Here is a 71,930-nt window from a genome sequence, read left to right on the forward strand (position 1 = left end):
AATGCTAGAATAACTTAGAGCTAGAAATTATGAAATTTAATCCAAAAACAAACGATTTAGCTTATCTATTTTAGCGTATGACTACAATAATCTTTAAAACGCCAGAATTCACCAATGCACCAATGCATCATTATGCATTCTATATCTTTATTCAAACGATGACAGAGTTTATTTAATCTATATGCATTATTCGAAACAATCAAACAACAATATTAAAAGTTGCTATTATTCACTATAAGTTAATAATTAATACTATTTGCAGTATATAATATTTAATACATTGAACACCGTCGCAATTCACAGAAATAAAAATTGTATGTTTTTATTAAAATTATTATAGTTAAATAGTAAAAAAAAGTATTACCTTTTGTTCGGGAATCAGGGTTTATAGTGGTAAGAGTTTTAAAATGTGTCAGTAAGTTATAAATTATTGTTTTCGTTTATCGTTATATTCATTAAAAATTTACAATTTTTCTATGACTCAATACTATACTTTAATATTTGGCTAGCACGGCGTATAGAATAGGCAAATCAAGTGCATTCGTGCCAACATTCAATTTCCAATATATTTGTTATTATTACTATTTAGTATTTCATAAATTATATTTTATACATGGCAATTTATCACAACGATGATGATGTGAATTCTAAAATATAATTAATCAATTAATGTTAATAATAGTTTACGTAATATACTAAATCTAAAGTATAAGTAAATTTTATTTCTATTAGACAATAGTATACTGGTTTTTTACGACAAGATGTTACTGGCTAAAAATAAATAAATATATATAATTTAATATTATTATCTTAAATCAATATTAATGACATAATAAATGCAATGTTTTCTATGAAAATCATGTCAACCTCTATAAGTTAAATAAATTACTTTAATAGCAATACCAAAAAAAACACATCTTTATCGTTAGAGCGCAAAAGCGCGAAAAAGTGTCCACGAATTGAGATGAAGAATGACAATAATAATATATTAATATTATAAAATTACATTTCATTAACAAACTGACGTGCAACGTAAAATATATGATTCGAGTGTTTAAGTCGGTACCAGAGCTTTCGGTCAAATATATATATATATATTAGCGTAATAGCGTCCGGTGCCCGGTGTATGGTGACTTTTGTTGTGTACAGAGTTGAATAGGTATAGTGCGAATGGCCACGAAAATTAATTTCTGTAGAGTAGTGGTATAATTTCGGGTTGAAATTCAAAGTTATCTATAACTGCATCGTGCTGTGTGCGCTCGGTGGCTCTTTTGTGATAATTAACATTCTTGACAAGTTTTCACGCAGAGCTTTTGTATAACATACATAACTTTGTTATACGACGCGTGTAAGTATCACTATATATTAAGTAATTTTTGTTTATACCAAATTTAACGTTTGAGTTAAGTAAATTATATTTGTTTCCGTGAGCTGAGCCAGCTGAGGCATTAATTTATTGTGCGTAGATAAAACACATTCGGATAAGAGTGGTCGTCGTAGCTCTTCATAACCATTAAATAGGTTCTAAGCGTCTAATTGATGAAGAAATATTCTATTTTTATTATAGTTGTGGATATATATTTAGATATTACGTTTATGAAACTATAAACATTTTAATATAGATACAGAGAAACGCAGTTATTTTTATGTTTCTGATTATATGCGCTTCTACGTGAACTCGACTACAGCGGGCTGACGATTCGAACAGGGTAGTTATTGACCACTTAAAGTGTCGTTATAATCGCTTGAAGTTATTATTTTTTTACATTCTATGTACCCACTACAATTTTGGTAAATGTAGCTACAACCAATGATAATACAACATTCAAGGCTTTTAAAAGGATAATAATGTCGTCGGTAAATATTTTAAGGAGAAGACATACCGGCAAGTTTATGAATGTTACCTATTTCAATCGATGAAAATCCACACGTTGAGTCCTAGGCCAAACATTTTGGCTAAAGTATATTGGTTGTTTCTGAAAACGTGCGAGTGTACAGAGTATACGAAACGCGCACACACTGCTCATGGGGTGACGCGTAGATTATGACGTTTATATAATGTATATATTATTATGTGCATATATTATAACATTACCGTCTGAATGATGAAATGATATATAAGCCTCATTGTCGCTGCCACACTCAATCAATACGTACCACAAAGACTGTACAATTATAACAATACTATAATATTACGCTATATTATATATATATATATTAACACAGTAGTGTAGGTGTATAAAAAATATACCATAATTAGGGAAGCTTAAATATCCTAAGTTGTCATTTAAACGGTAAAATACCTATGGAGATAAGTTTTTCATAGATTTATCGTCCTTTAATTAGTGCCTATACATAAAATTATTTATTAATTAATATAATAATAAATTATATTTAAAAATAATAACAATAATAATAGTCTTGTATAATAACCATAGATTCGGCTTACATTTATGTGTCTCGTGTTAATATTATTCTGCCTTGATGTAACCTATATTTTTCAAATTATACACCTACAAAAATAATATTATTGTAAAATATAGATCATAATATTGTTGTTATGAAAAGGTGTTTATACGTTTACAGTGATTCGTTATCTGTTATAAATTGAATTTAAATCAGATTGGTAATTTGTTATTTTTTTAACTTATAGTTGGAAAATATATACAAATTGTTTAGAAAATAAACCCTAAACAATAAATGTTTATTACATGACATTTTTATTGAAAAACAATCTTTGTTTAATAAGTTGAATATATTTTTTATTCATTTTTTTTCAAGAGGACTTGAAATATTATTGAAGGGGTCTTAGCATCCCTTATTTGTGCTATTTTTATATATGTATAAGTCTAGTGAACTACTCATGGCATATTGTACAATGGGAAAGGGGAGGGGTAGGAAAGAGACCTAGTGAGTATACTGGTTATATTATATTGAAAATATTTCTCCACCGCTGATGCCATTATGCGTATACAATACAAACATAATATAGATTTATGATGCATAACGTATACGCAGATAACAGGGTGATTCACCTCATCACCTATCATGCACATCACCCTTGTATCCTTTAAAAATATATTCTGAAATAAATTCTGAGTTTTTGTATTTTTAAGAAAACTTTAACTACATATTTTCAAATAATTAGAATGTTTATACTTTTATAATATGTATATGGACCATTCTACTTTAATAAAAACTTATTTTTTTCAAAAGAAAACTACCCTCAGATTTTATTTTAAACTATTAATCATATACATTTTTTTTGAACATTTTGTCTCATGAGAATAGAAATTCGATGAAATATAGTTGTGTTTATTAATTATTAAACTTGTACTTATATAAGAAAGTAATTTATAATATAAAATATAAATAATATTTAGTCAGGAACTTATTATTATCCTAGATAAAACAATTTTTAGATAATATAAAATTGTTTTACATTTTATACTAATTGCTATGATCATCATAGTTCGTATATATTTTAGATTTGTTATATAGCGGACTGTTATCCTTATTCCTCGGTGCTTAAGTTTAATAACTTAATAAATACTTGAATGAATTTTAATTATGTACAAAAACAATTTCAGAAAAACCATCTACTTGGCCATTTTTATACTTAAAAAAGGTAAGACTAAATTTAAAAAAAATTGCATAAAAGGTCTGAATATTTAAAAATATGGTTCTCGTGTACAAGCACACTTAAAAATTCCGAAAATCAGAACTACTGTTTAAATTATTAATCAGGATAAATGGAGGAGTGGCAAACTCGGTGAATCGTTCTGTATATTATTATAATAATAATATATCGTATGCGCGCAATGGTAAATCGGCAGAGATATATTTATAGAATATTATACATCCGTTAGGCCTCATTTCCACACCATTCCGCGCCATAACCATTTCTCATAATATATTACGGTTAAAACCGTCACAGCAGTCGCGGTGTACATATACATATACAGCGTTAGGTTCGTCGACACGGCGCGAGCGCGATACCAGTGAGATTAATCTGTTACACATTTTCCTAACCGTCCTGACGTCACCGTCTGAACGCGTGACGTCATTGGCTTTTGACCCACGATTCCCGGCGGCGGCGGCGGTGGCGTGCTGCGTGCATATATCGACTTAAAGCTATGGCACGATGACCGTCGCCGCCGCCGCCGCCGCCGCCACTTATACTCAAACCTTTAACTATATAAGCGTTCTGCCGCTGTTTCCCGTCATTAACAATGTATAAAGACCAACGAAAATGCTACACATTCCCGCTGAAAATATAAAAATGCATTATACGATTAAATATCGTTGAAAACCGTAATGCACGACATTTTCCTAAACATGAACTTAAATCTTAGTATAGATTAAATGTAACAAAAAAAAAAAATTGTATCTTTATATATTCTATTTTCACGACTCTAATTTAAGTAAACGAACGCGACAACGTGTTGGCAAAATAATAATAAATGTATCATATTATTGTCACTTGTCAGGCACTCAGACCCTATAATTATCACAATTATTATATAGATTATAAATTAGTATCACACGCAGCGATAAGACGATCCTCAAGGCGCGTTTTCAGTCCATATTCCATGGTACTATTATAAGGTTGATTATTTCTTTTTGCCACAAAAGTCCACTTGAGAGGGACGCTCTAGCCCTCTAGAGTGTAAGAAAATCTCTCCTAGTAATGACTAGCATTTCTGATAATATTATACTACTGACTGTATCTTATACTATTTAGTATATCCACAAAAGTCAAACGTGTAAAGTATTTAAATTGTTTTATGTAATATAAGTATTAATACACGTAAAAGTCCTAGTCTATAGTTTTTTATGTTTTTCCCCTCTCGTTGAATTTAAACAGATAAACACACCCTTATTTAGTTTTTCGTAATATTATACCTTTATTAATAATAATTTATGGCGTCCAACATGTTTAGTGATTCGATACCTATATAAATTGATGAAACTATCCAATTTTCTTATTATTATGTATTATTTTGATATTATGTCTGTAAACAATTGTATTGACTGTCAATCATTTACTTAAATTTCAGACATTTACCTTCAATAATTTGATAGACTGTTTGCGTATACATACATTCCACATAAACCACAAGCATATCACGGTTGATACTTCTATAATAATAGGTGGTAAATATACGTATTGCATTGTTATAAGTTATTTATTATCATCGTAAAATACACAAATTTGTACCCTAACACCCTGATCCAAAGTTCAATAATGATAGCCACAATAATATTGTAATAGAACTGCGACGAAAACGCACAATAATAATTAATTCTTTTAGCATGCCACTCGAATACTTCCCTAATTTTAATTGAATTTTCTAAACCTATTAAATATTATACAGTATAAACACGCTATACGTAAATAGTAAATACGATATAAATTCTTAGTACCGCATCATAAATGCGTGTAAAATTTTCCACGTAGTTCATACAAGTTACTTGTGAATAATGTAAATCAGAAGCGTAAATCCTAACTTTTTGGAGTTATCCACGGGACCGCGGCGTATAATCTTCGGAAAACAGGCGACGCGTTTAGTCAAGCCAAATGCGATATGTTTCGCCGAAATCGTGTCACACTACACGCGTAACTTCTATACATTAGATATGCACATTCGGAACGACGTGGAAATGGTTAATTATAAATTGAAATACGATTGGGATTTCATCGCACTGCACAGCACTCGCATATATAGGTACGCAATATAACATTTTGGCTTTTGGTTAACAACGAGAAAAGGTTCAATAATAATATGTAATATGTAAAATGTTCGTGAATCGGACGGAGTGGCGGCGAGATGAATGCAAATAAAACGAATAGTAACAGCCGACCATTGGCGGAAGATTGACGAGCAACGAAAAATACCGTATAGTTACCGTCAGCCGTTCATCAAGGTTAAGCCGTAAACCGTAAAGGTACTATTCCACTATACCGTCTATACCCGTGGTTCTGTATTCAGAATTTTCTCGCTTTTCCCAAAATATTAAATGAAATCGTTCATGTATAGGCGGTATCTCATTTACTCATTAATGACTACTCGACCCTTGACTAAAGTAGTAGCCGAATATTTTCGATTACATTTTGGTATATATTATGGTAATGCGTTATCTACACGCACGCGGTTTAAACGGTATAGACAGAATACAGTAATGGCAGAATAGTACCTTAAACGCTTAAACATTAATACGGCTTGCGTGTGGCCCGGCGATTGTCTCGGCTTACCGTGTGGGCTTCACTGGGTGTGTGGAATTTGCAGACGGACTTATTCGGAAAGCTGTCAATGAAACATAGTTTATCAGTGAAATTCCTTGATATTCTAAGCTCATATTTTACCGCTGTCTGATACTGCCGATATTGGTGGTCATAATCGATCGGGAGATATTTTCAGTGCATCGGTTTTATAAAAATGATCGCCGCCGTGGAAGTTTTCCCAATATTTCTAGCTATAGTAACATTGCTCCTTTCCGTGTTGTCTGAATCCCCAAGTGCGTAGGTATCTATGATGATAGTGTAGTAATTCGTATCGAGTCCAATAAAAATATACAATACTACAATAGTTTGTATAATATTGCTATATAGTTTATAGTAAATACTTAGTATACCCATTCGTCTTACATCCTTGTAAAATTAGGCGCTATATGATATGATGGTACACACATATTTTTAAATGTTATCATCGTGTTATGAATATAATATATATATATATATATATGATATATATATATCATTTAAAAATGTTTATAATTTTGTAAATATAAAATATTTTAATATGTTATAGTTATTTTTAACGCGATATTACGAGAATTTATTTAGGGGTATTTATATTTTTGGGGAGTACATTATATATCAGCCATATAGGTACACGTACATCCCAACCATATACCTAACGCATGTCTATGATATTAATATACCTACTAATATTCATATTATAACATTATACGTTATAGAATAGACTATTTTAATATTTCGCTATTTTACTCTATTCTGTAATAGTATGATTAATGATTATATACGTATCACAATATAAACCTATGCTAATCCTATACTTAATCATTTAGTAATGAATATATATTACGTACCTACGGGAAGTTGTGTAGGTGTACACTGTATATTATAGAACTAGTTGTTCAGATTGTTTTGTTAAAAATAATATTTTTTTTTGTTTAAATTACCTATTTTATAAACATTTATACATATGTACAATATATTAACATTTTTGTTTCATTTTAATGCGCCTTCTTCTGCTAAAAATGTCCATAATGATTACTCGGTAATTGGTAAAGATATGGTAATGTTTTATACATTTTAAAATTTATGTTTGTTTTTTTTTTTTATAAGATTAACCCAATCCACACTTATATCACATAAAACATTTTGTTTCGAGTTAAAAAAAAATAAATTTACAATTACACAAGTCACAAAACCAATATTATTTTATTTGTTATTTTGCGCCTCGAGGCAACTGTTTCTGTTGCGCCTGTGTGGTAACTACGCCACTGTTAATATTATAATTTATAGATTTCATAATAATTTAGTATGCATAGGCGTCACTAGAGTCCAAATTCTGGGATAGCAAAAAAAAAATATCTACAACAAATTTATGCCTTCGGGTAGGCAGATTTAATATGTTTACGTAAATTTGGTTTTCGACAAAATCAAAATCGATTTTGGTTTTTGGTACACACCACACGGACATGCAAAATTTCAATCACGAACCTCGATCTTTAATCGACCATCGAACTGTTTAATTAATTGTTCAAATAGTATTTCATCGTAGTGAAACGAGACTTGATCACGTGCTGTCAGTTACCAGAATATTACGCGCTGTATCCAGGTAAGAAGCACAATCATTTATATTATATCATTCACGTAGGTTCCTTGTTGAAATGAGTTTGATACGCCTCTACGCTCTACTATTAATTAGAAATCAAAATATATTATACATATTTACATATCATAAAAGCGAGTCTACACTATAGTCACTATCAGACGTGTAGCTTGGGGGGGGGGGTGTTACATGTGTAGTAATAACTCCCCCCACCGTCACAGCCGAGGTATACTCATAGCTTTAAACTTTTTTTTTATTAATAATAATTTTTAGATTTTTTCTTATAAACCATTATCTATTCACTTGTAATCCGTTTGTACAATAATGTATACGTGAAGTTATTAATTGTATAATTTTGTTAATTAATTTCGAATAACACTCCCCTCCACTTTGAAATTCCTGGCTACGCGCCTGGCCACTATGACTTAAATGATAGCTGTTCTCATACTATCACTAGCATGCCGGGCACTAGCTTTAATAGACACGGCCTTATTATAAATGGGTAGAATTTAACAGGCGAATCACCAATTTTTGATTGGAAAGGAGGATGACGGCCCCAGTCCTTTTAGACAATTGTTTAGGTTAATTATTCGTTTTGCCTAGGTATAAAATAATCTTCTAACCAATATCATGTACATAATAAAAAAAAATATCAAATACTTACATTAAATAATTCCATAAAAATGAATAAAGCAAATAGCTAGTATGTAAATCAACTTTATTTAATTTAAAATCATACAATTAATACAAAATATTTATTTTATTTTAATATTGGGTATATTTTTATAGAAAAATCTAACTGATATTGGTAGTTCTGTATAATATATTAATATGTATTATTTTATGATTATACATATAATATATACATATAAATGTTGATACATCAAAGTGTATCAAACTTTAAAACAAATCACATCACTTATAAAGTTATAAAATAATAATATATTAAAATATAATATTCTTGAGCACAACTACAAAAATTTTATAATAATTACAAACAAGTATAAAAGATATAATTTTGGATTTAACGAGCGTTTACGTTGATGAGACCGTTGTACAACTGACATACAGTCGTTTAAACGAAACTAATGAAGCTTATAATATGATCGCGTGTCCAACACACGAAACAATGTAAACGGTCGACCGAAGGAACATGTTCGTATATATTATTATACTGGTTAATAATAAAATACAAAATAATAATAATAATAATAAATGGACGGATAATATTTTACAGACATGAATAATATTTCTATATGGCAACTCGCTGTATACTCGTGTCAAAAACATGCCGTATTATAAAAGCCTATGAATTAAAATATTAATTAACTGTATACATAATATACCATAAAATTAGATAGGTTTAAATGAGTAATTTCTCTTAAAACATAAGTAAAAAAAAAAATTTAAAGTAGGTACTTAAAAAATCAAAAACATTATATTATATAATATAAATATAATATAATATCCCATTTAAAAAAAAAAGTATAAATTACGACACTATAGATGATAATAATATAGCGATCGTCGTTTCATTATTATTATTAAATACTTTTATAATATTAATCATTTGGTCCCTTAGTGGGGATTGGCAGAGACAACATGTTATACACCAAATGCTATTGTGTTCTCTATCCATGGTACAGATTCTAAAATTGCGTTATAAAGCGATGGTTTTGATGATCGGCCGTAACCACCTCGGTAACTGAGCATGCCTTGTACCTGCCACAATCCGTTCTCTGCCAAACACATTAATGGTGATCCAATTTCCATCTGTAAAATAGCAACAATATATAATTAAATAACAACAACAAAAAAATCAATTAGTCTACAACAAATCTGGTTTGATTCATTTATCAATGGGCCATGATAAAATGGCCCATGTAGATGAATTATAAATTTATAAATAACAAAATTACATTGATAAATATATTTAAAATTAAACATGTTTTTGATAAATTTAATGGCTGACATACAAAATATTGTCGTTTAAAAGATTTTTGTTCACTTCACATAATATAATTTAATAAAATACATAATATACAACTCAGTTTTATAAATAAAACTAAGAGGTTTAATCATAAATGTACACATAATATTATTATAAATAGTATTTAGATACCACGGATGTTTGGATTTAAAAAACATTCATGAGTTTATTGAAACAGAGGTAATTTTATTATATTTTTTTAAACAATTTAATTAGCATTTAGATACTTTTAGTTCATATTTTAATTAATTAATCAATAAAAATTAATGATGATGATATAATATAAAATTGATAAAGGTTTTGTTGTATTTTATTGTTTTATTTTTATGTCAAATTAAAAACGGCTTTAAATTTAAATACACTACTTGTTAAATTAATATTTGTATGTAATATTAATTATTTAAAAAAAAGATATTGACTAAACAAAACCATTAACTAACATTTAATCAATATTCAATACCTGTATTTTATTTGAGAAATAAAAATAAACTATACAGTTATAGTAAATTAAATTTGAATTATAATTTATATTTGTGACGACCTCATTCTTTTAATTTAATTATAAACGGAAATGTATTTTTACAAATAAGTAACTTTATAAAATTGCTTACTATAGGTAATCTTAATTGCATTTTAATTAATTTATTTATCTATAATATTTTATTAGATTAAATGTATTTCAATTTTTTTTTTTTTTTACAAATATTACAACAATATTGATAATATTAAAATTATATAAATCTGTCTTTTAATACTTGAAAACTAAATGTTCATAATAATAAATTATACCAAGCTACTATTATAATAAGCAGTTCATGAATGGTTTGGTTAAATTAAATATATTTTTTAAAAACCATACAGTAATATAGTATGATACACTAACTATAATTGTATGTTAATTTTTGACTATCTCAAATGTTTGAGTTGAATACTGTACTAAGTTATTATACCATACATTTTTACAATTTAGCACATCACATTTGTATAACTTTGAAATATATAGGTAGATTGTACAATATACAATCAATACACGCCAATTTAATATTTTTACCAAAAATACTGCACCAGGTATCTATTGTTAAATTTTTGTATATGAATATTATTTATAAATTATAATTATAACACTTACATTACTGGCTTCCATTTCTCCCGAAGCAACACAAATTTCTTGTTCTGTCAGGAAACCATTAAAGTGTTTTGTTGAGTTACACAAATCTGTTTGCATTAATGGTTCGGATAAATAACGTGAAAACTGTTTGAAAACTGTAATTATAAAAATGAATATGTAGAATACAAACAGGACTATATAATTAAGAACATATTTTATTTAATTTATTATTAATTACAATTAACATAGTTTAGTTATACACAATACATACCTCCTGGAGACTCATAAGACCAACTGGCAGTGACACATGGTTGTTTGTTATCAACAACTTTTTCAGGTAGACAAATTGTATTAACTTCTTCTGATAAATCATACGGTGTGCTAAGTTCTACTAACACTGAGTCATTGAAATAGCGTAATTTTTCGAATTTCACTCCAGGGTGACTAATTATCCTAGAAACTGATCTTTTTGTTAAATTCTGTTCATTGGCTACTCGAGATTTGCTTGAAATTGCTTCCCATTGTTCAGGTGATAAAGATTCATCACTAAAATAAAAATAATACAATATTTTAGATTAAATAATTGTCATTAATTTATATTAGTTTTGATAAAAATATGTACTAACGTGGAATGTACACAGCTATAAGACGATAATATCCAATTCCGTTTTACAAGACTAGATGTACAAGATTTATGGGTTTTTGTGTTATGAAGGTAGACAACAGAAGGCCATATTTCCATTGATAGTGGATCTTTACCTCCAAAATCTCCACACACTAAAACATTAAGTAAACATTTCAATAAAATGTTAAACAAATGCAAAATTAAATCTTACAGTGCTTAGAAGAACATTTAATTTCCACAGTCTCACAAGACGTTGAAGCTACTTCAAGGTATTCTGTTAGACTCTTAGAATTATTTAAAGTCGAATTCTCTTTCAACTTAAGATAGCCTACTGAGTTTTCAGTAGAGTTTTCATTCGGTCGGAAATTTGTTGTTTTTGTTTCGGTAAATCCAAGACTTTGACACACAAAATTGCTCCAAGTTTCTGACCATTCATTACTGCACACCTTCATAGCAATTTCGCTTTCTTTTCTATTAATTAACAAAAATATTTATATATTATAAATTAATGAAAAATAAAATAAAAATCTATTGAATACATACTTAGCAAAAAGTTGAACACCATCAAGTTGAACACATTGCCATTCATCACTTTGGTCTGTACACTGTGGTACATTGTCACAAACTTGAGTTTTTGGAATACATTCAGAGCCCGTATTACATTTAAATTCATTGGAATTACATTCTAAAAATAAACCATGGTATGTTATTTATTTTATTTCTAATTCTAATTTTTTTTTGATTATAAACATTTTGTGACAATGGGAAACACAATGGTTCCCCATAACTAACATTATCATTTTAAAAAGTTTTTGAATATTATATATACATTAACATCATATAGATAATTAGGTAGTTCTTAATTATGACTTAACTATAATTCTAATTATTTCTCAAGTTTATTATAAACAATACAGTAACTAGTAATAAGTCTACATAATTACTATTAAAATTTATAAATACCACAATTTTGTTCGTCCTCTCCTTCAGAACAATCATTTACTCCATTACATCGTAAAGTACTCGAAATGCAATAGCTGTTAGAACATTGATACCCATTACAAGTACCTATAATACAAAATTATATAAATGTCATAATTTAGTATTTGTTTTCATATTTATATTATAAATAGTATTACTATTGCATTGTAGCTCATCTGAATGGTCATTACAATCAGATTTTCCATCACAAAAATATGATTCTGGTAAACACTGACCACCATTACATTGTTTTTCATCATTGGTACACTTCCATAAATCTATTATACAAACAATACCATATTAATAACATATTTTAGCATAAATTTATAAATACCTAGTTAAAAAATATATATAATACATACAGTGCCCAAAATGGAGTGTGGGGATGGAGCTCCTCTAATATTTATTAATTATTTTTTCACACACCCTAACTATATTTTTTTACTGGAACAAGGGGTGACACAAACTTTGTCTAAAATAATTTTTATTTAAATGTGGATTTCAATTTACATCAATTGTATAACTAATTTTACGGTTTTTAATATCAAAAACAATAATATTATTAATTTTGTTATTTATTTAGTATATTGAATAAATTATGTATGTTGATTATTATTATTTTTTTATTTTCTACTATAACATGTAAATTGTGTGTATTCTTATCAAAATATATTATATTTGGTTTTTAAATATCTGAGTAGCAGAAAAGTGGTAATCAAAATATAAGTTTGGTGATGGGGAGGGGGGCAATTATGCGTTTGGAACACCGTTTTTAAATCGTTGGATTGAGCTCCTACTTAATTTTTTCAATTTAACCACTGCATATATTATATATATATATAAATACAAATATTGTACACAAACCACAAGATTGTTCATCACTGCCATCTTCACATTCCATTATATTATTGCAGACTAGATTTCTTTGTAGACACTCTCCACTTTTACACTGATAAAAAATAATATTGATAATTTAAAAAATTAAATATTTAAATAATAATTAAACTTTTATTACCTGGAAATTTCCAGAACAAGCATTTTCGGCACAGTCATTTTCATCTGAGTTATCAGTACAATCTTTATTTGTGTCACACCTTGAAGATATTTTTATACAATATGTACCATCTTTGGTTGTACCATTAATACACTGGAATTGTCCTTCTTCACATTTGTTGGAATTAAATAATTCTGGCATCATTTCCATGACATCAGATTTATTATTTTTTTTGTTTTCTTTTTCTGTTTTTGTTTTGTTTCTTTTTGTAAATCCCGTATCAGATAAATAAAATTCAGGATTTTTGGATGTCTTCTTGTCTTTTTTCTTTGATTCTGGTTTTTGGTATAAATCTAATGCACTCATATTATCATTTTCATCAACAACAACATCTGATGATAAGCTTGATTCACTTGAGTTTTTTATAATTTGATCAATCGCATCTTGTTCATCAGGTGAACTGTTTTCGTTGAAATTGTCTATATTACTTTCTGTAGATGTACTTGAAACTTCAATATGAGGGGAATTAGTCATCTGATCTTCCAGGGATGTTAAAGACTGTAATTTTTTAGTAGGGTCGGGTATACTAGTTTTTTCTAAAGTTATCAAATCATCTGAATGTTTTTTTTCTAAAGAATTTGGATCTGCTGAACTATGTAATGGCTTAATTAATTCTTGATCTATCGTTGAAGGCATAGTGGTCATGTCAATATATTCAGTAACATGTTCATTTGTAATATTTTCAAATTCTTTCATAGGTATATTTATATTTTCTTTGATAGTTGAACTTGCATCTATGGTTGAAACTGTTACTACACCTGATAAATCTTTTACGTTATCTAAAATAGTTATTTCTGGCATTTCAGTTATTTCTTCAACTGGACTTTTAGTTTGGGATTCTGATATTAAATCAATGATAGTAGATTTATTTTCAGATTTCAATTCCATTTGTTCAAAACCTAAAGCTTCTGTCTTTATTTTGTCTTCCATAGATCCATTTTCTTTTTCAGTTACTTCCAGATCACTAGGTAACTTAGGAATACTTGGAATACTAGATAAAGTAGTAGTCAACCAGTTTTCAGTTATAGATGGAACTATAGTGGTTTCTTCTGAATCATTCAAGTTAATATCAAGTAATGATTCAGAACTTTCTGCAGGTTTAGAATTCTCTTTAGTTGCCGACTCGGTTTTTACTTCAAATTCAGTTTCTGTTGATACACTATAAGTTACTTCTGGTTTGATTTCATGACTGAATACTTCATCTGAATGTGATTTTGCTTCTCTATCAGATTGATCAATATTTAAAATTGATTTTTCTGACGAAGAACTTGAAGATGAGTTATTATTTTGATCAACAGGATCTGATTCAGAACTAATGTCGACATCTGATAACGATTCAAAGTTATCAATAGAACCTTTTGAATCTTGTTCTACGCTAGGTACCGGTTCTGGTTTTGAATTAAGTTCCGATTGTGTTTTTATTTCTGGTTCTGAACTAGGCTCTGGTTCTGCATTTACTTTTGGTTCTGAACTGGGCTCTGGTTCTGCTTTTACTTCTGGTTCTGAGGTAGGTTCGGGTTCAGGGTTGATTCCAGGTATTAAACTTGGCTCTGGTTCAGATTTAACTTCAGGTTCTGAACTATGCTTTGGTTCAGCATTGACTTCAGGTACTGGACTTGGCTCTGGCTCTGCTTTAACTTTTGGTTCGGAAGTAGGTTCAGGTTCCGGTTTGACTTCAGGTATTAAACTTGGCTCTGGTTCAGATTTGACTTCAGATACTGAACTTGGCTCCGGTTCAGCTTTGACTTCAGATATTAAATTTGGCTGTGGTTCAGCTTTTACTTCTGGTTCTGGTTCAGCTTTTACTTCTGGTTCTGGTTCAACTTTTGTTTCGGATACTAAACCTGGCTGCGGTTCAGCTTTTACTTCTGGTTCTGAATTAGGTTCTGGTTCAGCTTTTGTCTCAGATACTAAACCTGGCTGCGGTTCAACTCTTACTTCTGGTTCTGAAGTAGGTTCCGGTTCAGATTTGACTTCAGGTACTGAACTTGGATGTGGTTCTGCTTTTGCTTCTGGTTCTGGACTTGGCTTTGGTTCAGGTTCTACTTCAGGTACGGAACTTGGCTCATGTTCAGGTTCTACTTCAGCTACTTCTATTGTTGGTTTTGAACTAGGTTCTGGTTCAGCTATCACTTCAGGTTCTGAATTAGGTTCAGGTATTGAACTTGGTTCAGGTTCTGCCTTTAATTCAGGTTCTACGTCTGATTTTGATTCAGGTACCGAACTAGGTTCAAGTTCCGGGAATGAATCATAATCTCCATCGTGCTTATCATCATGAACGTTAATATCATCTATATTATCATTATTTACATCTAAAAAGAAATATATATTTATAAAATATGAATTTTAAACACTTTTAATTGTGTATATACGCTTACTAATTCGTTTGCAGTCTTTCATATTCTCACTTATGGTGAGTTCAGACGGACATAAACATACAAAATCTAAACTTGTATAATCGTAAGAACAGTAATGTGAACATTTTCCGTTATTTATTTTGCATTTATCCAAAACAGCTATAAATATAATAATATGGTTTAAATATTGTATTATTTATACAAAATAAGGTACCTAGTGTTTATTTTTACTTACGATCTGAGCGCAATCTATGGATGGGAACTCTATAATTGTATAAAAATCCATTAGTCTCTCGTAAATAACTATCCAATCGAGTGTAAAGAGTAACTGCATCAATGAGATCCTGTGGTTCACTGTCATCTTTATATTCCCAGCCTATTCTATACTTAGCTACAACACTTCCAGAACTATATAATAAATAAATAGTTAGTTAATTAAAGTTATTCCGTTTAAATCCATAGTTAATAAACAAGACTTACGAAAATTCAAAAACTTTAATATGTATATCATCAGTAACACTATTTAATGGTTGGTTTTTAAAAAGAGCATTTTTTAGCTGAAATCATATGAAATATTATAGTAATAATACAAATTTTAATTTAACGACTTATTACCTCGGTTTCTATTGAACTAGCTAATGTTATAAACTCTGTAGATGATCTGTTTGCTAAGTCAGGAGTAAATTGCATATTGTCGATAACAATTTCACCTTGCACGGTTCTAGGAAGGTACACTCCTGACATATCAGTGGTTGGAAGGCTGAATGGACTCGAGCTATCTATACTAGGAGGGGGGCTGACTGATGAGAAATGTCCATGGTGATTACCAAAACCAGCGATTTTCTCGTTCTCCATGAAATTTCGACTCTCCACTGCGGTTTCGTTATTGAATATTACACCAGCTAAAAAAACATGGGATTAATTTTAAATTTATAATATAAATCGATTTTACTTACTTGACGCTAAGATTGCGACAATGACAGCAGCAGCTAATAATACTAAGCCAAAGACCCAACAAATAAATGGTTTTTTAGATTGATTCATATCTCGTTTATCTTTGGTTACATACAGTTTTTCTCCACCCCTGTAATAAATCATAAACGTATAACGAACATAAAATTATAATTTACCAGAATTAATTCATTATTTATGTAAAACACTAACCTAATGTATTTTTTGTGCTCATTCACAGGGATAAAGTAATCATCGTACGTATCATTCATATTGACGGCAGTTTCTTTTTTTTTCTTGGGAACTCCGTTTTCTTTGCCATTAATGCTTTTAGCAAACGGTTTCATATTAATTAACTCTAAATTCACAGCTTCAGCCATTTTATCCTTTTCTTGATTAACGGTACCATTATGCCCGTTAGTAATAGGTTTTGGTACATCAGTTTTATCAGTCTCAAAGCTCGGGTTATCAATACCCGTGCGAGGTGTTTCCATTTCTATAAAAAGTAAAAACGCATATAATATCCATATCATTTACACATCAAAGGTTATTTTTATAAATATTTAAAGAAATATTATTCAATATAACATAATGTATTTTAAAATAACATGAGTCAAATTTTACGAAAATCTCATAAACTCAGAATTAAATAAAAATAATAAAATATGTAAGTTGGGAATATCAAACAATTTTTGAATATTTTTCACATTAAAAGTCAATTTTATTATACAAAAATACCTCTGGAAAAGTCGGGCACGTCTATAATGAGTTTAGCGTCACCAGCGGATGATTCTGGATAGGAATTATCTAAACCACTATCAGCATGGGACGAAGACGGTGGTGACACTCTATGGTTGACAACCGTTCGATCACCGTCGTATAAGGTAGTCACCGAATTCTCTTGCACGTAGTTTGTGTTACCGCCACTGGTTGTCGACATGTCCCCGTAGTCCCCTGTAATCACTCAGATTTCCACAGACAATACTACCATGTCAAACCTGTAAAATTTATTTAAGATTAATTGACGTATTAAAAATTATTTTGCAAACAAACTAAATAATTATATTTACTATAATATAAAGTGTATAAAATAATATTGTAGACTAAGGGAAGACTTAATTATTATAGGTAAATCGGATTTTATATACGCAAATATATACCTAACGTGAACTCTATATGACACCCCAGCTGTATACTTATCAATATATAAGATTAGTGAGAAGGCTTTATAATCTAAACGAGTTATGTCATCAGATAGTTAAATAAAAATTAGAAAGGAAAATAAAGCCTACTAGTATTAGATAAAAAAACATGCAATAGTTTATTTGCTTTTAGTAGTTAATTAAATAAATTAAATTAATTAATTAAATAAAAATATTTTCATATTTATCATAATAATAAATATATTTTAAGACAATTTACTACACAATGTTGGTATTATCAATGTAATAGAATATATGTATTAATATAATTTTAAATTTTATAAAGACATATGTAATATAACATAATACAAAAAAATATATGCAGTTAGGTTATATTATTATCGAGAAATATGAAAAATACATATCACAATTATTTTCATAAACATTAAAAGATCAATGCTTTGGAAAATTTATCAATATAATGAAAACATATAAATAATTTTGTAATTAAAAATTTATAGTTAAATGATTTCATGTTCATTAAAAGTTAATACAATATTTCTCATACATTGTTCTAAGCTTTTGACAGCTACCTAAATACCTTAAAAAGTAAAGTACAATTTTTAGACATTTTGCTGTGATTTAAAAAATATATTTTCAAGGACTTTTAATCAATAAGTACATTATTATTATTCACTTAATACAGTGAAGTATTCAATATAATATTTAGATTAATTTAAGCTATTTATATCTAGAACCTATTCCATTCCACTATAGGTAGGAATTTATAGTTATAGCAAGTAATATTATAATAATAAAAGCGAATTTATAAACAAATTACGAGTTCGTAGTTCAACCAACCTTATAAAGAATCAAAAAAATAAATCACTACTTAATATCAAAATAGATATAATGTAGTAAAATATCCTTAGAAATATAGGTTGACAGTATCATTTTTCATCGTAAACGATTATTTATCATTGCATTTAAATTAACACGTCCATAAACGCGACAACTCAATTAAAATTCATTATTCAAATATACGCAGTAGATAAACAAATAATTATTTTAAATCGATGAAAATAATATTTAAATTTCTTAATATCAATTAAAACTAATTTAATTATTCCATGCATAATATACTAATACAGATTTATGTTATATACATATTATATTTGTCATATCTTGGATGGAGACAAAAATGTCCTGTAAAGAAGCTGAACACAGAACTTGTATAGAAAGCTGTCCATAGGATAACAAGACATAAAACAACTGTAGACGTTTTGGGATAGGTATCACAAATCGTATTGAATGTTTTGATACTGGGGATATATATAGTTTTCATAACGATTTATAAATGGACTAGTAACTAACTACTTTTCATACATCGATGAACCTCGGTACAAATAATATAAGCGCGATCTCTTTCCCATGCAGTTTATACATAACTTAAGCAAACAATATCTCTATAATTTTTTTTATTATCATTATTATAAAAGTGTGTACTATATTATGTCTTCATTTTCTAGTTTTTCGATAAAACGTATTTACTAATATCTTAACGAATTTGTAAGAATCCTGGTTGAATCTTCTTAATCTGAGTGATAATTTTTAACTAAATGAGGTCAAAAGTATATACAATAAACAGAACCATTTGAAATTTAAATCACAATTGGAGTATTGAATTCTATACCAATGAAAACCACCAATTGGTATATTATAGCGTGTCGCTAATGACTAACCACCGTTTAGTGTGCGTTATAATACAATTTCTTATGAACTATAGGTGCACTAGAAAATGACTGGTGTCATCACCTGTGAAAAGAATAAAAGAATTGTATAATAAACACATTAACTGATCTACTGACGGACGAATTTCAATAATTTGTCAAAATTATTTATGACTTAGAGTTAAGCCAAGGCGGTTAGATATAATTGTGTATATTGTTTAACATAAAAAAAATATATTTTTTTTCTACTTATTTGTGTCACAAGGTTAAATTCACCTCAAAACCAACGGAAATTGAATTATTTAATGACAAATATCTAAAGACAAAATTTTCTATTTTACAATTGATCATCACTTAAGATAAAATTTTCTATTTTACAAATGATCACTTAAGATCAATTCAACGATTTTAAAAAAAAGTTGTTATGTATAAAATAATTCATTTGATAATTTTTAAAAAACGTATAAATTAGTTATGGGTATACCTATTATTAAATAAATATAATAATATTATGTATACCTACATGTATTTTTCATAAAACTAATAAAGTTCATTAACTTAAATATAGCTAATTTATTTAGCTTATAAAATTATATTTATTGCTAGTTTAAATAAAAATATAAATTATCAAGCAATATTTTTATCTCAATATTTTATCCATAAAGTACTTTTCTCTTTAGAATTATTTAAAAAAACTACTAATATGAAATTACTTTGATATTTACATTATACCAGTTTTCAAAAAATGCTATCTTTATTTTGTCTATAATTCAAAAAGAAATTACCGCAAAGAATTTATTCTTACTAACATTTTACGCACAATATATTTTATACATGTTTGAAGTTCATTATTCTATTTTTAAATAACCATTTTCAATTGCCATATAATATAATATTATGTATTCAGAGATTAAGCTTTAGCATTTTTTATTATTTTGAGTATTTTAAATAAAATGTTATATTAATTAAATGTATAAAATTAAAATAAATGTAATTAAATGTAATTTTTTTTTACTTGGTAAAAGTGAAATATTGCAATTTTAAAAGTGTTTTAAAAAGGCTGAAGAATGTTAAGAGCCTTACGATAAAGTTTCTCTGAAAAGCTGGCAACCTGACCCACCCAGTCTTGAAAAGTCTACGAATCACGCCAAAAGTAATCAATTCGTTTTGTTATAGGATTCCAAAAAATTGAGGGTAAAGGAGCAAATAGGTTTGGCAACTTTCCAACCAATAGTTCGTATTTTCGAAAAAAAAATAGATAAATAAGTCGAATCGAACGAAAAAATCGAAACGTTTTTAACGAAAACAATTTACGGAAAATACGCGTCATCATAATAAAAATCGGGCAATTGTTTAATCTCGATTTTTTTGGGCACATTTATAACTTACAAGTAGTATGTATCATGTATTTACAAAGTTGAAAAGGTTACAGCATATTATAAGCGTGAGGCATTTAACGGTGATATTCGATTGTCCAACAAACCGATACGGCCTTCACTAGCCAAATCGTGTAAATATTATCGTATTATATTCTTTGTAGCTATATTGTTATTTATCATTATTATTTGGCGGCCAACAAAATTTAGTATATTTTGATTTCGTAATTTCCTTTACAGTTTGTCTTAGGTGTGTGTACCTATTTCCAATTACATTTTCCCGGATAGTTTCCGCAGCACATTATATATTATATTAATATTTGTAAACACAGTAGGTACCTATACACGGTGTTACCAATGTCTAGACGGATAAATTGTTTTCAGCGGTAGGTATACGTGTCCAATCGGACTATTATTACATTATAACGAGACTGTCTCGGGGAGGGGTTGGACACGCGTGTGCGGGAGAGGTCCAGCCGGAAAGGTGAAAGTGGTCGCTGGGTAACGGACGCGCCTAAGGACAGGGTCTCTCAACACGTGTGTAGAACTACATTGTCCAACAACTTTTGAATGGAATTTTTTCCGAAAACTGGACTGCCGTCGGGTTGGATTGCGCATGAAAATAAATAAAAATAATAATATTATACGAATTCGGAGGCCGTGAACTCGTTGTTTTGCGGTCAACCCTATGCGATAATTATATAATATATTATAATACATAAAAGTCGCAATACAATTTTCGGAGAGTACCTGAACTTAAAAAATATTAAAATAGTATTATGAAAACTAATTTACTTATTACTCATAATATAATTTTATTTTTTTATAGGTGGGTACTTCTTAATCAAATTCAGCGTATCGACGAATTAAAATTTTAAAAGATTCATAAATCATTCATAGTTATATATTTTTATTAAATTGTACGCGTATAGATTATAAAATACAATTATATTATACATAACATAGATATAACATATATAATATCGAGTCTTTTTAATCAAAATCCTGTGTGCATCACCAAGACCCGACAAGCGTCTTAAATAATGTTTATCCGTCATACCACAAAACGTGATCCGGCTCTCCCCTAAATTCCGTATACTCGCACGCGCAGTGCTATGTACAAATTATTAACCTATTTATAATATTGTTATCATTTTGATAAACGAATATTCTTTGCATATCCCGCGGGGCTATAACGTAATATAAAACGGAAATTACAACGCACCGCGGCCATCGTGATTATAATTGTGATTAGACGATAATTTTATTTAGAGATAAAAAATATATTTTTCGTGTGTCTCGAGCGTTGTAATTTCCAGTAAAAATATTAAGACAAGACAACTGTAAACTGCGAATAGCTATCGGTGTTTAACGATAGAATTGTCATATGCATGTTAACGACGGCTAGACAATATAATTATTACTTATAATATTATACTTATTTTTATATATTTGTCTATGTAATGACAACTGTTGATATATTCAACATTTGCTCTTTTTTAAAAATGTATGGTATATTTATCTTAACGGAAGGCAACAAATATTATCGTTTTCTACCAAAATATATTATTAAAATACTATTTTATTCGATTGATTCAAGATACAATATTCTAAATATATAAATTTAATAAAATTGCGACAATCGTTACTGTTAAAATAAATTTTCAAAGGCTGTGGTTAGTGGTTAAATTGCAATGTTTAATAATAATACGAATTGGTAAAGAAAACATATACATAATAATACAATATATATGATATATAAATTATCGTCTAGAAATTACTACAATAAGATTCGTACCATTATAATTTTTCAGACAGTATTGTACGTATTCCAAACATGATTACGTGTACCTAAGACCATTATGTCACCTATTTATATTATATATATATATGTATAGAAAACTTGGCCCGATTCAAATAGTATAAAAGAATGAATACGTTTTGGTGGTAGACAACAATGATTTTGGTTTTAGTATACAAAGAAAAACGGAAGTATTCGTGTATGCGGTTTTATGGTAGGGTGGAGAATAAAACAAAAAAATTAAGTTCTGGTGTAGTGAAATAATAACTATGCACGCAGGTACAAAAGGTGAACCGAGAAAATAAGTTTTAATGCATTTCAGGAAACTCCGGTATTATATAATATACCTTAATCGCAATCCCTAGCTATTTATCTCGGCCTTATGGTGCCGTTGTTGGTATATATATAGTATATAGTATACAAGCTACGTTTGAATATTCCAAGTTTGCACAATCTGTGCGATGACAGAAAGTTGAATATTTATTTTATTTGGGTCACCCTTGAAAACACAGCGTCAGATGTCATATAATATTATATTTAATTGGTGTCCAAGTTTCTTGGGTAAATTATATTATATACAATACATCGAAGAGACAGAGTTGAATTTTTGAAATTCTCGAGGTGATACATGAAATCATTTCTATTACGCAGATCGAACTATCACAACAACGCCGAAGGTCGTAAAATGCAAAACCACAATTTAATTTTTGATTTTCTCATTTCTTCAACGACAAACTGCATCGCTCTGCTGCAGGCGCACCGTCTCATCGATGAGTAGATATATAAATAGCCGTATAAAATGTACACAGTAGCAACAACAAACGCGGAACACATACTTAATATTATAATGATATATCATACGAAATTTGAGGCTCATTGGATTTCGATGTGATGCGGCGGCCAGCAGAGGTGTTCTCGTTTACCTTGATAATATTGTAATGCGTATTACACATGCGCGTAAAAAATAAATAATATTATACATGTTTTTGTGTGTATGATCGTCCCATACATACATAATAGTGTGGTGTTACCGCACGTGTACACGTATTACATGATATCGAGACGGTATCGTTTACCATATATTTCGCTGCTGCAGTGTGGGAAAAATTATCACGCGCGTGTATTCTACTATACGATTTTGCAGACCTATCGGTGGGTAGGTATACTACTTAATATAATATCTCCAGATTGTATACCAACCGATAAGGCATATCGCGTTGCCGATGTTTAGGCGAAAATATAGGTAATTAAATCAATTGATGATGGAGCCCTATGAACGAAAATGGACGTGAGAAAGCATTACTCTTGACTCAGAAACTCCAAAATAACTCTATAGGTACAGTAAAAAAAAAATAAATAAATAAATAAAAACTTTTTTTAGGATATGTGTTGGCAGTCAGGAATCACTCAGGACATTCATTATGTTACGTTTGATTATTAATTAATAATCACAATTTAAATTGATTTTCCTGTTAGATATGGCAAATCGATTTAAGACTATCTATAATTAATTATTATATTACATCGATATTCATATTGACTATTAAGTATTCCTAAGCTTGGATACTAAACAGCCTTTGCAACATTGTCAACTTTAGCTACGTTTTGTACTTGTTTGCACGGAGGACACAACGGTCCTTCATGTTTTACATAGTAAAGCAAACTAGGAGAATCAATTAGAAATATAATTAATTATTATGAACAAATTTCTACAGTTTTATTATTTTTTATTTTTTATATTGATCGATTTTGAAGAAGGTTTAATTTCTTTAAAAGTGGCCGATTCTTCTTAAATCCCACCCTATATGCGCCTATAGTCGTCGAATTAACAGTATGCGTTTTGGACTTACGTGAAACGTCTATTGAAGTACCACCTTTACATGATTTTCAGCGTTATCGTCGTCACGTCGTCGCGAATAAATTATCCCTTTCAGTGCGATTATAAACCTGAGTTAGTTATGGGCGGCTAATAAGTGGCTTAATGGTAGCGTTACTAATTATTATGTATATGACGTCAAAGAAAGTAAAACATAATTTACCAAACCTAATATATAATAAATTATAATATTATAATATTATATATTTATATATCGCTATATAATATTAAGAAAAAATACAAGACACATACTGCCTACACATCGATTGTAAGTACCAACATTTATGATAATGACTATCCACAATTTATAAAACTATACAAGTATCTATATATTATAGTTAGTCTTATTCAATATATTTACAGCTAAAAGTCCAGATTTTTAAACAACTGTTAAAAATATAAAATAGTATGCATCAAAAATGTTTAAAACATGCTCTTATGTAAAATATAAAAATAATTTTTTCTTTAAATTTTTATCGATGTTTCTTACTTAAAAAATTAAACGGTAAAAATCCTAAAATTATACTTTAATTGAGTTATCAATATTCATACACGTGGAATAGAAATATTTAAATTATAAAATATAACAAGAACAACAAAGATGATTATGTTACATTAACTTAAATTGTTCGTATTGAGTTTTCTCAAGAAATGTTAAAATCATTAGTTTTTACTATATAATTAAGTTGTTCATACAAATACCATTACCAGAAAATATTTTGTCGAATTATTATTTATACATGTAAAGATAATTAACATTGGATTACACATAACGAAAATAGAAATTCCAAAAAATCGTAATTTGCCTGCAGCAGCAATAAATGAATAGTATAAATAACACTATTAACAATTATTATATGAACTATTAAGGGAAAGAACAAGAAAATTTGAAACTTATGTAAACAGGTATAAGCGAAGAATACAAATTGAATATTATAGATCTATTTTATTTTACGTCATATAATTTTATAAAATAGTTTAAAATAGGTATTAGGTATTAAGTACGCTAACCTAACTCAACCTAAAATAATGGAAAAATTTTAAGCTTCTACGTAAGTATAATATAAATTAAATAATAATAATTTGAAAGTTTTAATTAAAATTGTTAGATCACTTCAGTAAGTTATTTTAAATATTTTAGATTATATTGAAGCAATTTTGTTTATTTTACCAAATAGATTTTGTTACTAGTATTATTTTAAGTCTGTGTCGATGACCTCTAAAATATAGTAGATTATTGATAGAAAACATCCGGTACCACGATTTTATATACCTATTTATTTTTGACACATCCATGACGACAACAATATGAGCTACGGATCGTTATAAAAACCTTGTTTATTTTTGAAAAATAACTAACATTGGTTAACGGTTACGTCGGTTACGTAAGTTAATGAGCTAAATTTATTGTATAGATATTATTATTGAACCTGTGAATGAATTATTTATAAAAACTTCCTTTTTACGCGACGAAATTTAGCGAGAACTACTACGGTGGTTAAAATAATATTACGAAGCCCAGATAGAACATGTAGATGTTTTATATAGATACATATAATCAATGTTCCACAACACACCGAATTTTTGAAAAATTATAGCGTTGAATAAATCGAGACTTTTATTTTATGGAGCAAATTATTATTATTATTTGGGTCCGAAATGGATAAATTAATGCACTTTATACAAATAAATCAAAACTGTTAAATTACTTTTAATTAGGAAATTACGTATATAATAAAGTATAAACAATAAAGTTAAAATTTAAAGTAACATGACTATTAGTACGACACTATAACTATATGATGATTATTGAAACTATGATCCGGTACAAGGATAAGGTCAATCGGTAACTATATGAATTATATGATATAACGTATTTCCTATTACTATAGTTATAAACAATGACTATTAGGTTTCATACAAATCGTATTCATTTTATTTACCTATTGGTATAGTATAAAACTTCCCACAAACATCGATGGATGACGCCAATCTGTACACCATTAAACAATTTCAACTCGAGGTTAACCGACTAGGTATATTGCGTACTCGGTTTTTATAATAATACGATACCTAACCATTATGGCGTGCTCCATAATAATAAGCTCTAAAAATCAGGAAGCAGAAGAATTTTTAATGCATAATTTATTGAAGGATATATATAAGCAGTAATGGTATCTTCTCTCATAACTTTAAGAAGAGTTAATTTTATATTACTTTTATCGTATATATGTATACCTTCTTAGATCAAATTGATACGAATGCCACAGTACATATATACACAACTCGAAGAGATACTATGTACGAATAATATTCATCTCATTTTGTAATTAGTTTTCAAAAGACATTTAATAAATATTTTTATAATTTTAATTTTATAAAATTTTATTTTTAAACTATTGAGGTCGATTTGTTAATACTAACGATCTAATTTTATGACACGTTAAATATTAATAAGTTCTACCTAGTTAAAAGACCTTCGATACATACATATATTATAGCATCGTGATCTCATAGTTCAATAATCTTAATAGGAATTCCAACACGATTCAATGTTTTCGTAACGTTCGCAAATAATCGAATTTATAAACTTGAGTTTATCAACTTTCTATAGCTCTAAGGATTTTCATTAAACTTCACGTACCCGTGTAGCATATCATATTTTCCCTTAACCTCGACCTTTGCAAACGTCAAATTGATTTAATCATATCATCACAATAAGAATATAAATCAATTACGATATTTAATTACTTATTGAACTGGAATATTGATTAGTTTCACTTTTAATAAATGACCCAAAACCTCGGACACGTGGGATTGTTGGACGAAATTCAATATATTGGACCAAACTGGTTTCCAATGTATACATACTGGCAAATACCCATAAAAATCTTAACATATGACAAAACCTCGCCGAATGTTAATAGTATTACCAAACATCGTGTTATTTGTGTGCATAAAAAAATGTATTATAAATGAAAAAAAATTGACCGAAAGTAATTTGTTTGCTTGTCTCAAACCGGTTACCTTCCAAGGCTGTCATTTAAATACTGAGTTCCATAAGGTAATGGGATATATATATATATCATGGTACCCAGTGTACCGGTGGTGTTATCGAATGGCGAGTACAATTATTTCATAATATCAAAATATCATACATTATAATAACTATATTATGTTAAAATAAATACGGTAAATTTTTCTTTCAATGCGTCTTATAAAAATTTTATATTGTAACATAATATGAATAAATAATCTGATAATTTATATAGCACAAGCAATATTATAGACTTTTCGTATTAGATTTACCACATGTTTGCCCATAACTATTATATTATCGTCTTAAGGTAGGATTTTGAGCAATACACGAAAAGTGGTAAGTTGTTGGCCACATCACACACACACACGTTTTCCTATATACCAGATCATGGTATTATTATTGTAGATTTGTAGGTATATTATATCATTATATTCTAACAGTCTTAACGAATTCCTTGACATAATAATTCGTTGTGCAGCCGCGGGTGCAGCACATATTTTAGCATTATTATATATTATATCTACCTAACCATTATTATTGTTATTATTGTAGGTCGTTCGTTACACATTCCTGGTGTTTAACAAACGTTGCATAACTGAAGGAAACGAAATTCTCCCACCCACGTGACTAATATCGTTATATGAGTGACGTGTACACACGTCGACTTGCATGTTTATCAATTATCACTAAGCGAGAAGCTCAGAACGTATTGGTCATACGACCAACGATAGCTTGTTCAGTAATCTCGGAGAAAGATCAGTTAAATGGCAATTAAAAACGAACAGCGTTCTTAAGTGTCGTTTTAGAATAAACAATAGGCGAATGCATTATAAGTAGCACGTTTACAAGTATTTAACTCTCAGTACTTTATAATAATACGGCATAGACGTCTAGATAGATACTTTCACGAAACACGGCTATGACACAAATACGTCGGTACCCGTCCTCAAAGGAATCAATTCCTACTTTAGCCAGTGCTACGTGCGTCTTATATTAGGTTTAATAATACGCACTACGTATTACCTATAATACATGTATTGAAATAAGTCGATTTATTTCCCCTTCAATCGAGCACAGCGATGTCATCCTCTGCGTTGACAACATTCAATACAATTCAATCAAATCGTAAGCGTTTTAAGCGACGTTTTAACGTTCGATTTTCGATTCATGTAAACATAGATTATAAATGTATATACTTATGTATATATAACACTATTCTGTATTTATTAATATCTCATATACATTCACAATAATGGGACAAAATAAATATTTGTAATATATTATGCTTATTGTACTCGTAGTAAAGTTATTGATACGATTTTCTAACTAACACACAGTGAAACATATATTTTATATCTTGTATTTACTATTTTATTTGATCACGTTATTTAAACTGTTAGTAATGACAAACTAAACATGTATATAGCTCTATACCGTTTTAGTAACAAATTTATTGTACATACATCCATACACACGATATATATATATATATATATATATATATGTTGACAGTTATTACAGGTTTTTTTTAATCTTCTTTCTTAATCACATCTAAAAGTGTTAAAATACCATGAATTAAGAAATAGATACGTTTTACAAGTAACGAATTAATGAATGAATCTTAAACATTTCGTGTCATTATGACCAGTTGCTAATTTTAGTACAGTTGCATAACTTTTTCTTAACGATATATCTCATGATAACATATTCTATATTAATAATATTATAGTTGTACGTTTCCAAATAAAAACCGCTTAGTTTATAGATGTCTATAATATTGTACAAGAATTTGGTTTCTGGTCATTTATTTATTGTACCTATTCTTAAATTTTGTTATCTTTCTTTCATAATCATTTCTATACAATAAAATAAATCGTACTATCAGTTGTTATACACACGTATCAACAGGTATGTAGTAATGTTTGATAAATCATTCGAATCATTGAAATATTTGAATACAAGGGTATACACGGGAGTTTCAATAGCTCTAATAATAATGGTCTACCTATATCATATAATGACCGAAATACAACAAAAATGGATAAAGGGCATTTTTCTCAGCTAGAATGTACAAAAAAAACCTTCACCGGACAATAACCAATATTCTATGGTATACAATATGTACCTGCTGATACACCTGGTAGGGTCGTTATTATACCTGCGAGTAGGTTACAAACGTGCCCTTTCAGGAGTATACATATAACATTAAACGATGCGCGATGTTTGAAATGTGAAATGAGTTTTCTCTAAAACGTGAGAATAAACGCAGCAGTGATAGAAAAAATAAAGATACTAATGTAGGTTACAAATGTTTTTTTTTCTCGAGGACTTTATTTTCAATTTAAAATGTATTATTACGCCGCGTTTAAAACGTTAATCTCAAATTGTACAAATTTAATGAATACATTCAAATAAACATCTCATTGAGTACTAATGGTGTCCGCTATATCTAAATGTCGGTACATTAAAAAAAAAAAAATTATTTAATTCAAATATAGATTTAACATGAACGTAGAATAACAAAAATGATTATATTTTGAGCTGTTCAGTTATTTTTACAAATCTGTAGTTGAAAGAATATATGCGTGTTATTGTATTAATAACTTGGAGAAAACATATGAGTTCCAGTCAGGAATTTCACAATCATACGAAGAATGGATCGTAAAATACGAGCTATATAACCATCGTGGATTCTGTTTCTAAAACGTGTTTGTCAAAACATTTCGTAAGTCCGATAACTAAAAAGACTAGTATACGTTATCGTATAATAATAAAATTAACTATATATAAAAAATCGGTGTTCCTAAAAAATAAAAATAAATTCAATATAAAGACGAATTCCTTGGGGTTGTGTCTACACCTGTGAAGCTGTGATGCACGTTTTGGACTCACGGACTTCAGCCGTCTAGTATATATATATAATATTATAATAATATCATAATAATAACATAAAGTAGGTATACTGTAGGTACGATGTGTATATAAATATATGAACATGTACAATGTACATATGTATACACGTATATATTACTATTTATTATAATAGTGTACGCACTCGTTCTTTACATTCTCGGACCTCGTCACGTCCTGTACACAGATTCTTGTATCACAATAGTCGAATTGTAGGGGAATTATTATAATAGTAATAATATAATGGACACAAGAGAAGTGAATAGTGGAGGCGGCGACGGCGGCACGATGGGGATCGCACCTTGTCCACGCAGGTACACTACACACTACGACGACGACGAAGACGACGCACTTGCAGCAACAGTGATCTGCCCTCGCCCGCTGCCTCGTCCGGTAATACCGCAACGACTTCTCTCATTAACCCCTGGGCAACACACACACATATTTCGGTGTACCAGTCCATTGAACCCGGGTGCAATAACCATCAGACCACATAATAATTATATATTATATTATTATATTATAGTCAAATATTATACTAATACCATTATTCAACGTCTATCGCATTAATGTAATGTAGACCGTATTTTTAATAGGATTTGATATGTATATACTGTCTACCAGTGTACCTATATCGTGGTAAGTCGTTTTAATAATCATAGCAGTCGATCCCTGGCTGTTGGTCGGCGTGACTTTTTATCGTACGTCGAAGCATATGCCTCCTATTATTCGATGACCTATCCTGATCATAATCCGCCGCCACCCCTGTGGCACGAGATCAGCATAATATGTATTATTATGTAATACGTATGGTAACATATTATTATTATATATGACGCGTGTAAGTCCATCGCAGCAGTTATTTATATTACCTTTAAATATGACTTTATATTATTATTATTTATAATATAACTACACGGAACATTCGTTTTCTATTCATACATTCTACGTCTGATCAGTGATCACCGTTATTTCGTGTCGTATAGGCGATATATGACTGAAATAGTATCGTTTTAATCAAATGGCATACCACGATGTTATTGGATTAACTGACAACGACAGAACGTTCACCATTCTATCAGCAATGAGCGTGAAATGATGAAATAAAATCTTTGCGCTCCTGAATACTAGAATAATATTTACGTCCATTCTCTCCCCGACTAGGTATTAAAAGTTTTAATTGGATTGGTAATTATTATTTACATGATTTATGACCCAATTACAGTTCGAGTGCACCAAACATTTTACTATATTAATTTAACTATAACTAAAATAAATATTTTTATGGTTCCAAATATAGACGTGTTAAAATCGTTAATACTAAAATTATTGGAAACACTCTAGTCAAAAAAAAACCTATTAATATAGTAGTTTTTTAATTTCGAATCATACATTTTAATAATAAATAATAATATATAGGTATATAAAAATAAATCTTATCAAGTCTATATCAGTTATAGCGCATTAAATTAGTAAAAACTAGTAATTTAAATATTCTCTAATTCAACTACTTTCAAACTAGATTATGATACTTGTTTTATTAATAACACAAATAAACAGATATATAAATATATAATGTTAATATAATGAATCAAAATTGACTAATAAAAATTCTGTTGATTTTTGGTATATGTGAGTGGAACAACGGTAATTCTAAATTCCAGAATCTCAGCGATTCGAATTTCTATCATTGAAACAATATCTTAATAATTTATAAATATTTCATTATACATATAGATGTATAATAACGATGTATAGACGTAGTAAATACCATATAATATATATTATATTGGCTAAAAGTCTAAAACACATATAGTTTAAAAACATTTGAATTGTTTAATTAAAAAGTTTTAAAAATTATATTTAAACAGACGAGCTTAGGATAAGCATACTAATGCCCTATTTGTTTCTCCTTTCTCTGACCCATGGGCCACATAAAAAAATTTGTGTTCAGTAGAACCAACCTTGAATTGTTAGCTTATTATTTATTAGTATTGGAGTGAATTGGCCTATTATCAAACCTAAAGTTAAGAACAATATCTGTATTCTTACGTTGTTCTTTTACGATATTTTAAATTTATTCGTTTTATGAGTACGTAAAATGTTACAATTGAAAAAATGTTCATATTATTGTTAATATGCCATCGTAAGAACACATAATATAATGTTCTAAATTTTAAAATTGATAATATAGATCAATCAATTTTAATATTTAAGCTAACTACATATTATTGATTCTGCTGAATGCAAATTTACTATGTTGCGCATGGGTTAGCAAGAGAAAACAAATAGTGCACTGACATCATCTCAATATGTTATATATTATTATAAAGTAGAAATAAAGAATTTATTTATCGATATACCGGTACGGCTAAATAAAAGAAATTACTCACGTTTTGTTACATATGCCGATTGTTTAATATTTTAATATATGATACGTAATATATAAAATATATTAAAAGTATGTTATACATATATTATGAATATGTATAATCTGTTATAGGTGTTGGTGTACACATGTTTATTCACCTAGCAGTTCAATATTCTTCTCGTTTAGATGTATATACCGAACATAGCACATAGCATAAAACTATTTAAATATAAAAATATGATATCGACGAGCATATAAATTATACTTGAAAATATTAACGCGAACAACGAGCATTTACCATAATTCCAACGAACTTCCGTTTTAACCGATATACATTCCAGGAACCAAAAATGCATTTCGACTTTCCATAGCAACCCCCTTCGAACAACTATTAATCAAATAATGCACGATTTTAAGCATTCGATTAATATACTCACATACCTTTATAGTCGTGATGATCAAAGGACATACACATGCTTACACATATTTGAAACTTGGCTGCTAACAATATAATATGGCGAATAAAAAATAAAGAATATTATATACGACCATAGTAGTTTTATGTATTAGTTTATGTGAATCGAAAGTTCGTAAAAAATAAAAGTAGATATATAATTGTGTCATGAGACAAAAATGTTGTATTAAACGATTATACAGAAACAAATCGTCAACGGATAAACTTGCCAAAAAATACAACAGGGTTAATTACACATATCCATGCTGGAATGTCTATTACTACCACGCAGTAGGACCTAACGGCTATTAAAACAACATAAAATTTATTTTGAAAACATATTTTTAAACTTTCTCTTACAATTTCAATACAGATACAATGTGCTCTTATTAACGCGTTTTAATCGTGTCATTTATAAATGGTATTACCTTAACAATAATATTATTTGTTGACTTACTGTAAAAATGTGTGGAAACTATTCAGCGTTTTTCTTTTTTGGCAAACTTTTCTTTAATCTATAAAAAAAATCAAAAACATGAGAATTAGTTTTGACCTAGAAATTTTTTTAAAATTTTTTTTTTTTAAATCACTCTAATAATATGATATATTTATTATACTCTCATGATACGATAAAATAAAATTAACTTGATCATATAGCACCCACGACATGTTCAATCCTCGCGTTATAATAACCAATCGGGTGGTATCTATATTTACCTACTAAATTATATACATACAAGATACAACATTAATCCTTGATATTATGATAAGAGTACTATAAATACAATCTGCAGTAGTATAGATTTACACATAAACGATTAGTGAAAGGAATATTATAAAAGTATTACACACAAACGCGGATATATAAGTTATGCGCCAGGTAAATATATACAATATAAACCGGTTTTACGCTTTAAAACGATATGTATTTTTTTTAAATTTAGTTGATTAATAAAACACTACTATTGTATTTCTCAAGTCCACTTTTGGTTTCATTAATGAATTAACATTAAGTTCTGAAAATGTGTTCTACTATTTTTCTTTTTTAACAAAGGTGAATTATTATTCAATTAAATATATTACGTCACGAGTACTATAAGAATCAACAATTATATGACAAAAACGCACACAACACAAAATGTTATGATATAACTCAAAACTTTAGCAAAAACAATAATATGCTGATAAAATTACAGTTATATTTATATCATAATTCGATTGACTTTACCTACGTTTTGAAATTATTATTATAATATTATAAATACTTTTTGATACGTAACTGTGAATGCATTTAAATGTATTGAATAATTATTATTATAAATATATGTAGTATGAAATAATTTGTTTATAAAATCTACAATTAAAATTCAATATTTTTAAACATGTTCTATCAAGTAGAAAACACATTCAATTGTTAATCCGTATACATTTTTATCGTTTTCGGTTAATTGTTTTTTAGTCTAATACTTTTATGTGAATTGCAGTGAGATCGCTATTTTTTTCAAATGTATTCTTTCAAAAATATTTTTCACAATTTCACGAGAAGTAGGTAGATGGTATATTGGTATTTATATTATAATATTATTTTTGTGTAGTCGTTATGTTTATATAAAACATTTTAAATTCAATAAACGCAGAGCAAAGCAACATTTTACATTAGTTTTTGGCGCAAATCGTTGGAAATGAAGTGAATTTTGGGTGCTTGACGCTTGTTTAAAAACACGCGGTGTAACCCTAATAGTAACTATCTTTAAAATACGTAAATACTCAGTTTTCCCTTGAAAATTCGGTCCGCGTGGTATTTTAGGGTGTCGTGCGAACAGGTTGTTAAGTACGATAAAACAGGGAAAAACATTATAATAATAACGTTAATGTATAATAGTATATTAACATAATTATTAATATCTACCAACCCACTATATAATAATAATAAAATAATAACGTCTCATGCGTTTGTTGTGTACTTGTGTATATGTGATAACAGCGTTACGCCCGACCGTGAGGTAATTATGTAATTATTATTATTATATGCGAACATAATATATTAGACCTTATTTCGCGGCTGCGGCGCGCACGGTGGGCGTACATTACAATAATATTATAATACAGTATACGCGCGAACGAGAGAAAGAGAGAGAGAGAATGTGCGCGTGAGAGAGATAGAGATAAACATACCAAAACAGAGATAGAAAGCGAATGAGATAGACCGTACGCCCTTGAACTTGGCCGGACGGACGTGTCATTGCCATCGAATTTTTCCCATGGCCCATCCCTATAAAAACATACATTTTTTACGGGCACGCGTGCCGGACGATGAGTGCATTTTTTCTATCGAAACGACCTTTCGATGAACTTCTGTTGAACCATTCACACTAAAAATCGCATAAGTAAGCGACTCATCGTTTCTGCAGCGCCCCTCTCCTATCTCCATAAACGAATAACAACAATGATGATCAAATAGTCCGAAGCGCTAACTGTAATATGTATCGGAAATATGCACTAGCTATTCTGAAATCCAGTATCGAATCAGCTGATTTCTGTTATTTATACTTTCTGAACATAATTTATGCAAATCTATAAAGTACCGTGCTTCTAAAAATATTGAATAGCATTCGCCTTTAAGGTGCTATTATATTAGGCTACCAATGTAAATTTTTTTGAAAACCATTAATGAAAAACTAACGAAATAATAAGTTTTTCCTGCAAACCTACATTATTAGTTTCTAGATTTTAGGACGGGTTTAGTGCATATTTTCGATGAATGCATATCTTAAAGATTTTTTGTGTTAAAAAACAGTATATAAAAAGCTCGTTTTATAATTTTTTAAATTTTTTTAAGAACGATTTATATAAAAATATATTTTTTATTTTCTCTTCTATTCTTAAATTATACTAAATAAAAAACTAAAATATAATTTAATTACAACTAATATCGATGTTGCCATATTTAAGTTTTTTTTATCACGTCTTGATTTTCGGTGCACATTATTATCATTTACCATATTTATATAAGATATGATATGTAAATCACATTTATACGGTAGTCAGATTATATATTATTCTACTGGTTAATTCAGTGGCTGGAGAAGTTTTAAAACTACCTATATACACAAAGATAATATATATCACAAGCAAAGATATAATCCCACCTGCAGTAACTATTTTCGTAATTAAAGTGACATTTTAAATCGTGATGAGTGCTATGACTACCCCGACGCGCGAGAATTTCACAATAGACACATATTTAACGAAAAGCGAAAACATTTTTATTACGAGGTCTATCATTACAGTACACCGTTATATTATCCTTTTAATTCGGTGAATTAACGGGAAATGGTTTTTTGTTCAAAGTCAAACACTACACTGCATCACTAAGAATATAAGTGTTTTTATTTAAATTACGTAAAAAGGTTTAAAACCGCTTTTTATTCATTTTTTTTTTATCTCGGTCCGTCTTCATTCCGTAATAAATATTAATTACGTAGTAGGTACTCGCGTTCATAATACAATCATAATATTATAATATATATTATACATTATATATATATATATATATACATATTATATATTATATATAAAAAAACACGTACAACTTTCATGATATAAACGTAAAAGTAATCGTGATGGTGTCGCGTAGCAATAGATAACCTGTACTTTGAATTTCATAATAATATTGAAATAAAATGCCAATTATTTATATAATATTATTACTTGTTATACTATGATTGTGATTTGAGTGAAATATCACTAGCTGCCAAGCGGAGGATAAATAGGATTTTTTATTATCGACATACGATTAATAAAATTGTAATGCAATTACTGTAATATACTAATATAACTACTATAAATAATATATATATATATTATATATACATAAACTACCTGTCTACCTGTGTATAATTTGTTTACTCGCTGTTTCGTAAAATGTATGATATAACCACACACACGAAAATCTCGAAAACGTCAAACGGGTTAAGTAAACACATCGGGGAGAAAAACCTGCAAGCGGGGCGTTATTATTTTATGAAAAATATTTGTCGTTGGCTCGACGAATCGACGACTTGCAGCAGCAGCAGCAGTGCTTGCTCGAGGTCGTGTTTATCTAAATATATTGTAGACGCGACGGTCAACATCGTTACACGCGGCGTTCCTTCGAGGCATGTATGTGTGTATGTGTACCTAACCTATTACACCCGTCAACCCCGCGGCATACGGTGGTGCTGTACCGCAGAGAGTCACGAAGTCCCGTGTGCGCACGGCTGCAGCGGGGCGTCGGGCTAGATTGGTCTCGGGGAGGGCCGGGGGACGCCGAGCTCACATTCCTCATTAAGAATAATAATAAATACAGGTGTTTTCAGGTATTATATTATTATTATACAGTCGGTTTATTCTCCTTGTCTCATCTTATTTTTTTTTCTTCTAATTCGTATTATGATCGACGATGGTATACCTACACCGTAAAAAAAATTATATTTATACGTCACACATACTCACACACACGCCGTTACCGTACTGGTGCTGAGCTACTATTGTATGTTGGGTATGTGTGTGTGTATAATGTATATGTGTCTGTAGTAATAATACAAAAATATTACATGCTCGAGAGACAGGCGATAGCAGCTCTCCCTCTTTTCGCCTATACGGGAACGCGCGACGCATGACCTGAAATGGGTAAACAGCCTCTCACGGCAGCCGCACCGACGACAACTAATACACACACCTAATAGTCGAGTCGGTTGCGCAACAGGGGCGGTCGACGGTAAAACATGTAGTAGTATTATGTGCACAACATATAATATTATTATAATGATAACATTATATATTTTTTTTTAAATCACGATAATTATTATTGATAACTGCATGCGCCTGAGGATCCGATGACGGATATTGATGGATATCGCGCAGTCGGAGTTTATCATTGTCTATGATCCATGACCTTTGGACACCATAGTACAAAAAGTATACACATCGTAGCGAGATTCGGCACCGCATACCTATACTGTTAAAGAGCTGCCTAACCAAATGATAAATTATATTCGATCGTTTACGTGTTGCGGCGTTAATAACGAACGGACCGACGACGCCCGACGCGCCTGTATCAGGGGGTTTATCGAAAAATCAATTTTTTCAAAAATATATTCATCCATGTACTGCGACGTCGTATAAACCACGAGGTGTTATACACGACAGTTGTGCAACGATCGGCGAAAGTCCCGCGTACAAGTTGGGGTCAAACAAGAGTTAATCGACGCATAGACAGCATATACTATGCGTAAAATAAAAATAAAAAATTATAATGTATAAGAGTGTGCAGTCAACTTTTTCTTATCCGTTGTAAATTCATTCGTAGGTACGTCGTACGTATATTATATTGTTTAATGACACACAATACGTACAAGGTATAATACGTTGTGTATAATAATTATAATATCCATCGTGGGTAAATCACATTTTTTCTCCTTCACCGTCGCTTTACATAATTATAATTACGAAGGGTATAGTGCGTACACACGTCGTCGTTGTTCGTGTTCGATGTGAGGTCGATGAACTATTCAAAGAGAGCGTGCTGACTGCTGCGATGCGCTCTTCCGATAGCCGACGACGAGTATTGATGATATATCGTCTAAGAGTCTTTTTCGAATCTTCCAATAGGATGACCGCGACCGAAGTAAGACCTATGCCACGATCTACACAAGAGACGTTAAAACGTTTGGTACTCGGACCGTATCGTTTTGTTCAAGCCGTCCATAATACGACTTCTTTACCTATATTATTTTCATTATTTTTTTTTTTTTTTGTTCGGATGTGCGGTAGGTACCTGCAGGTAGTACCTTGGTGTTTATAATTATTATTATATACATCTAGTCGTCTACGCGGTGTCTCACAAAAACATATGGGTTCGTCTACAAACTACAAAGAAAAGAACTGCCTCGTCTTGCAGCCATCGTACGGTGCACGGCTTCCCCCACCAGCCGGTGCCGCCTATTATTCTACGGGTATACAGTACTTCTGATACAATGCGCACCGTGCGTTTATACATACAGAAATAAAGTATCGTCTTATTCCTAGACGCCAGTATAACGATTATCTCCCTACAGTGGCTTCTATTGACCGTACCGATTTATCTAAGAGAAAAAGAAGACCGGGAGCCCTATTATTTTGTATAATATACTGAAATAATAGCTATATAGCACGTGCACGAGCCGTTCGATATTCTTTATTCCCCTTTATAATACGTACCCAAACCTCTGTTTTTACCGACGACAGTTTAATAGCAAGCTAAAACGATTTCTATTATATGTTTTGTAATATATACGTATGACTTTTATTGGGTTAGTGTTTCGAAAAATAAATATTGATTCATATAAGGAACACAGCTTGTGGTCGTAATAAACGTTATATGGCGCTTAGTTATTAAAACTAAAGCGCACTCTCCAAAACCTCTAAAGTCGCGATAATATTTGACGACTCGCACTATTGCAAATTATTATATATACGCCATGGTACCTATACACACTAAATTACGTTAAAATCTTATAACGGTCGAAAGTAAATACAATATTAGTTATTATATTAGACGATTTTTTGTCTTTTGTTGAAACGCCAAATGCATTGCATTACACAAAATATTTCGCTATATTTGCCGTGTATAGGCTACACTGCCAGACAGATAGATAGTTATATTAAAATAAACTGTCACACATATGCTTGTTAAATGTATAAGATAAAATATTATGTATGCATACGTATCAGCGATTACATCGATTAATGTACCTATTGGATATTTGGTGTGCGAGTTAAACGACGAAGTTACGAACTCGTTGTAAATTGCCCTCCGGCCAACAATTCTACAGCCACAGGATCGGAGAAAAGTACGAGTACCAGTGGCGAAACTAGGATTTTTTAAGGAGGGAGTGGTACCTATAGGGAAAACGATAGATATCTACTTTAATTGTACTTATTATATCAAACAGTATTTAATACATTATAATGCAAACACATTTTTCTGTACCTAACTGATATTAAGTATAAAGTTTTATTTTTAATTAATGGCATACACAATACATAATAATAATAATAATAATAATAGTTAACGAAAAAGAAAGTATTTATAATTATTATACCAATAACCACTGCTTATCAAAATATGTACAACTATATATCTAATATATCTTATCAACCAAAATAAATGCAAAATTATGTCCAATTTACAATAAATATCGGATATAATACAATTTACATTATCAATATGATATAGTTACTGGAATCAACTAGGGGTAGAATGGCCGAACTTGAAGTCCACGTGCTCTAAATTACGGCCTCATCTCCGCGCCGTGTCGAATACCCCGCATGTAAATAATAGTATATGCTTATTTGTTCGTCGGCGAATAAACAATGGACCAAACCTGACACGACCAAACACATACGCCTCCTTCTGTATATTATAATAGAAATACGAGCTTATATTACTATCGTGTGCATAAGCTTTCGCGATGCCGACAAACCGACACGCGGTCCGTTTGATTTCGAGAGAGTGACGGCGCTTACATGTGTATATAGGCACATACGTATATACATAAGTATAGTATAACCTATGTCCTTATATTATATTCCACCACCGCGTAATGCCCAACGTGAGCATAGTATTACCCGGAAACACGGTTTTGGGCGTTCGTCTTGTCCGTTCGAGAAATGCGTTCGGGTTACTATAATATTATATATACGCTGTTGGGAGATTGTCGAGAACACTATAGTCGTGAATGTGTGTGTGTATAATATATACATACATACATACATATATATACACTATATATAGTGATATCAATAAGCGACGGGAACAGTTTTTTATATTATTCGCAGTTATAATATATATATATTATATACGTTTATGATATTCATACTTAAAAAACTTTCATTTCGCAGAATGTTTTTAACCTTTGGGGAAATTACACCGAAACAAGCGAGGAAATTTACTGCAAATATTAGAAGCAAAATTCATTTCGGATTCATCATGTGTTCACGATGCCCAGTTGCTTAAATAGTAACGAGGAGTAGCAAGACAAGAATATTGTATTAAATAAGACATTCGTAACGAACTTGATTGTATTTTTATTAAAACGGAAAAGGCCTATATGTGCGTATTCCACTTTCCTCGTAACCTGTGATGACCGTTATTGGTCGGACGACAAGCCAGTAATGAATTCCTTTCCCTACGGAATTGTACGATTTTCGATTGTGACAATATTACAGAAAACATTGTTTTCATTCATATTAAAACACGGAACTACCTTTACGGTGGATTTCAAAATCGTGAAATTATTTATTAAAACAGCAAGATTTGAAAACTTTCGAAAATTCGTACTTTAACTACTTAGACCTCGGGCTAATAATATTTACGATTTCCACCGCGAACCACCGCGGTACATTTAATATTATATACTATGATACACGTCATACGGGAGAACGGATATTGTATTATTATACAAACAACGGCTTAACGGTGTTTTTGTGGAGGTCTCGTTGCCTGTAGTCCATACATTTTCTGCGCATTATCACACAATACATTATACACATCCGTATACCTACTAGAAAACTGTGTGAAAACTGCAATTACGGAGACTTGTCCGGGCACAGGGAAAAGAGAAATACACCAGCCGCAATGCGCGTGTATATGATCCGTATACAATATAATAATAATAATAAATGTCGACATGCGATTATATAGGAAGGTATAGAGATCGGATGATGATGGTATCACCGTTATCCTGCAGCTGTCGCTTGTACATATACGCGCGTGTATTATTATTGACAGCCGTGTTATTCCCTCGTATGTAGGCGAATCTACGGCAGCCGTATACATGTACGACACGGCGGGTTGCGTCGTCGTACGTGCAGACAAATATTATATATAATATAATAATGTTACATTATTATAATATAATAAAATAATACGTAGTATTTCGCACGTACGATGCAACGCGGTTTTCCTTTCGTCGAATAGAAAAAAAAATTACGCACGCATTATGAAGGCGGCGTGCTCGCCATGGGAAACCGACAAAACGAAAACACCACGGTTGTAGCCTTTTACATTTTCTGTGACGGATAAAAGAGATATGAACATGAAATGAAGAAGACGCTGGCGGGGCGAATGTAATCGTGAGGTTAACCCATTGTAACAACAGAAATTGTAGACGATAAGGAAACGAGCGACGTGCGCGCATTGAAATTCGCCAGTCAAAAGCCATTGCACTATCGCAGCATCCGGTTCACACATCTCCAATGACGCCAAGGACGGACTGAGTCTTGCCGTTTATTTGGGGCTCATCACGCGGCCTCCGGTGACGACTAACATAACATAACTACAGTCAATACCTATTTAGGAATCGTGACTAGAACTTTTTTTTTTTATCATCAATAGCGTCAGTTTAAGTGTTAATCTTTTTTCTTCGACGTTCCAAAATCGTTGTTAGACAATATATTATTATTGATCTTCATCATATTATGCGGTTTTTATTAAACGTTCACGTGGCCTCTATGTATAATACCGACTCGTCTTGCGATTCCGGATACGCGTCATTGGGTATTATAATCGGCTGTATAATTAAAACGGATTTGGCTAATATCCGAAAAACTATATATAGTCAATAATATTATGATGTGTCTGTTTAGGTAAAATAAAATGTATAATAATAATATTATCGATGTAATCTGCAAGCAGCAAGTCGAACATTAAAATCATTTAAACATAAATCTAATACCTATATCGGCTATATCATCAGTCATCACTAATTAGAATCCGCAGACACAATCTTTGATCTACTACATTCTCCTACCACATTAATCACAAATATTTATTTTCACGCCGAACACTGAACATCATAATATTGTTATTTCAATACGACCCGTTTACCAAATGAACAAATGACCATCGTCGAGCAATGGTACATTATTATTTTATAGTTACGTAAATATTCGGATACTTAAACGTAAACATTACGATTTCAACATTTAACGCCGGTCAGCACATCTCACCGGTCCAAATTTATGGTAACAAATACACGTTATTATATATTGTTATTTTTTTTATCTTTCGTAATGTATACGATCTAATCAAATACTACGATGTACGATATTTAGGTACCCAAAATGTATTGTACTATATTATATATTTTATCTTTATCTTTTCTTTGATCAAATTGAAAAACGTTCACTATTATGAAAATCCATTCCTTTTCGATACAACATATCATTGATACGCCACGCATGTACTATGTTTATTTACGTACGTACGTCACAAAACCGATACTATATCTTTATACATAATATAAAAATTCTGGTTTTAAAAAAAAGATGATTCACAAACTCGTACTTTGCAGTTACATCGCAATTATCCATAACAACTCTGTATGTAGTCTATCAGCATGGCGTGTTTACGTTATACCGATCATGACTAACGTGGACTCGATAGAAAATATTACTTTGAACAACTGACGTTTCTCGGAATTCCCAATAACGCACATATATTGACATATTAGTAAAAAAAAAAAAAAAAATAATAAACCGGACCATTATTTTTCGATTGCGTCATTTCGCAAATTTTATAATTAATTCCGCCAATATTTTGGCACAAGACGTGACATATATATTATTATCATATTACACGCCGCAACGAGGATCCGAATTCACGTTAAACGTGTATATATAATATTATTAGCATGGGCATAATGACGCGAGTTTATAAACATAATATTATAATAAGATATTAATTTTTATTATCCGCGACTTGCCTTGGACTTAAATAATAGTATGTAAAGTAATTTGTCATTATCGTTGCTATCACGATGTATCACGCGTTTCTTCGTTGACAATCGTGCATACCTATATACGCGTCCTTCTCCTGGCCACTCAATGATTACATTATCATTGCAATATTATTTTCGCATTATACAAAAAAGAGTGACTGAGAGGAAAAAATAATATAATAATGGTAATTACCGAGCCCGTTCTATTGTGCTCCAACAAACGTATATAACATATAATATGAGTACCTGTAGTACCTATATAGTATAGTATTATATCATATAATGTACCTATATACGAACACGCGAAATTCAATTTTGTCCGGCGAAAACAAATTATGACGCCACAAGATTGTTGTTTCATCTGCGTGATTTTATGCTTTTTCGTCGAAGGACATATACTACACTATTGCTGCAGCGGCAGTCTTGTGCTTGTATAATATAAGATACACACGTACAATATATCCGTGTATAAATGTATATATAATATGGACAAGCGGTGATTGTTTCGAAAACTTAGATGATGTGCTCGACTAGACAGACGACCACACGTTGTATGGAATTCGAGTTGCAAACTTTGGGCGTGACACAACATGCTCCAAATACATTAACGTGATTATATAATATTATAATCGTTATAAGTGCTATAATTTATAACGCTGTATTATAGATAATAGCTGGTATATTATGTTGTATATCGTCGTGGCTACGCGTGTTAACTCCGTACAAGATCAATATCCGTTCTTCCGGTCCTGGAATTATTGACTATTGCGATGATGCGTAAAAGTAATAATAGGTATATGGATGTATAGTATTGAAGGGACGTGACATCTGCGATATATTATCTACTATCTATATCCGTCTATGGAACGGGAAATATGGAAAAATAAATTCCGCTATGCCAAATCAAAAGTGTGGCATCCATGTTGATATTCCAATATAAACACTCGGGCAGACATTATAATTGTAATATGATGTACGTATAAGCAATATAATATACAATATTGCAGCAATAAAACGTAACGCACATGAAATCATTTCAACAACATTCTGCAATTCAAATTTCAGTAATATATGTTTATGAAGATTAAAACCTGGACGTCAGAATTTCGATTTTGTTCGGTGATGGAATGTTGCTATATACCATTCATTAGACAGACGATGTCGTATATTATTATATAATAAATGTGGGTGTCACGTACTCTTAGAAAAAAAATGCGGCAGCAGTGCTGACGACAAATGCATAATATAAATATATATTATAATGTTCGACTGTGATGTGTTATATGCGTAATACATGTGTGCGCGCACGCGGGATAGGTCATTGTTATTGTTTGCAGATGATTGCTTTTGGAGTTCCGAGTTCGAATAGCTGTAAACCCGAGACGAACCCGTTTCCGAGTGTAGGTATACCTATAATAATAATATTATTATTATTAAACGTCTTTGAGACGTGTGCTATACGTTTTTAGGTTTCGATGTCTAATTAGACAAACTCAACAGGAACCGTCGAATGCTAACTATATATAATATACGCACCGTGCGCACCCGAATCCGCCGCCGCCGACGTCGACGAACGAACCCGCTAGCTCGTTGACCTTTTAACACAAATATTGTACGGACTAGTTGGTACGGGGCTGCTGAATCTAATTACACAATATCTATAATTGACAATTTGTGTTCTTTTATTTATTCGCAATGATGTACATAATAATTTTTTTCTCCTCGTCGATTCCCCGCCCCGTCTGCTCATGCATCGTATCGAACGCGCGTTCTTATACGCTACAATAGCTATCCGCACCGGGCCCGGCGACACATCACCACACTGCGACTACACGGTACGATGGGCGTCGCGTGGTCGCTCGATTTCACGATAATTACGGTCGTGGGCTCTCCGAGGACACTGCGCGCGTCGAGTCCGTGGGCATTTCGGCGCCCCGGATGTCTCGCCGACCGATATCGTACATCATCGTGTCGGGGGGGGGGGCTTCTATTGCGCGTCGTAGAGCTCGCAGGCCGAAATCCTGCAGGAGCCAGGCGGCCGCGCCTATACAGTGTCCTGCGCGACGCTCGTCTAGACCTATACCACACCCTCCCCCCCAATGTTATTATATAGGCGTAGGCACTTAACCGGACCTTTACAACACGATATAATAATGGTCGCGTCATCGCATTGTGCACGACGATATATTATTATTGTACCCATAAAGGTTTCAATATAATATATAATATCATATTTTATTATCGTCTGGATCATCCGGCGCGTCCGTCGCCATCGTTCGTGCGATTTTCCACCATTCAAACGGTCAATAATACGGGCGCCCCGAACATAAAGGAATGTTTGAACCAGTTTTCCATCGATTGTTGTATTTTAGATTGCTATGTAATACGAAATAATGGCACTTTGAGCGTCCTCCAGCAGAGCGTTCAGTGCAATATTATTTTATTATCCACAGTGGTTTACCGGATTCGTATTTCATTTCATGATATATTTTTTTTATCTTGGTGCACAATAATTGATATTATGTACGGTTGATTAGTACAGTTATATTTTTTCATAATTTAATCTGCTATGTAAATAATAGATAGTAGTAAGGTGAATCAAAGTAATTGTATTGGGAAAAAAAATGCTACAAAAGTTTCTTTTTTGCGATTTCTTCGAATTTTGATATTACGCTTATGTGGTACCTATGTAATAAGTACCTAAGTGAGCACATACACGTCATAATTCAACTGCACTATATAATATATAATTATAAGGTTCAGACATTCATTTTTCCTTATATTTTATTTTTTATATAATTTTTTCCTTAATTATTATGGATTAGTTGAGACTAAAAATTTTGTAATTAGTATTAAACATATATCATAATTTACCTAAAATAAAATAAAAATTATCAATACTAAATTATATTGATACATAGAATATGGTTTAAAAATTAAAGACACCAATTCAGAAAACATTTTGTGCATAATGTGCAATGTATTTTTTTCTTCATTTATATTGGTAAAAAAAAAAAACGAAAATCAGATAAATTTACAATGCAAATACATATGCAATAAATTTCTATAAATAATTTTAGTAGCACGTTGAAAATAAAATACCATTGACTCAGAAATGATTCAATATAAAATTATATTTCGAAATAAACGTCACGTTCTATAACGTTCTATTTAATTGATACTAATGAATGATAAATCACGTAAAGATAAAATGTATTGTCGGTTTATTAAAAAGTAATAATAATATATTATAACGATTAGCAGGAGAAGGTATTTCAAAAACATAAATTAAACTTAACATCCGTTAATTTCTTTAATTCACATCTATGGTTTTTTTGACGATAACTCGAGCTTTATTGAAATATGACTTTGGGTAAGAGTGGTGAAATACAATGAAATTCGAGCTTACGACGATACTCCGGGGTCGGATTTGGAGCGAAACACTTTCAAAAGATGAATTCCGCTTTCGTGACAATCAATTGTTTCATTTTTCAATTCTTCAGTATGTATATATTATAATATGATGATAATTATATTAACTTGAAACGGGTTTTCGACCATACGTTCCTAACTGTTTGAACCAATTTAGAATGTAAATCAGCCATTCTAAACGCCACGTGTTCTTTATCTAATATTTCACAATAGAAAGTTCTGTATAAGTACATATATGTATTATAGTTTATCAATCACATCAGTCTAGCGCGAAAGCATATAAAGAATATTTTCTTTTTTTAATTCCTTAGATCTTAATGGTTATTTTTATTAGGTTGTTAAATGTTGTACTTTTTAGATTCGTAAAATAATCGAATCTATCGCGTCGTTCTAAATTACACCGTGTGGTGTTGTTATACATAACAATTGCGGGGTATACGCATTTAAAACAGTACAATATTATTATATGTTTTACATTTACATTTAATAAAAACGGTAAATTTGAACTTCACTATACCGAATATTCATACCACGCGTCTACCCGCGGATGAATAGACCGTAGGCTATCAAGATTGTTGTGATAATTGTGGGAAATACACGTTGAGTGTACAAAAGAAGAACTCGAGACGTATATATTAGACGTACATTCATATTTTTCTCTCTATATCCCACAGTAATTTATGTTTTAATATTTGTAATCAAAACCAACGATGCTTTATTTAGCTGTCTAATTAGAGGGTTCGGTAGCATCGTATAGTTGTATGGGATTTTAACCTATGCCCTTCCCGTTTGCAGCAGTAATCGTAGTGCATATTTCACGGCGAGAAGAATAAGAAGAAAGGGTAACACAATGGGGTGGAGGAGTGCGGTGTACTTGCTGCACGGAGAGAGCAGAGGTGTAGACGAAAAGAAAACGTTTGCAATCGTGAAAGTTTGAAATTTAAATAATAAACTGTTAGGTAAACATTTGTTTGGTCGGAAACCTCGTAAATTAAATTAGCGATTACCATAATATTTTATTAAACGCCATCACGGTCTGCATCGTTCAACTTACGAATAGACCCCCGGTTTGTGGAAACGCGGAGTAAAATACATAAAATAAACAAAGTTTAAGAAACGACTAATGGTAGTTTTGTATAAATTTCTCATAGTGTAATTTTCTGAAGAACATATTTTTTCGTAGAAACTTAAATGAAAATTTCATACAAATATATCGAGAAACCCGTATACTTATGTATTGCATCCGTAATATATTTGTACATTGCTTTGCATTTAAGTTAGATAATACACTTTATAGATACACCTATTATAGACACTCTATTAGTTATGCACAATAAATTAATGAAAATCAATTTTCACGAGTCCTACGCTCGTTTGAAAGAAAAAGGAAGTTCATCGCGGCCAATGTCCATATCATATTTATCCAAGCACGCATGCGCACCAATAGGTTAAGCATAACCTTATAAGCATACCATTAGGTAACGGTTATACTTGTAACTTTATAAGCTTATAAATAAAAACGTAATAATATTATACGAATACCCAATTAATGCTTATTATAATAGTAATAAAAAAAATACCAAGTACGTATCACTCACGACAGAAATTAGTCATCCGAATTTCGAGTTCAAAACAAGTGCGTACATAATTCGCAGACAATATTTTTATCGGTTCTCTATAATCAACACTACATTTCAGCGATTGTTGTAACATATTATTTCAAGTAAAAAATATCGCATGTAAAATCAAAAACGAATATTGACAATTTTCCAATTGTATTCTGGTTAACAGTCATCGAGTAAATATTTTATTATCGGGATTAAACGATATCATTTTGTATAATATAAAAAAAAAATAAACGTTAAATCGGGTTTAAATGACACAATTATTTGTATTATTAAATATAATTGTTAAATTTATTGCTGCGACAAACAAACATCATAGGCCCGAGGCAAGTATTCTGCGAAATGTGAATACGTACTTGGTATTTTCAAACGCTCGACAACGAAGGTCGGAGTTACGAAATGCGTCGTCACCACAGTCGACTTTCGCGAGAAATTTTTTCTCCTCCGTCCGACGGATTTGTACAAGAACGTAGGCCGCGGGTGTGATATTCGAGAGAGCTTTTACTCGATTGTTCCAGCGACATTGTCATCGCGCGGAACACGGAATATTATATGAATCTGTTGATTTATATTGTTTTAATACACACACACGCACAAAATATCACGATAGTTAACGTACAAGAATCGTCAGGTATTTCACCACACAGACCGTGAAAAGTGTGTATTGTGCAACCCACTGCGCTGCAAAGTCCCGATGTACATATAATATAATAATGGAAACATATAGGCACTGGTTTTGCATTTCTTTCATCCAGTGACTCACATTAGTCACATTCGTTAATCTTAGCTAACTAATATATTATGTACTATACAAGTGGTACACTCGATCGATTCGCCCGGCAGTCATTTTGCTTTCTAATATATTGCTATAATATCAATCGTTGGAAATTAAACATGTAAAAACCAGATTGCATAACAGCTCCTGCACCGCGCGAACGAACAGAATATCAACGATGCTTGTAATAATAGGTATAAAATAAACTAGGTATATACCTATTAATATTGATGATAATAACGTAATACGTCATATACAGTATACACACATATTACTTGGACGTACAAAAAGATAAAAACGCTGTGTTCCTCCCTTAAAAATTATAATATAGTAAAAAGCTAATTACATATTATTATAAATTTTTCTTCACGCGACATTTGGTATATTAAACACAATATATACACATTGAACCAGGTGCAGACTTGTTCACGGCACGATACCCAGAAACGTTTACCTCGATGAACAGCAAACTCCAATGTTCCATATCATTATAATATTAAATTCATTTTACACATACATGTACTTATTACTTACCTTTACATATACAATAAAAATAATATCACAAAGTGTATTAGATACAAGGTGTCATAGGTTTTTTCAAACAAATTTTAAAATGATCTTGAGTGAATGGAATCGAAAACCTATTTTGCGTGTTCGTAAATTTTCAAATGACAGTCACATTTCACGCTTATTGCCAGATATTTCAAAAATCGAATATATATACATCAATATAGGTGTGAGAGAGTCATGCATAGGACAAAAATTCTAGAGAAACCATTATTCATTCAAATAGCGATTTAAGGACTAATCAATAAAATAATTAAAAGTACCTTTAAATTACAGCTTTCCCCAAATTCAAAATAAGTTTTTAATTCTACCAATTAACAAGTAATATAATATCATTCGTAAGTATTGATGTGCGTAAAGTATAAAATATATATTAGTAAATTATTGTATTTTTCGCTAGACGTAATTGAAAAAAGTTATAATGTCCGTGAAAAGTAAATAGAAATTATTTACAATTATAATATTCAATAATAAAAATAGGTACACATATTTTAAAAATCATTCCATAATTAATTATATGGTTACGTTATATATCAATTTAATTTATTTTAATATTTTTAAATTTTATTTAAATAATACAATTTTTAAAAATTGAAAAATTGTGATTAATAATAAATATAATACAAATATACAAGATAAATAAGTCGACAGAATACTACATCATAAATATCACATTATATTTTTTTTACATGATTATAGTACAAAAATGAAGAATTAAAAAATAATTAATAATAAATTATTTTGAAGTAATATATCTAACTAATATATTTGTATAATAATATTATCAATTACATACCTATTAAAAATAATAATATAAATAATATTATTACAATATGGTTTGATTATCTGTCAATGATTTTTCAGACTTGTTTTTATAAGAATAATAATAAGAAATCAATTTTAACTATAAGCACGTACATAACGTTTATAAGAAAAGAAATTGATACGATTTATGCTTTAAACAAAAACTAATACGAACGCAAAATATACGATAAAATCAAGTATTCTAATAATAGTATTACACAGGACATAAGGCACAGGTATATTGATTTTAAAATATTGTAATATAGCGTAACTAAAATGCGTTTTACAGAAAAGACGATCCAATATAATGAACCAATCAAACCGCGGGTTTCTCATCGATTTTAAACAACGGTAAGCATACGATAAAAATGTTTTTATGACACTGACCGATATATGCAGTGATTCAGGATAACGTAGTTGAGCAATATAATATTATCATACACAGGCCTGTATATAGGTACTTATTTATGTGCATTACAAATATTTTCAAATCTATGGCCCGTGTCATAGCGAAAAAAAACAACGCCTCCACAAACTACAAATATAATAATATACACGTGTGTGACCACAATCGTAATAACGAAGGTACATACGTAGTACGAACACACTAAACAAGAATCGAATAATAAACGATATCGAACGGACCTGCATTGCAGTGGGTTATTCTCTCGGATACAATGAACGATTTTCGAGGCACATTGTTTTCGTGTATAACACGCAAATCACATTATTTCCGGTAAAACGGACCTGAACCATCACTGTGTGTAAACGGTTCCACTCTATAAAATGGCGAATACCGGGTATTATATTATAGTATTTCAATAGTCATACTCTTGTGATACCTCGTTTTTATTATATTTTTTCCGCGTTAAATAGATGTGCGAAATTTTTTTTTGTGCCCGTCTATTTCGTTTATTTATTTTTTTTATCCGCTAGTGTACACCTAGAAATCCCATTACAATGGTCTTACGGATTATCACGTGTCGGTCAGTCGGTCGCCAGCGTTTGTTATACGAAGACGATTTAATACAATATATAGGTAGATAGATAGGTTCACAAAAAAAACGATCTACAAAAAAAAAGTTAAATATCAATTTGCACGGATGTATAATATTATATAATACTGATATTGTGTCGATGAAATCAAATATTTTTCGTTTAAAACGTGTCTGTCCACTCTACCTAGGAAATATAAATGGCGGCTAACGAAAATAATCGTGCCATTTCTCAATAGCTGATGTATGCGATAATCGATTGGCCAATTTCGTTAGGACATTTATAGAATTTAAAAATAAAATAACCATTTAGAGTTTAGACTGTATGTCTGCACCTATTCCACATACAGTTTGAAACTGTCAACGATTGAAGATAATGAGATATCCAGAAATGTTTATAAGTTTAGTTTGCAATGCACCTTATATAAGGAACACTTTTATATAATCTCCAATAGTGTCATAACATTTCTATTAAAATGTTTTGTATGTATTTCGATTTTATTCGAGCAAGTTAACTAAATATATTCGACACTCGTATATATATTTATGATTATAATTAAAATATTTGTTTTAAAAACATACTATTTGTGATACTTACATACTTATTTTCTAATTAAAAACGAATAATCAATACAACGATAATTAAAATCTATACACATTTTTCCTTAGTAAATATTTTAGGAACATTTTTTTTAAACAATTTTTCTTAAGCACAAAAACTATTATATGTAACACAAAATTAGATACATTTTTTTACTTGTTTTTAAAACAATTTTTTTGCGCAAATATAATGTTTAAATTCTTATTTCATTTATATTGAAAAGTTTTATTAACTAATTTTAATAATTTAGTAAACTTCTGTTGTTAAGTGACATATTTCGGAACATTTCCGTTATCTACTAATTAGGTAATTAATTAGTTAATGTATTTTACATTACATTGTCTTCCATTGTATTTATTTGAAGTGAAAAACTATGTTTTTCAGAAATGGGTTAATGAGGACGATTTTTTTCCTTTGAAAGCATTTTTTCAACAATACATTTAAAAGCGTTTTATTAATGGGTTTTAAGTTTTAAATAAGTACATTTTTGTGAAACATATTATTGTGTCAAGTAATCTCATGTGTGTTACTAAAATATAATGTTAATAATAAAAATTAATAAAGATTTCGAAAATTTAACCTAGGAATTGGTTAAGAATTTCTGGTATTTTTGAGCGTTATAGACACTTATACTATAATATGAAACAATGACTTTTTTTAATAATATTAAAGATCAATGCTTAAGACAATAGACATCGATACACGTTTTGTAGTCGCAACCTGGAAAACTATAGTTATAAATGCATAAAAACGTCATTGTTCATTACTCTGAGGTCAATAACCAAATAATTACAATATGATTTTAAATATAAAAATTTCATTGAAACGTATACCAAGGCGTATACCTACCTATTTACTGGAATCTATTTATCATACTAATTTACAACTCACTATACTAAAATTGTTCTACCGATTAATGTAAAAAAAATAACAAGAATACTGTCACCAATTTCAATTTATACCACGAACCTAATGATTGGAATTGAAAATAATCGAAAAACAATTATATAATATGTATCCATAACTTAATACAATTTGTATTAAAGGGAATAAATTGAATTATATTGAATAGAGAAAAAATCAGAAAATTGTATTAACCACTATTTGTTTGAGAAGAAAGTGTTCTACTGTTTGTGAAGAAATTACTCAACAAAACGCTATCCAATATCAATTATCACACGTATTAGTAATTATGTCACACATTTAAAATGTTAATCGGATGTTGGCCAAACTGGTCACGAGTGGAACATATAATATATAATCAGGTTTACGCATGAATAATGATTTGAATTTTGGATATAGCAATAGGCAATAGATATAATATGTATCTATGCAATATAAAAACCGTGATACGGGTTAAAAATTTAAAATATAAACAACAATTTCATACGTATCCATGAATGATAATAATTTTGATAAAAGCTCAAATTATAATATCAACAATCACTCGGCATAAAATCTATAATACCTAAAACACATACAAGTATATTTTTTTCGAATTCTGAATTTTAAGAGTTATCATTTTGTTAGTAATTGTTTTTTCTCGAACGTTAATTATATTCAAATTTTTAACCTAATTATTAAAAATTACTGTATTTAAATACTAACTAACTAAAGTAAATGTTCACGATATTAGATCATTTTCAAAATTGAATCACTTAAATTTAATTTTGAGAACACATACGTGTCTTAACGGTTTAGATCGGCGGTCTGTGACATATTAAAGAACGATATATTATTGAAATAAATAGGCGAAGGAGTCCAAGTGAATCCGAGCGGATAGTCGAATACATCGTGTTGGATGAGCGAGCACTCTCGTTTTCGAAGGAAAAAAATCTACTACGGGATTTGGTGATAACACGGTTACGAGGTTATAACATTGACAGAAAGAAAATAATATTCATCGATTTACCTAACTCACAAACAATTCCGGTAAAATGTAACGCTGTTGTCTAACAGTAATGATGTAAATACGATTCCATTCGTTATACCTTTTAAACATGTGCCGACTCTAGAGCAATTAAATGTGATTTTCCGAGTAATTAGATTGCACGATTTTTTTTCGTTTTCGACCTTCGATCGACCTTATAGTAATAAAAATTATGCATTGTACATATTGCACGCGCGTTTATTAACAGTTGAACGTTAATGTCCTCAATTTCATAACTTCTATTTTTTTACCTTAATTGTGAATATTTATATGAGTTTACGGTCCACCACGAGACTGGGATCTATTGAGTCATTAAATATTATTGACGATTGTCGGTACTTTAGAAAATCTATTAATCTATACATATTATGTAAATATGTATATAAAATACCGCAACATTAACGTACATTTCATCAATTGTGTAATTAAAATAAAGAAATTAAATTATGTTTATTATATTGTTATGACTAGAAAAATGTAAAATCGGAATAAAATAAGATGAATATCATGTGTTGTTTAATCTACTATTTATGAGTATTTTAATATTACAAAGTATACAGCTTATGACAATAAATTCATCAGTAAGTTAAAGAAACATTGAAATTACGTCATTAATATTAATATTTATACTGTTCATCTTTAATACAATAAAATATGCGTTTTATATATTTTATTTATTATGAAAAGTACTTTCTTATTAAAATATAATCATTAAGAATTAGTTATTAATTTAAATTAAGTAAAAAAGTATAATTTATGATTAAAGATTGATCTAATTTAATTTTAATATTAAAATTAGGTATATCAAGTACGTTATTTAAATTACCATACAAATACGTCTTGATTTATATTTCTTTATAAAATAATTTAATATAATTCTTACCTATTTAAATTATTAAGTGTAAATATATAAAACCAACTAAATTTGTATTATTAATAAGTGCCGTCTCGTGCATACACCTATGACAACAGAATTCTCGACTAAAATATAGTTATAGTTATTGATGAGTAGGTCAACCATCCTAGTGGAATAAAATTCGTTTAACGACTGTAGATGCAACCATTAGATATCAGAACACTCTTTAATGCAGCACAAAAATATTGTTACGAAACACAATAATATATAGCCACTCGTTTGTATATACGCAGCAAAAACCGTTTTTAGGACTTCGAAGTAGGTACCTATACACTATTATACCATAACACTCGTGTTCTGGCTAGCTCTCAAAAACGATGATGCGCATGTGACGTCGTTCTCCAAGATCGTATGGGGTAATAAACTATTCACTTGACACAAAAACTCTACTAGCCATACGTATTATCAAGTGTACACGCTATCGAACGTTTTACACACGACAGCGTACGTACATAGAAACGTAAGTTTTCATTCAAGTGCTTTATATCTTATATATATATATATATATATATATATATGTGCGAGTATGTGTGTGTATCGAGTGGACCAACGACAAATACCGATAAAACCCCCTTCACTTTCTACTAAATAATTCTCGAATGCAGCTGTACAGTTCCAGTTAACCGGTTCAAATGCTGTTTATTATTATTATTATTATTATGGTATACGGGTGATCAAAGAACTCGTATGTAAGTATCACATATTTGTCTATACCTACCCAACAGTATTACGGTCGAGTGGTTCAAGAAAAATAGATTAGTCGAAAAAAATTATATTTCCCGACAAGGTCGTATATTAAATTATTAAAGTTATCCATTTATTTATTATTATTACGTTTTTTTTTTACATAATATAATATGCATATTATAACCTAATGGACAACGCGTAGGCTAACCTATCGATCAATTTCCCTGCGTGGACATCGACCAGCAGGAATGTATTTTATTTGTTTGTAATGCACGACAGGGTTCACCGTACCGGCAGTGGTACGTGATGATGATATCATAGTGTATAGTTAATATAACATTATTATTATTCGAAGGACTGAACATTGACAAAAAATAAAAAATAAAATAAAATATATACGAGACAATAGAATGATCTCGATAGTTGTTATGATACCTCCTGCTGACTTTAGACAGGAAGTTGACACAAATCGGAAAATAGATAACAAGGAACACAGGAAGGTGCCGAAAAAACATCCTTCGATAAATTCTTGACCCCCGCTCAAAAATGCATAATTATAATAATAAATATAATCCTTCGGATTGTGTCCCAGAACTTGTACTAATCTGGTCTATTCACAGAGATGATTTAGATAATACATTATATTAATCATAATATACTTTAACTTGTATTACTTCGAAGAAACAATCTTGGGTTATTCCACAGTTATCAAAATCGGTATAAATTAAAATAAAATTCCAGTTATATAGTACATAAGTTGCCTAAATGTGATTAAAAATTGTATAAAATCAGTAATTAATAATTATTATTAGCTTCTAAAATAATCAAATAATTCAATAATATAATTCAGTTTATTCTATTAAAATGATTAAATACCTACTTTTAGGAAACAGATCATGTTTATCATACTTTAAATATAGAATTTAATCAACGCACGCTACGTTACTAAGCAGATAAACGTATTAAGCCGGTAAATTAAAAATAAAAAACGGTTAAAAAAAACTTATGCGTGGTTTTAAATGCCCTATCATCTTCAACGAAACATCAGAAACAAAATATTAGATAATGATAATATGCAATTGTCATATAATTATAATAAAATGATATGACATTGATTTAGTACTTTGATTCGTGAGGTCGCATTAACGGACTTTCTAAGTTGTTTTTTATAAAAGAAATTAATCAGTTTAAAAACAAACAGGTCGTAGAAGTTAAAATTCGCCCTTGCCCAAAATCATGAACAATATAATAATAGAAGATGTATTATAATAGTGTGAACTGTGAAGTATCGTCCTCGAACAAATAAAAAGCGTTTCCTGTATTATATTATCGGGAAATAAAACTTTAAAATGAATGATATAATATTACGGAAACTTGAACTAAGTTTATTATTTTTCATTCCTTATAAAAGATCACAAACGCTAAGTCAATCTACATTAAATGTCTTGGGAATATATATGTATATACCTACACGTAAAAACGTCACACTATACTTAACCTTATCCCTAACTCGTAGTAATCTTGTATTTTAAAATCTTAAAACTTTTAATAGTCTTTTCGAGATTTAAACCGTTGACGTTGACATATTATACGACCGTCGAGAAAATCACAAGCGTATTCAATCGTAAAAACTGTATACAGGAGATTTAAAAAAAAGAGCACCTGAATCTATACTTACTATTTTCTTTTTTCTTTACTTAATAATAAAAATTCACGTTTTTTATCCAGAAAAGATATAAATCAACTAAAGCTTAGAACATTGGTACATAAATATAATATCATGTTTCCGACCAAACTACACTAGACTTTGGACAAAAATATTAAAATTCGACTGATGGCATCTCGTCCACCCAAGGTTTATCGGACACGATTCGCATAACTGGACGGTCGCCATTGTACGAAACAAATTTTATTTTCCATCGTTTTTAAATTCGATTCGAGTACCTGCCTATAAAATTTCAACACAATGCCACCCGTACATTATTTTTAATCACCCGTTGGATATATTATTATAAGACAGAGTACATAATATAGTGTGTCTGTGTTGCAATACATAGTGTATGAACAATGCACTCCTACGATCTTGGTCCAGTTTTCGTAGCCTATTATTTTATTATATTCTTTTTTTCTACAATATTTTATATTCGTTCTATAATAATATTTTATATTCGAGTTTATTGTTTAGTCAACGTCTGTAATATATATGTAACTAATTACTAAATATGTATGAGTCAATGTACAATAACTATAATATAAACCTATTTAATTATTTGAGAAAATTACAGTAACCTTCAATATTTAACGACACCCTCATAACAATGTTTTTTTTAGTTTTAAATAAGAGTATAATATATTTAGTGTTTAGGTAAGTTCTATAGTTTTACAATTGGTTCGATAGGTTGTGTACTCGAAAATAGTTCATGTTAATTTGACATTTATTAGTAATTAATAATCATAAATGACTACGATGAATATTGTACTTAATCGTTTACTAGGTGAGATTGAGCTGATAAATCGACATGATATAAATTGTTTTTAAACTGTTTTAGGGACGATTATTTAAAATCAAAATAGTAATCATGCGACACTTTTAATGACATTTTTAATGACAGTCGTTAAATGGCCAAATATGTGTGTTTACAGTAGAAAAGTATTTTCTAAAATATTTATAGGTATGGTCGAATATAATAATATAATTATAATGGTTGTCGTTCTTTTCGAAAATTAAAACGATAATCGCTTATGAAGTAAACAATTTGATAATTATATACTTACGAAAATACAATAACCCAAAAACAATAACAGAACAATTTAAATGAATCGTATTTAAACCAAACGCACTACTACCCGACGTCTAAAGACGACTCATAACGCCACATGTGTTAAACTGATTGCTTTTTTTATGTTTGTGAAATTTACGGTTAAAAAAATAACGTATTTGTTTTCAAATATTCACAGAGCAAGGAAACAGCGCATCACTCGGCGTGTTCGGCAGACCGTGCAGCACATTTTCGATACGCATACAGGACTATTTACAGACCCTTTCGGTAGACCAGCATTCAAGTCGCCCGGCGAAACTCTGCGCAAAGCTATCGCCTAACGTCCAGTCATATTATTATATCGATAACGACGGGTCAATATCAATGCAAAACGGATTATCCATCGCACGGGTATCGCGTTATCGTATCGATCGACGATAACAACACCCAACCTACATACCTATACGAAAATATACATCGCGATATCGCGTTACCCCAACATGCCGTACGTTTTGGCGAATAAGAGTGGGTAACAAGTGTGTGCGGGGAAAACGCTAGACGGCGATACGTTACGTTATAAATTTATAATAATATGACACCCGACACGGGTTCTCCGAGGTCGTGAGATTTAAACTTTTAACCGCGGTCACCGCCGACTTTAGCGGCTCGTCCAAACTGTATCTATTATCGTGTAGGCGTAGCTAGCTATCGTAAATAGTAAGTAATTAATAATTGTTGCGGTCTTTACCTGATTCCGACGGATCGTCAGGCGATGGGGCGTGCGCTGCTCGTTTTTGATTTAGGTAGGCGCAGGTATGTCTGTTGATTAAAAACGTATTGTGTTCACCACGTGCACTCGGTACGATCGATTAATAATATTATTATACTGTACGGATAATGGGGAGGATGTGGGGGGTACGTGACGAAAAACCGACTCGATACGATGACGGGATGGCGCCAAAAAGAAAACGGACAAAAGACGGAACCGTCCGTAAACGTATGAGGGAGGAACAGGTGTACCGGAGGAAAAAAAAAACTGGACGCGTCAACCGCAATGCCGGACGGGTAGTAAACGACTGTCGAAACACCGACTCGCCGACTGCTGCTGCTGCTGCTGCTGCTGCTGTTGTTGCTGACGCCGCCGCCGACTCGGTGTTGCGGGACCGGTTCGTGTTCGACGGCGGTGGCGGCGGCGGCGCGTCGGTGGTCAGCGCGCGCCCCTCCACCCCACCGCCCGGACGGCCACACCGTCGCGTTTCGTATTTTTCCCGGCGGAGGCGACAACGCGCGCGCAAATTATTCACAGAATTATAACATTTACAACGATGTTATTATCACGTATATCGGGCGGCAATGCGGTATATTATCTACCGCGTGTCTGTGTATACTATTGTATGTGTCAGTATACCTACTCGATCCGAGTCCCACATAGTATAACATAATTTAATTATATAATATCTGTAATACCTGTACATTAAGCAGTCCGTTTCGACGGCAAGGTGCGCCCCCTCCCGTCAAACGAATTTTCAGATTAAATTATTTTTCAATTATAATATTGTATTATTGTTTTTCAATTATTCCGGTATAAACGCAGTATGTAGCCCACACAATTTTTGAACTTTTTCCATTATAACTATTAGTTTTATTTCTACTTATGGCCTTTGTCATTTAACTATTCACTATCGAATTATATATTCATTTAAATATATATATATATATATATATGTATATAATATGTATGTGTATGCAATAATTATGTTTATTATTTATGTTTTTTTCTTCCTTATGATTAACTCATTACCACAATTATAGGACCAACAGTTATTACTTTATTATTATATTATTATTCAATAACTGTGTTTCAATGTATATTTGATACTAGGTTTGATAATTTATCATTGTTATTAATTTACTGTAAACTGAAATGATATATGTAATTAAATAATAAAACGTTAACTTCTTGTGGACATTGAGTGCTGGTCTACTAAACGGACTTCATCTCAAGGTTATGCTCATGACGCCTACAAACCAATTTATTTTTCATTAAATCAACCTAAACTCTTGACAAAAGTTTAGATACCTATACTTCTCTTCGGGCGAGTGTAATAATCATTTTTACCTGCGTGAGCGATGTGATGTTGTTAGATGCGTTTGTGATTTTATTTTGCTTATTTATTACTAAATTATATTTTATTGTAACACGCCCTTTTAAAATAGTAATTCGATAATTTAAAGATGTTGTTGTGTTTATAAACATGACTATATTCTATTATTCTATACATCGTTCGGAGCATATATTTCATATCGTTAATTATTTAATTGTTTTCTATTGAAAATGCACAATTTATACAATTTTAAACGTTGTGTTTTCGCAAACGATTTAATATGCTAAAATTGTAATAAATCATAAGGGTTAATCACTCTATTTCCTAAAACCTAACCCATCATTATTTACTGGGTGTGTGCAATTCAAAAACTATTTGAAAGAGTTAATATAGTTGTGTGTGCGTTTTAAAATTTAGACTGGTGTCAGGTAGTGGTATTGGGGTATATTACAACAAATAGTAGTTCGGCAACTGGCAAGTACGAGGATAAAAATATAAAACAGAGACGCGTTATAGATATTATGTATATTATCGTATCGTTCGTGTTTACAGCATGCAGCGAGTCGTTGTATACGCTTATACACTCTTTTCACCGGATTTAAATAGATAATTTTTATGCAAAATATTTTTGTTTTTTAAATTTATATAATGTTGGAGCGTACATCAATTATAATATAGTTATAACCTATCGTACCAAGAGAGCAGTCAGTTTACGTGTATACGAAAGACCGCTAGCTACTTTAACTATATATAACTATATTATATGCCGGTACTTTGCGCAGTGTGCACGTTTTCCGCTATTATATTATAAATAATTACAGTGTAAATACGTAATAATATTAATTATAAGCACAGGCCCGAAAAGAGGGGACAAAGAACTTTAATTATATTCTTCTTAGTTTTTTTTTTTTTGGTAGAATTTCCAAATTAAAAAAAAAAAAACCCCGTCATTTTGTTTACGTGTTAATTGTATTAGATACTTTGTACTTGTAATTGTATTATTTCCGGATACATTTTTAGGTATACATTTATAAATGTTTCGTTTATTTTTAGTTATAATCTATAACTTACAAACCAACATTAAAAACTGTCGATAAACCAATATGTTTTTTATTTACCACTCAAATAGTAAATCAGCTTGATAAAAACCTAATCAAAAATAATTTTTAAACAAATATACTTATGTTCAATATTAGAAAACTGACTAATTTGCAAAATTACAGCATTTTAGTCGGAAATTATAGAACTTTTATTTTATATAGTGGTCCTAAATATTTTCCTTCTATAATTTCCTAATGAAATATGTAATATTATGAAATAAAATACAGGATGATTTGGTGAAGCATGCTCACCTCCATTTTTTTTTTAAATTTAATAATACATTTATTAAGGGGATTAGAAGTGGTGATTTTATCTATTTACCTTGTCTAACATGTGCACACACGCAACATACGATTATAGATGTTTTATATTTTCAATGTACCGATTGAAATAATGAAGCGATAAGAATTTCAGACAGATTTGAATTTGGCGACAAGTCTTCTTGAGATCGACTTTACCACAATTTTTAATATTTTGATTTTAATTTCCCTAAAAATTGAAATATGTCAATTATTTTTTTGAGGAGAGGGGATAAATCCAAAAATATATGGGAGAGGCGATCACAAGTAGATTTGGCAACAAATTCAAATCTGTCTTCAGAATTATCATCGCTTCATTATATTAATCGATACGTTGGAAATAGAACAAGTCTATAATCCTATGTTGCATGTGTGTTAGACAAAAACTTAAAGGGATTGAAAGCGGTGATGATTCTGTACACCGCTTTCAATCCCCTTAAGTTTGATATTTAGAATTGTTTAACTATACTTAAGGACCATATTTTTAAATATTTATAGATTTTGTTTTTATAATTTAAGAGCAGTAGTCTGCGAGCTGCGACGATACAGACTTAATTTTTTCAAATAAAAATTAACCTTTTTTACTAATAAATGTTACTATAAAGCATAGCATATTTTCTTTAGTGTAGATGTATCCAAATTCAAATTTAAACGATTAGTTTCCGGATTATTTAACTTTGAGCACTAAGGATAATAGGTTTTCCGTTCGCAATATTATATATATATATATATATATATATATAATATTCTCAATTAACAATTTATATAAATTATTTTGAATAAATTTAAAATAGGTATTGCTGACAAATAGTAAATAAACCATGTTTATACGATTATAGAACACAATACACAAATTTGTCATTCCACGAATTAAAAAAGTATGGCGTATGTAATGTAAAAAATAAAAATCATTCTGAGAATGTATGTTTATTGTGTTTTTTTTGTTTAGGTTATTAAAGATTGAATAATTAGGTCCACTGATTAAGTTCTATTCCATTAAATACGCGATAAAAATATAAAAATAAAATAAATAAAAATAACATATTTTTTGAATGACCATAAAACTAAAATTGAAATATTTTTATGATAAATACTTATTTTTAAAGGACTTGTTGATATTTTATTTATATTCAGTATAATACACATACACATGACAGATTACATTTCTAGTTTATATTCCTACGTAATTTATTAGTCCCACATTAAATATAACAAATAATTATAAACGTTGTACCTATTGCTTAATATACATTCTTGGAGAATATGTTACGGTGAATAAATAATATCTAAGCAATGAATGATAAATCTATAATAAATGCAGGTTGTCGGTAGTTTCTTATTATTGTTTATGAAATATATTTAATATGACGTATCTATATGAAAATATTAATAAAATGTAACGTCAATAAAACGATATAATATAAGTTGCGATGAAAATATTGTTATAGTTAAATAATACTTTGTACTACTTTTGAGTCTTAACCATGGCAACAAGGTCAAGAATCAAGATAGACAGATAGATAGATTGACGCAGTGACATATTTGTTCCAATACAGCAGTATTATTTTACAATATTTACGGTTAGTGTTGGCTGATTATTATTCATACCAACAACTGTCAAACTTTTGAACTCTCGTCGAAATTTCCATTTAAAATAGTGTCCAGCGTTCGTTCAAATAAATATCTACAAAAATAATCAATTTAAGAGGATCTTATACACTTGCATGCGGGTATTATTATTTCCGTCAACAAATGTCAATATAGTCGTGTAAACGTACAACACAAATTTGTGTTCGGTAGATCGATGCTGTTTGTTTAAAAATTAAAATATTAAATTTTATTTTTGTATACGTGCCTAAATGACAGGATCTACGTTCCTATTATCAATCTTAATAACAAGAACATTATTTCTGTGTGTGTATACTGTATATTTGTTTAATATTATGAAATAAAAGTTTTTTAAGAAAATCCTTTTCTTTAGTAGCTGTCTGGGGCCCTGAGACCCTTAAGTTCGGCACTATTTTTTACTGGTTTCGTCCTAAATAGTATAAATTTGTATATTTATCAATACTACATATTATGTTCCTATGGTTTTCTCTGTTTTATAAAAATTTAATTATGTATAATAAATCTCCAAAACAAAAGAATACAGTTGTATAAATTTATACATATGTGTACTTACTGATAATAAGTACCTATATTAATTCTCAACATTTTTGAGAAACGGTGGTGATGGTAAGTGAACTCCCCCTCCTGTCGAAAAAATTATGTGCTCCCCAACGTATATCCCCCCGCTTGACTAAATCCTAAATACGCCACTGTGTACGAATGTATGACAAAAACAATACTTGCGAGTAAAAGGTCCTCTTATTGGGGGAATGTGTATTCAAGTGCATACAATTTATTATATAATATGTATAGTCTTATATTTATATATTAGCCCTCACAGTACAACGCGATAATCACACTAAATAGCAGTTATTTTCTTGTAATTAATATGATAAATAGAATTCTCAATAATTCCAAATGTTTCAACTAAGAGTAAAACCGTGTTTGTAATGGCTAATGGTAACGAATCACGCGATTTGTGACCGTTGATAAAAATACTATCTCATCGACGTTCTAATACAATAATATAAATACTAAAGATTTTACGTCAGCAATAACTCGTATAGAATAATATCAGTCACGATCATATTATAATAGTTGTTAGTATCGGTATTTGATTTTCCCAGGACTATAATTAGAAATTAACATAATGTTAAAAGAAAAAAGATATTTAGCTCCATGCGTTTCCACAATTCCTCGTAAGTAAACACATAATATTGCCATGATGATTATAATAATTAATATTAGAATGTAAACTGCGTCTTTTAGCATGAAATTGATAGACATGGAGGTATATATACTTCATAATGTACTACTTATAATTCGTGTACAATTAAAAGAGCGAAACATTACATAAAATGGAAAACATTATATTATTATCAGAAGAATTAAACAACAACAATAATAATTATTAATAATTAATTGTTTTGCAAATCGAGTGAGCAAAAAATCTCGTCTTAAAATATTTAAATTTTTTAAATTGGTTTGTAAGTAATTTTTCACTGTTTTTAGTTTCTTAGTTTTGTTTTTATCACATCTGATCATTTATCAAAAGTACTGTTTAAGTGATAAAAACTAAAAAATACACTTCCTCTCTGTATTCTATGTAGGTACTTATTGAAAATGATGGACACAAATTAACAATTGTATCTTAGTACTTTTTTTTTTTTTTATTAAAGCTACCAATATAAAATTATTACAGCTTAACAATTACAGCTAAAGATACATTAACAAATAACAATACAAGATAAAGATACAATAGAAATACATACAGAAAAAAAAACAATCAGTGATTAAAAAAAGTTAAAAAATTATAATTAGTAAGATTGCTGAAAAAAGAAAGAAAAAGAAAAAACTGGAACCAAAAAAAAAATAAAAAAATAAATTAAACCAACGGTTGAGTAAATTTAAACCAATATAATCAAATTAAGAATCCAGCATTTTACATAAGCTTTATACCAACGTTATGATCTAAACTTCAAAGGATTGGGAGCAGGGAGGCATCGAACTTTATTAACTCAGGGTAATGAATACCTTAAATATGTCACTGAAGACTGAAACAGATTGGCACAACAGACATATTACTACGTTACTTATATAAACTCGTGTTTCGTATATCATATGCAGTGTTTACACTAAAAACACAAAACTACAAAGCTACCCATATCGACTACCTATAGGATATAATATAATAATAATATTATTTTGTAAGTTTTAGTAAGTTTTTGCAGTATTATATTTTGTTTAGTTTTGAGTTTTGACACTTTGAATTACGTTACTGGAATTAATTGTTACTTATTACCAGCTTCGCCTTACAATAATATAATGATTAATTTTAATTTTGAATACAATTTTTACAAAACGATACAGTTATAAATTTTAGCTCATAAGTATAGATGAATAAATGTTTATTTTAAATTACATAGATTTGTATTCATAAAATAATTATACTGTGATACTCCTATGCTAAGAAAATTGTTTTAGGCAGTACCAGTTTTGAATAAGTAGCGTTACTATTTTATACTTCACAGTTTTGTATTTGTACCTAGTAAAAATTATCGTTAAATATCGTACGTAAACTAATCTTAAAAATACTTAATAATTTAGTATTGTATTTCATAATATTTTACATGGTTTTATTCTTATCGTAAGAATAAAAGATTAATAATTTCATAAACGTATTATTATTTTAATATCTATAAACATGAGACGATAACACTTTTTTGTTTCCGAATCGTTGTTATATAATAATATAAGTCTATACTCATGGTTTCTGGTCGTTCTTTTGGCTGCACATTTTATAAATCATTACTATTTATTAATAATATTATATAATTCAATACATAATTTATGTTTGTAAAATATATTTAATTAATTATAAATCTTATTGAGAAGGTACTGTATATAGTTTAGTTATGTGATCATTTTTGTGAACTTGAGTCTTAGTATATTATTTTTATAGTTTTCTATAATATAAATAAAATTATGAAATAAAATATTGAGTTGATACATTTTTTGATCTGGTAAGGCGGCATATAGTTGAATGAATAATATATTTTAATTAAACTTTTGTTCGTTTCATATTATATTGATGTTTGATAAACATAATCATAAATCAATCATTTTTGTTTTGACGTATTAAATAATTTATATCTATTTTTATTTTCATAATAATGATTAGGAGTTTTTTATGAATTACTAACAGGTTAAAAACACTTATAATATTTTACCTTCAAAATAATTTATTAATATATTATAATTTCAATAATTATATAATCAATGGTCAATACTAGTGTTTATCCTAACTAAAACTCACTCATTTCTGAATTTTACAGTAATATTATAAATAATAATATGTAAATTGCAGATAATCAGGGACATTGTTTCAAGCATTTGGAAAGATAGCCTAATTTGATGGCATCAAAAAAAAAAATTAAAATATTCACCGGGTTATTTATGTAACACTGTATTTATGGATTTTTTTTTTTTTGAAATAAAAGTTTAATAATTTTTCTTAAGAATAAAGAAGGTGTTAAATAATATGACCAAATGCATTATTTTTGACATTTTATTTTTCAACAAATAATAATGTCTTATGGAAAATAATATTATGGTTTATAATAAAACAATAAATTTGAGTTATAGAATAAACAATATTACTATAATTAGTTTTAAAAAATAAATGTATTTATTACACGTTAATTTAAACTCGTTCTTATAATATTTCATGATGTAGAATTATTTTAGATAATTATGAATAATCATTAACTAAATGAATTCTATTCATTCTTTCCCCTCTGTTCTAAATCGTCCGTAGTTTTGGGGTCTCGCTACACCTATAGATCCCTCATGATACAAAATTCTTATCTTCGTCTTGCTTATCATTTTCTTCCAATCATTCCTTCCGCCTTTCTCTTAATATCTCACTACTGTGATTATCTTCGTTACAGGCAGTTTATGTTTAAGACCCCTTCACTATTTACTTGTACTCTTTAAAATTACCCTTTCCCTTCTATTACTAGGAATTATTTCTTGTCCTGTTTTTCTTTTTTTGGCTACTCATTATCTCCCGAAGTCCATTTTTGAACTCTAGCTCCTTTTTGTAGTTCCTTTAGTTTTAAATATTCTAATTATTTTTGTGCTTTAAATCTCTTTCATTAAACAATCTGGCGCACTTATTTAAATCATACCCTTTTTCTGTTATTTTTGTTTTAGAATCTAAGTAAATTAGTAAAGCTATGAATATATAGTTATTATAATGATGATCGTGTTTTATTTTAAGTAGAATCGTGTAGATGTGTTGATATTATTTATTTAAGGTGATTTCCGGTAACAAGTTGAATTAGTCTGTACCTAAATTTTGATTTAATTTCCCAAATATTTCCCAAATATTTACCAATTATTTTTATTTGAGAGTCTATATTATATTATTATAATTGTGTCGTTTGCAGATTGATTTTTCCAAATTCCTGATTAATGACCAACTATTTAATTTTTAATAAATCATTTATCTTATCATATCATTAGTTGATTGACATTTTTTTGTGTGAGGATTTGAAATAATTTTTTCTATGTAATTTATAAGGTTACTCATAACCTACTTATTTTTAGAAATGTGAAAATAATTCACCCGACTATTTGAGAAGGGGCTTTACAATTTATAACAGACCATCATCCAATCACTGCGCATTTAGGTCTCAATAAGTTTATAGCTTGTAATACTATTATTAATGAGCTTGCTGATATAGATAGAAATAGGTACCTCTATAATTCACTGCATGTAGACGCCAGATGGATTTAACTTTTAGCTTAAAAACGAAATTAAAAACAATCTTGAAAATTAACTGTTGACATTTTTTCTATCTACATAATAATAGGATGAATATAGGTTCATATATAGGTTGAAACCTATAGAATATTGCACTTGGTACTCGCACTAAACTACAATATAATTTGTATAATATATAATATATATATATTATAAAGCATAGATAGATAATGCAATCAAACTTACCAAATAAACTACCGAGGTACCATGATAATTGATTAAAAAATTATTTTATAAATTGGTGAACTATTATGTTATTCCTGTCCGGTAGTCAAAACAGATAATTATTTGAGCATATGAACACGATTTAAGAACAAAACCATATTAACGTTAAAAAAAAACACGTTTATGTCCTTCAGAGACCAAAAGTATAATACAAGCATACATTTTGAAATTACAGCGTTGCATTATATAAAAATAATAAGTACAACTATTATTATATTCGCATTATTCATATCGCACGATTATTTCGATTACCGCGATCTATAAAATTACATTCAGAAAATTCGTTTTCTTTTCAATGCAATTATAATGAGGTTGTCCAGACATTTTGTAAACATAAAACCAATCGATGCAATACGTTGAGCGTTGGCGTGCCGTATAGGTACACGAACGAGTGGAGATCATAAAACTAAATTTCAGTGATTTAAAAAAATAAATAAATATCGACGTCGTGAAAAAACTGCATCGTGTCATATCGGGTTGAACGGTTATAACAATAATAATAATAATAATAATAATAATAAATCACAATAATAGTAATATATTCGATATTTTACGCATGTCATTCTGTTGGTATACGTAGAGGTATACAGATTATCGAGTTACAGTATTATAAACTACTTTCACGAGTATGTATAAATGTGCAATTCGTCAAATTTGATAGAATTGAGTACACTTTTAATTTTTATTCGATGATTTTAATTTTTGATGTTTGTTAACGAAAACAATCAAGTTTAAAATATTGAATGTGATTTAAAAACAATATGAGAACCCGCAGAAAGTATATTCACAAAAATAGCGATGTTATTAGTATATTATTATGTATATATATATATATATACTTCGAAGTACGCCAACAGCATTAGTCACTGAAATTGACCGAAAAAAGAATATGCGTTGTTTATTACGGGGCACTTTGTACATATTTTATATGAGCCTATTGGAGTATCTAAATCGTGGCGATAATATTGTAACACGAATAAATTAAATCATATTTATTATACGATTACAGTTTTGCGTACCTACACCAAAGTCGATTACTCGTGGTTCACGAATCTGAAATAATGTGAAGGCTGTTTCTATAGTGAAATCGTCGTGTCTAGTACACTATATTATAGTAAAACAGTTATTAATCTCATCGTGTACTCTAAAATAAAAATAAAATAATTGCTCATTGTAGTTGTAGAAAATATATTCGTTTTTACAATGAACATTAACTTTAAGGATTTATATTTTTTAGAACAATATAATATATTGTAGCTGCCTATTAAAATAATAGCGTTGTTTTGTTTTAGAAGAGAAAATTTAAAATCATACACGGTGTCAAAATGGTAGTTATATTATAAGTAAAAATGAATTTCTATATTATTTTTATCTACCTATCTGCATCACAGAAGTAACAATACGAATTCGTAAGAAAATAAGTCCGATACTAAGCTAGGTAAAGATAATTTTTGTTACAACTTATATTCAAAGATCAATATTGAACATATTATTATAACATTTTTTTGAATCATAATAATATGTTATAACCTTGTAGGCATGCAATTTTAAATTATATTTTTTAATAACTTCACATAACGTTTAAATATTTAGAATTTAATAACCATGATGATTATAACTTATGAGTTATAATATTCAACTTTTAAAATATATCAAGGGATTTTATTTGATGAGTTATTATAACATGTTTTTGACAATTTAATCGAAAAGTCTCTAGTTAAAACTGTTTTTTTTTCTGTATAAAATATATACAATACTATTGCTAAATCTAATTATAAAATACGCAACATATAGATCACCCACTCTAGTATAATAATATAATACTTAATAGTACATAGTAGACACATATAATAATACGGCCTCTACTAGAATCTGCAGTGGCATAATATGTTTCATAAATATTATTCACGTGTGAGTCTTGTCTTACTTATATTTTCATTTGTATTATTAATGATTCAATTATTATTATAATTATTGCAAACTAAAATTTAATTTGTATACACACTACGATATTGATACTGATTGACAATTTCAATAAGTCGCAGCAAAAATAATCTACTGTACATTTACTATATAAATACATAGAAGGATATTTTGTATTTATAAACTTAATTTAAATCCATGGTCACCTTAATTAAACCAACTTTACCTGTATATTTAATAAATAATAAGGAAAATAAAATAACAAGATAAAGGAAACAATTATTTTATATTAACATTATTTTTTAATATTTTTACATTAT

General features: G+C 29.8%; 1 protein-coding gene across 1 annotated transcript; it reads right to left on the minus strand.

The window, feature by feature from the left end:
* Positions 1–8,631: 8,631 nt before the first annotated feature.
* LOC113551473 lies at positions 8,632–60,540 on the minus strand. The gene is made up of 19 exons (XM_026953729.1): positions 60,270–60,540; positions 34,086–34,143; positions 17,667–17,926; positions 17,142–17,424; positions 16,934–17,061; positions 16,593–16,879; positions 16,458–16,534; positions 16,213–16,385; positions 15,999–16,136; positions 13,582–15,932; positions 13,431–13,515; positions 12,725–12,844; positions 12,549–12,653; positions 12,129–12,270; positions 11,797–12,056; positions 11,587–11,737; positions 11,232–11,506; positions 10,982–11,115; positions 8,632–9,635 (listed from the first exon to the last, which is right to left on the minus strand). Exons 3-19 carry the CDS (start codon positions 17,866–17,868, stop codon positions 9,468–9,470), a joined length of 5,079 nt encoding a protein of 1,692 aa, XP_026809530.1. The 5' UTR covers positions 17,869–17,926; positions 34,086–34,143; positions 60,270–60,540; the 3' UTR covers positions 8,632–9,467.
* Between the last annotated feature and the right edge of the window lie 11,390 nt (positions 60,541–71,930).

This window comes from Rhopalosiphum maidis, chromosome 2, assembly GCF_003676215.2.
Source record: "Rhopalosiphum maidis isolate BTI-1 chromosome 2, ASM367621v3, whole genome shotgun sequence".
Lineage (NCBI taxonomy): Eukaryota > Metazoa > Arthropoda > Insecta > Hemiptera > Aphididae > Rhopalosiphum > Rhopalosiphum maidis.

Coding starts and splice junctions, on each gene's coding strand:
- LOC113551473 (XM_026953729.1), bottom strand. CDS start 17,868: ATGTCGACAACCAGTGGCGGTAACACAAACTACGTGCAAGAGAATTCG. Junction 16,880..16,933: donor TGTCGCAATCTTAGCGTCAA/GTAAGTAAAATC, acceptor ATGTTTTTTTAG/CTGGTGTAATATTCAATAAC. Junction 11,738..11,796: donor TAAATGTTCTTCTAAGCACT/GTAAGATTTAAT, acceptor TTAATGTTTTAG/TGTGTGGAGATTTTGGAGGT.